The 72,089-nt window shown below is 36.4% G+C and overlaps 3 protein-coding genes and 1 pseudogene across 3 annotated transcripts; all 4 read left to right on the forward strand.

Annotated features, from left to right (window-relative positions):
• The first annotated feature begins 16,395 nt into the window (after positions 1-16,395).
• LOC123242135 (olfactory receptor 149-like) lies at positions 16,396-17,328 on the forward strand. The gene has a single exon (XM_044669663.1). It carries the CDS (start codon positions 16,396-16,398, stop codon positions 17,326-17,328), a length of 933 nt encoding a protein of 310 aa, XP_044525598.1.
• A 12,978-nt stretch (positions 17,329-30,306) lies between these two features.
• Positions 30,307-31,245, forward strand: LOC123242134 (olfactory receptor 149-like). The gene has a single exon (XM_044669662.1). It carries the CDS (start codon positions 30,307-30,309, stop codon positions 31,243-31,245), a length of 939 nt encoding a protein of 312 aa, XP_044525597.1.
• A 2,729-nt stretch (positions 31,246-33,974) lies between these two features.
• On the forward strand, positions 33,975-44,971 carry LOC123239105 (annotated as a pseudogene).
• A 16,692-nt stretch (positions 44,972-61,663) lies between these two features.
• Positions 61,664-62,605, forward strand: LOC123239111 (olfactory receptor 958-like). The gene has a single exon (XM_044666383.1). The coding sequence runs from the start codon at positions 61,664-61,666 to the stop codon at positions 62,603-62,605; it is 942 nt and encodes a 313-aa protein (XP_044522318.1).
• Positions 62,606-72,089: the final 9,484 nt, after the last annotated feature.

Consider the following 72,089-nt stretch of genomic DNA (forward strand, 5'->3'; position numbering starts at 1 on the left):
TCTCCCTAAAGAACATAGATGCAAAAATCTTAAATAGAATATTAGCAAAGAGACTCCAGCAAGTAATTAAGGAGATCATCCACCATGATCAGGTGGGATTTATACCAGGAATGCAAGGATGGTTCAACATTAGGAAAACCATCCACATAATTGACCATATCAACAGTCTAACAAACCAAAATCACATGCTTAGCTCAATAGATGCTGAAAAAGCCTTTGATAAAATACAGCATCCATTCTTATTGAAAACACTGAAAAGTATAGGAATAGAAGGACCTTTCCTAAAAATAATGCACAGTATATACCTAAAACCATCAACAAGCATTATATGCAATGGGGATAAATTAGAATCCTTCCCAATAAGATCAGGAGTGAAACAAGGATGCCCATTATCACCTCTATTATTCAACATAGTACCAGAAACACTAGCAATAGCAATTAGAGAAGAAAAAGAAATTGAAGGTATCAAAATAGGCAACAAGGAGACTAAGCTATCACTCTTTGCAGATGATATGATGGTCTACTTAAAAAATCCCAGAGAATCAACTAAGAAGCTTGTAGAAATAATCAACAACTTTAGCAAAGTTGCAGGATACAAAATAAATGCACATAAATCATCAGCATTTCTATACATATCCAACACATTAGAGCAGCAAGAGGTAGAAAGAGAAACATCATTTAAAATCACCCTAGATAATATAAAATACTTAGGAATATATCTACCAAAACAAACACAGCAATTATACGAAAATGACTACAAAACACTTTCCAAACAAATAAAACTGGATCTCAACAATTGGAAAGCCATTAATTGTTCATGGGTAGGACAAGCTAACATAATAAAAATGACCATCCTACCCAAATTAATATACCTATTTTGTGCCATACCTATCAAATTACCAAAAAACTTCTTTACTGAATTAGAAAAAAACTATAACAAATTTCATTTGGAATAACAAAAGATCAAGAATATCAAGGGAAATAATGAAAAAAAATGTGAAGGAAGGGGGCCTAGCAGTACCAGATATTAAATTATACTATAAAGCAGCAGTCATCAAAACAATATGGTATAGGCTAAGAGATAGAATGGAGGATCAGTGGAATAGACTTGGGGTCAATGACATCAGCAAGACAGTGTATGATAAACCCAAAGAGCCCAACTTTTGGGACATGAATCCACTATTAGACAAAAACTGCTGGGAAATTTGGAAAACAATATGGGAGAGATTAGGTTTAGGTCAACATCTCACACCCTACACCAAGATAAATTCACAATGGGTGAATGACTTGAATATAAAGAGGGCAACTATAAATAAGTTAAGTGAACACAAAATAGTATACCTGTCAGATCTCTGGGAAAGGAAAGATTTTAAAACCAAGCAAGAGTTAGAGAAAATTACAAAATGTAAATTAAATGGTTTTGATTATATCAAGCTAAAAAGCTTTTGTACAAACAAAAACAATGTAGTCAAAATCAGAAGGGAAACAACAAATTGGGAAGAAATCTTTTTAACAAAAAACTCTGACAGGGGTCTAATTACTCAAATATACAAAGAGTTAAAATGATTGTATAAAAAATCAAGCCATTCCCCAATTGAAAAATGGGCAAGAGACATGAATAGGCAATTCTCAGGTAAAGAAATCAAAAGTATCAATAAGCACATGAAAAAGTGTTCTAAATCTCTAATAATTAGAGAAATACAAATCAAAACAACTCTGAGGTATCACCTCACACCTATCAGATTTGCTATTATGACAGAAAATGAAAATGACAAAACCTGGAAGGGATATGGGAAAACTGGACTGAAAAATGCATGGTTGGGTGATTTGTGAATTGACTTAATCATTCAGGAAAGGAATTTGGAACTATGCCTAAAGGGTCATAAAGTAGTGCATACCATTACTAGGTTTGTATCCCAAAGAGTTAAAAAAAAGGAGAATGACCTATATGTACAAAAATATTTAAAGCATCTTTTTTTGGGGGGGGGACGAAGGTTTAGAAAGTGAGAGAAATCATCAATTGGGAAATGGATGAGTGAGTTATAATGTATGACTTAATGGAATAATATTATGCTGTAAGAAATGCTAAGTTGGAAGATATCAGAAAAACTTGGAAAGACTTACACAAAATGAAGCAAAAAAAAAATAAACAGAACCAGAACATTGCATAGTAACAGGAATACTTTACAATGAACAACTGTGAATAACAGGTATTTTCAGCAATAGAATATACCGACACTATTCCAAAGGACACATGATAAAAAAATGCCATTTATTTTCAGAGAAAAAGAACTGAGTCTGAATTCAGATCAAAGCAAACTTTTTTCATTCTTTAATTTTTTTTCTAGTTGAGTTTCCTTCCACAAAAAGATAAATATGGAACAATGTTTTACGTGATTGCACATAAAAAATCAATATGAAATTGCTAACCATTTCAAGGAGAGAGTGGGAGTTTTCAGGGGAGAGAGGGAAAGAATTAAAGATTCAATAGTTTGAAAATATTGGAAACTGTTTTTATATGTAATTGAGGAAAACATAAAATTAAAAATAATCACAAATGTAGAATAAGAAACTCCAGTAAGGATCATAAGACTGCTTTGAAAAGGTTCTCCTGTGGAGATCAGCTTCTCAAAGTTCAATGTTCCCAGAAAGGCTTAAAAACGTTCAAAACTATTAAATTAGAAGAACAAAATTTTAAAGACTTACAGATATTGAAGTTTTCTGTGTTACAAAGAGTAAGAAATGTGTTGGAATTTATGGTACCAAATTAAAGAAACCACATTGTAGGATTAATAGTATTATATAGATGCATGAGTTTAATTTACAAATTTACTTCTCTGACACTGGCAAGCTCATAATTGTCTTTTCAGGGGCAAAGGTAACATATTCTTTAATCATTATAACACTGGCATCAACAATGGAATGAATAAGTTTGACCTGAGAATTAAGATTTTTAGAAATCTCTTTAACTTTTTTTTAGACTATTAAAATTTTTTAGGGCAGTGCAGATTATGTTAAACCTTCTGTAAATGGGCAAGAGAAGATGTTGAAGGGTTGGAACTCTGGTCATCCTGATGTCAAGACATTTTGGAAAATGGTATGGGGGACATTCTCATCTTGTGGCATATGTAATTAGATAATTCTCACTTGAGGCACAATTGAGTGTCAGTTTTTTTGCACCAATTTTTCTCTTAAAAATTTCACAATAAGGGGCATAAGTTATCATTCTATAATTATGACTGCTTGTAATATCCCCCCTCACTTAATAGTGTAATAAATTCAATGATTATAGAGTCTTGAGGCTTGAAGAGATGAGATGATTGGATATGACAGGATAAGAATATCAGGAACTGTTGCTGAAGGCTGCTGTTGGGGCTGTCAGTTGTTAGTCTGAAAGAAGTTCATCTGGCAATGGGAGAAAGTTATCCCTTTGCAGGATAAGATAAGGAAGGAGAATAAGGAGGAGATAATGATTCCTGCTGGTCCTCAACAGAAACACAGACTGCTGATTGCTTGTAGTTTTGAGTTACAGGAATGGCCAGCAGAGGATACTTTCCAGTGATGCCTGTGAACTGGTAGAAGAAAGAGACCTCGGCAGGAGCAATGTCATGAGAAACAAAAAGCTGAGGCTATTTTTGGTCTGGAGTAAAAGAAATGACAAGGAAAGGAAAGTTATTTGCAAAGTTTCCAAGCACAGCATCTGATACTCAGAGTGTGACTCTTCATGAGAATCACTGCTCGGACAGTTGTTATGGTCAGTAGAATTACAATCAGAGTTCATGACTCCATTTTCCATTGTTCACTTTGAAGTAGTAGATGCTACTAGGACAGAGTCAGACTGAGAATACTAAGGTTTTTTTTTCTTAGCAGACAGAAGACTGTGAATCAGATGTGAGGTAATAATGAAGAAACCATTTCCCACATTTCAAGTGTGTTTAGATAACATTTTAAGTGAGAGAAGTGGTCTTTCAACAGTCTAAGGGTAGTAAAGAGAAAGCAGGGAAGGGAGTTTCTCTTCTAGTAGAAAACTTGCAGGCTGGTTTAAGTTTAAGTCATCAAAGTAAGGGGGAGAAATTTCAAATTTCAAAACTTCAAAGTCATTGAATTGAGATACTTAACAACTTTAAGATGAGAGGAAATATCAAGGGCAACCCATACCTGCTTGATTGTATCCATCATTGCCTGAGTACTAAATTGTCTTTGTGAACAGAGAGGTCTTGCCCTAATAATAAAAGCTTCTAGGATGGAGAGGTTTACCAATCTCTGGAATCCAAACACCATAACTATGCTTTGTATTCAACCTAGTTTTCCAAGTCTCCAACTGTAGCCTTATGCTAAAAGGACCTTAGGAGAGCTGGCAGGCTTAGTAGGTGATAAACTCAACTGCTTGGGTGCTGAGATGTGATAGAAGATACTGACTAGGAAAAATGAAGAGCAGAAATCAAAATATCATTAGAAGAGGTGTTCCAAACTGACTCGGGTATTATGGATGGAATTGGTCATGACCCAATAAGGGGAAATATAGTGGTAAAGTATGGGAAACATTGAAAGAGACTCTTCTGGTAGATACAGAAACAAGGAGTCATCAGAAGAGCAAGTAAAAGTGGCTCTTCATTTATATATAAAACTCTGCCCATATTATTAACTAGTTCATCAGTCATATATAAAAAGGAATGATTAACTGAGAGTGGATCAACAGACATACTTGGGGAACAGGACATCCACAAGTTGGGATTTCCCCATGACTTTAGTGATAGCCTGAGGGTTCAGGCAAGGTGGTTAAGTTAGACATGGAAGCACCACCGTCTGGCAGACGTGTCCCCAGTTTTAACAAAAGCATAAGGTTCATTGATGTTGGAGAAAGCAAAGACAGGTATTGTAGGTACTATCAGGATTAGGAAGGCAACATTATCTTTCTCCTGTTGAGATCTCCCTTCCTCTATGTACCTTCTTCATTCTAGGTCTATAAATAAATCTCAAGCTAAAGTCTAAAGAGTGAAAAGGAAAAATTTCAAAATTTTAAGTTTTTACCAAGGTCATCAAAAATTCCTTCCTTCTGAGGAGAAGAGACTATAGGATCTATAAGAGAACTATAAGATAGGCGACAAGAAAAAGGATAGAGACATAAGAAGAAACAAAGAAAGAAATGTATGAAGGAACTTATTTATAACTTCATATATGAACAATAGGAGATTACCTTGATTATGAGAAATGGAGAAAGAGACCATTATAAGAATGGTCAGGCAAAGGAAAGAATTAAGCCCCACTTTGAAAAGATTTGATAGATTTTTAGGAAAGAACAAATTTTTAAAAATGGTTTGTCAGATGAATGCTTCTGTATGTGTTATAGCAAGATGGGCCTTTATTTATAGTTATTAGCTTGTTATATGAGAAGAAAAGAGAGATATCAGTATTTTCTATTTAGTCTCAGGCAGAAGTTGGAGGAAGAAAATATGACAGAATATTTCTAGCTCAGATTTGATTCAGATAGTTGAAGAATCTTGTATGGGAATCTAAGTCAGGAGACTCTTCCTAAAATTACTCACTTAACTTTTACCTGGGGACAGACATCAGCTGATAGAAGACATATGTATTGAGGTCATTCATCTTGTTGGGTTGTTTGATAGCCTCATAAGAGATTAGGCATTCATGCCTGAAAAGAAAACTTTAGAAGTATTTTGAAAATTAAGTCTTCAATATTCTGCATGAAAGAGGTAATGTGTAAAATTTAGATAAGATGTTAACCTTTTAATGCAGTTAAAAATGAATAGATGTGTTATGTGTGCCCATATATTCTTAGTCAAACAAGTGTAAGAAAAGAGGAAATAGTGGTGAAATGACATGATAGAGAGGAAGTATAAGAACTTGTAGTATTCTGATTTTTGCCCAATAAAGGATATGAAGCCATTTTGCCAGGAATAATGTTGTTTATTAACACATATATGCTAAAGAAGAATGACTTTCTCACTTCTGCTGATTCAGCCTTCCTCAGGGCATGATGTTGATTTGCAAAGCCAGACACAGTATTGTGGCTCAGGGCCTTTTATAGGGCTTGCACTGGCCAGGTGCATTGTGGCTTGCCTTATGTTAGGGCTTGGGACCTCACTGTGGGCTTGTTCTGGGGCTCAGAGATTCACCAAGGGCCTCAACACAGTCTTGCACTGGCCAGGCACACTGAGTGATTAAGCTGGGGCTCAGAACTTTGAGGGGTGGACAGAGGGGTGCTTCGGCAGAGTCTGGGGTGTCACTTCTGGCCTGGGCGTGGGTTCTGTTAGGGGTGAAAGGAGGAAGGTAGGTGGATAGGATGGAATGGGAGAAAGGAGAAAGGAAGGTAGAGGAAGGGAAAGAGAGGCAGCAGCCCTCAGCCTTGGCAGGGGGAAATTGATCAGAGCCCCAAATAAATGATCAGAGAGCAACTTTAGGGTTTGAATAGCTAGGCTTTATTTAAATTAGGAAAGGGAAGGTCTAGGGAAAACTAGGAGGTAGGAGGAAAGGGAAAAAGGCGCCAAGAGAGAGTTCTGCAGGGCTCAGCCTCTGGCTTCTGAGAGTAGAGCATTCCAGCATAGAGAGAGCTAAGCTTCCAGGGTCAGGAGAGAAAAGGCGCCAAACTTTCCCTTTTATACTTTCCCTGACACCTCCCACAAAGGAAGTGGGAGTTGTCAGGGGAAGTTGTAGCAGAGAGCCCTGGGAGTTGTAGTCTTCCAGGGCTTACAACGATTTCAAATGACACAGTTCAGAGCCTCGAATATTGGGGAAGGGAGTTTTCTTGCTGTTGACCTGGGCTGTTGCTCCAGTCTTGGTACAGATTGTACTCCCCTCTCACCTCAGTGAAAAAGACCTTTTCTCTCTACCTTTCAAATTTTCTACTGCAGGAAAATTGCCTTCCACAATCATTTTCTTGCTTCTGTTACTCTCTTTGTTTTGATCTAAATTTCTGTACAGAATGGTGAAGTACTGGTAGAGAGTACTATGTGTGAGAACATCTTTACTTAATTATTTTTATTAATAAAACATAAATAACCATTGATAAACTATCTCTATAAGGTTCCTAAAAATACTGAGAGAAATTCACGGTGCTTAGGACCAAATCACAACATGGCTAAGACCAAACAAGTCATTTTTTCTCCTCTGTCAGATTATGTTAATCTTAGGTGCCTTAGTCAAATTTCCTGGTCAAGTGAATGGTAGGGAAGGTTGAGAACTAAGGGAAAATCATGTTCAGGATTACTCTGTGGGAAGAAAAAAAGCACGGGAAGACTCTGTATGTCTTCTTTTCTATTTGGAAAAGGGAATGAGAAATAATAATGTTTTTTTTTCTTACTTATGGTTTTACTTTTCACTCTAACCTCCCAAACATTGCTTCTCAAAGATATTTGTTGTTTATACCACTGTGCCAGCCCTTAGTTAAAGGCAAATGCTTTTTATTTTTAGTGTCCTATACTTCAGTTCAAGTCTCCATTTCCTTCAACTGGTCCTAATATGACATGAATTTCAGGGTTCTCCATAATTTTTTTTATCATACTCCCTGGAAGCACTCTAGTTTCTCTCAATCCCCTTAAAATGTAGCACCCAAATGCTATCTTGATTCTTAATTTTGTTGACTAATACCAACAATTATTTCCTTGAATTGAGACAAAGGTTAAATAAAACTGAAATAAATTATGGCAAAAATATAGCAAAAAATTTAGCAATTAATGGAAATGATACAAATTATATTACTTACAAAGATGGAGAAAGTAGAAGAAAAGCTGGCAGTGGGAATTGTGAAAATATTGGGATTAGCACTGAATATTATCACACAAGGCAACCAAAGCTGGGAGGTACACTAGGTATTACCCATTTCAGATTCTTTTTTTCCTATGATTTTCCCATTATTGTTGCTCAAGAGATGGAAGGCTGATAAGAACAAGGAAACTCTAAACTAATTGCTCCCTCAGAGGTTTCATTGAATGCATCATGTCCCAAGAGCTACATCAGGAGTTCCAAAGACCTCTCTGGCTTCTAGAGCCTCTGAGGAAATAGTTCAGGGGGCACAAACAGAAGTGAGTCTTGATTATATAATCCCTCAGAGACTCCTTCATTGATAAGTAATCATAGTATTGAGGCTCTCTGGTGGGAGCACAATCCTCCCTGCTTTCAGTAGCCAGGAGTCAATGGATGTTAGGGTACAGATGAAATTCTTACATCACTAGGCAGGGGAACAATTTTCTACTAAGATCTGCCAATTCATACATGAGCTGTGTAAGTATCTGGTGTAGTGGCCCATCTTTCTTCCTTGTTTTCAGACTGAAGAAAGGAAATGAACAGGTCTGTTAGATGATTCTTCAAAGGTACTGGGGGGTGGGGTGGGGAGGCGGTCTCCTTCCTACTGGGAAGTCCACAGTAATATAGCAAAGCTACAGATTAACTACCAAAGTGAGCAATAGGTTGGGTCCTCAGAATGGGGAGTAGTAGGTTGACTTCCTTGGATCTGAGTCTTTAATGGATATAAAGTCATGTAGTAAGGAGTGAAAAATAAACTCAGTCCTTCCCTCACCTACTTCCTATTAGAATTTTATGCTCATTTATAGAACCCCCTTTTGTCCTCTGCTCCCATTCCCTTGATTGAATATGGGAATGAATATACTTTGAAATAAATCTTGATTTAGAATCATAAAATTGTAGACCTTTAGTTTTGTCTAGTTCCAAAATTAATAATAACATCTTGCACTTATTCAGTATGGTGAAGTTTATAAAATACTCTCCTCATAACATAAATTAATCATTGTTTTTCTTGTGGTGCAGTCTTTTTAGTCATGTCTGACTGTGAACCCATTCGCGTTTTCTTGGCTAAGACATTGGAGTAGTTTGTCATTTCCTTCTCTCACTCATTTTACAGAAGATGAAACTGGGGAAACAAGGTTAAATTATTTAACTTATGTCCAGGGTCACATGGCTAATAAGTGTCTGGGGCCAGATTTGGACTCAGATTTTCCTGACTCACGGCACAGCATTCTATCCACTTTGCTGCCTACTGCCAAGTTAATAATACTAAGTAAATTATCCTCATTTTACAGACACTAAAACTGATTTCAGACAATGGAAGTAACTTGACACCTCATAAATTTCAGAGTTTAGAGTCAAATCAAAGTCATTCCAACTATAAAGAACTTTCCATTACTCCACACTTATTTTTTTCTCATGACTAATGGCACAAATATGATTTTCTCAAGGAGAATAAAAGGAGTTAACTCCCTCCAATCTAACTCACAGGCAGTTTATGACTTAGCAATAATAGAAGTTATAGCATTTATATAATACTTTAATGCTGAAGTCTTTTAATTAATTATCTCATTTGCTCATTTCTATCTTCATTTTATAACTAAGGAAACAGAAGTTCAGAAATATCCAATGATTGGACCAGGTTGACAGAGCCAGTAAGAGTCTGAGGCAAGATCAAAAACAAGTTTCCAAGACAGGCATTCAATTCAAAATACCATGCTGCCTCCAGAGCAGATGAAGGCTAGACTTGCTTGAGGTCTGTAGCATTAAATAACTCGCCGATGGTCCCATTCGTCAGATGCAGATTTGAAACCACATCTTCCTGATTCTAAGCTCAACATTCTACTTATTATATCATGCTGCCTCTATATGATAATGTTAACTGAAATTTCATACTTTCCATCTACTTGGAAGGGACATAGAGGTAGGAGAAAGTTGGGTTATATGCAGCAGGGAAAGTTGCCTGAAGAAGATAGCACTTGGATCACATTTTAGTGAATTTTTACTTTTGAGAGGCTGTAATATCCTGAGTCTTTGGGGAAATGGGGCTACAAATTGGGCACATGACAAAGCAAACTGCCCTGTATCTCTACTCACCATGGCTTAGAATAATGAGGCTAAAAACAGCAGAAACATACACACATATTAAACTTTAAGGTTTTTGGTGTTTTTATAGCATGTAGATAGATAATTTGGGCCTTCTCATATGTAGCTACATTAGAGATGCTTTGAGTTATAGTTTAAGTTTGTTGTTCCAGGGATGATCTGGAGTTGAATCCAGATTTGACCTGAGATGAATATGAAAATAATCCTGACAAATGTCTGAATGGGCATAAGATCTGAAAGGAATTAGGAGGTATTTCTGGTAAGAAGTGAAATATCTTAATCTTTTTTTTGAGACACTCTGGGGTTGAAAATCCCAGATTTGCAATCAATGAAAGGATGTTGGCTTTAGATCCAAGGATTATCCATTTGAAGCCTTTGATCCACCTTTGCCAAACATGGAGTACCCCTTTTGACTATCATGAGCAATTCAGAGAAAGTTTTGATTAGATGCTTTGATAGGAGGAGGGTGGATTCAACTTCATTGCCCATACAGCTAGGAATCAATGATTTGGCATAATGAACCTCAATTCCAATCTCTGCTCTTATACTTGCCATTTGGAAAACCCTTAACAAGACTCCTTACTTCCCTTAGCCTCAGTTTCTTCATCTATAAAATGTGAATGCTTATATTACTTACCTGCCTCATGGAATTATTGAAAGCCTTGAGAAATCTTAGAAAATGTGCTCTTAGTAGGACTTTTCAATCATTTGACTATGTACTCAACAGAAATGTCAGCCTTAGTGCATAGTCAGACAAGACCAAAGAAAAAAGCCTCCATTATAGGCATTCACATATTATTCAGGTAATTAGTTACTATGAAATATTTCACATCCGTTTGGTTTTTAGTACTTTCTGGAAAATTAGTCAGGTTGACAAGAAGATGAATATGGCAGAATGCTAAGGATCAGATGGTCCCTAAAGGTGATGGCCAGGAATGAGAGTGACCATCAACTTGAGTCCCAGCAGAGCACTTGAGGCTATTACTACACTTCCAGCATCTGGTCCCCACACTTGCATGGTCAGGAACTTTATTTGTTCAATTCACTTATCAGGCTGAAGGAAATTGGCATTCACTAAACCAGGTTAAAACAAATCAATTTATAAGTGAGAATGACAGTATTATTTTATTAGCAAACATAATAATGATCTTATTTTCTTGTGCCCAATTGTATTGTGGCATTTATGCAAGTGTTAGCAGAGGGTAAAATCTGGCAGTTCTCTTCAAAGTGAAAAGCTTCAAATGCTAAAATATCATACTTAAAATTAGTCTTGTTAATTTTGCAGAGATTTTTTTCTCTAGTTGACTTTTTAGATTCTAGATTTTTTAGATTCTAGAAAAATCTAGAGATTTTTCAGGATGTTGAAATCTTTGGCCCCAGCAAACTCAGAACTGTGTGCTCTGGAATGTGGTCATCTCCATCAGCAGATAGAGAACATATTTGATGAACTCATGGGTCCTCCTATGTATTTGGAGTCTATTCACATTGTCACAATCAGATTCTAATCATTTTTTGATAATAGGTTTTAAGTATTTGACCAAACCTTGATGAGTACTATTAGCAATGAAAAAGTTATAGGGAAACTTCTTTCCCTGGTTCTGTCTCTCCCCATACAATATGGGTCCTGTATTTACCCAGTGTTGCTCTGCAGAACAGGGCTGCTAGCCAGTCAACATTCTTACTACCCACTATATTTGAATGCTAATCCTTAGTTTGATTGCATCTGTCAGAGCAGGTCAGCTGTATGTGACACACTTCCACTGCCTTTAACTATTAGATCATCAGTTAAGGATGGAAGAGGGAAGGGACAGGCCTGTGGCCAGAACTATAAATAATGAAGGGTAGCTTAGATTTTAGTCCATGGTGCTGATGGAGGGGAGGCATTTCCAGGATGTGATGGGAGGTGCTTATTTTCTGTGTGTGATGTCCAGACTGCTTAAGGTCCATCTCTAGTTTGTACTATTCAAACAACATTCCTGGGACCCCTTTTCCATAGAGCTTCTCTTCTACTATTCTACCAACACCCACTGGGGCACATGCCCTGCTCACTGATAGACAGTTTCTTGATGCTCTCACATTCATGATTCAGATGTTCTTAGGACTAGTGATATTGTGCTTCTCTTGTCCATGCATTTACCTCAGGCACCTGGATTGTTATAGTACTAGATCTAATTGTACTAAACAGTCCCTGTCAGATTTCTAACAAAATATTACACCTAGTGGCAAATGTTCTCCTCATTGAAAGATATGTGAGAAATGATGGTAGAGTCTTCAAGAATTGAACTTGAGAAGAAAATAACAATAACAATAACTAACATTTATATAGTGCCCACTATGTGTCAGTCACTTTGCTAAGTGATTTCATAGTTAATAATAATATTTAATATTTACATAGTGCTTACTAGGTGCCAAGCACTATGCTAAGTGCTTTACAATTATTATTTCATTTGATACGCACAAAAACCCTGTGAGATAAGTTTGATTATTATCCCCATTTTTATAGGTGAGGAAACTAAGGCAAAGAGAAGTTAGGTGATTTTCCCAAGGTCATGCAGCTAGTAAGTATCTAAGGCCAGATTTGAACTCAGGTTTTCCTTATTCCAAGACCCATGCTCTCTCCACTATACCAATATAATTTACAAACTTCTCTGGGAGTCCTACCATGGGAAGGTTAGGAAGAATTTAGTGTATCTCAGGTAATTTTACATTTATAATTCATTTTCAGTAATGCTTATGTTTGAAGTCACACTTAATCCAGCCTATTAGCAGTAAATATCATACCTTCCAATTTGAATTTTATATAGTTATAATCAAGGGAAATTTCCAGTTCTCATCTGGATATGGCTCTCCATATAACTCAAAACTGTCATGATAATAATAGCTTATTAGTCTTCCAAAGGGAGACTATTTTAGGTTATAATACAAAACTAAGAATCCCTTTTGTAGTAAATGAGCTCTGAGGCAATTGTCTAGTCTCTGATGTTCTGAAAGAATAAAAGTTGAAGATAATTCTTCCTGGAGGCCCCCCTTGTCATTCTAAGGTGACCTTGAGTTCTCAAAGGTGATAAAAGCATAGTACAAATTCAATCAAGTCCTCTTAACCCCCAAAAGCTTCAATAAAGGTCAAGGTGACAAACTAATTCAAGAAGCAGTTAACAGACAAGCAGGGATGCTATCCAACAAAGGGTTGATGCGTTTATGAAACCATCTACAAAAGGTTAGAGTGGTTGAGATCTGTATTAGTGAATGGAGCAAACACATTGAGAAATCTTTGGAAACTAATAAAATGTAAGAAATTTTACCTTTTATTTCATTTAGTCATTGCATTTTGGGAAATACATGTGACCCATAGTGAAAATGGTCATTGAAAATTATGTAATGTGAAAAGGTACAAATTCAAAATATCTTTAAGCTTGTCTTATCTTAATAACTCACGCCTTTACCGAAGAAGGCTGTCTTTATGTCCACTTTTACATAAGGGCCTGCTCTGGCCTTTGTTTGCTCTCTGAGGAATACTTTCACATTCAAGGTATCTTCAACTTTCTCTGAGTTGATTATTTTAATCTTATTCTACTCTTTAGTTGATGCTGCTCTTTTCATGCTATTTGATCAAGCATTGTGTCATGAGAATTTGGAAAGAAGCAAGTTTCAAGGAAAAGAGGATGATCAACAATGTCACAGACTGCAGAGAGGTCAAGAAGGATGAGGATTTGTAAAAACATTAAATCTATTCATTAGAATCTCATTCAGGGGGCAGCTGGGTAGCTCAGTGGATTGAGAGTCAGGCCTAGAGACAGGAGGTCCTAGGTTCAAATCCAGCCTCAGACACTTCCCAGCTGTGTGACCCTGGGCAAGTCTCTAGACCCCCATTGCCCACCCTTACCACTTTTTCACCTAGGAGCCAATATACAGAAGTTAAGGGTTTAAAAAAAATTAAAAAAAAGAATCTCATTCATTGGTAAATTGGGAGGATAATTTGAATGATGATGTTAGAAGCCAGATTGCAGAAAGTTCAGAAAAGGATGAAAGAAAATGAAGTGGAGGCATCCATCTAAAGAAGTATAATCACAAAAGAAAGGACAGATATAGGATGATAGTAAATTTGGACAGAATAATTGAGAGTTTTTTGAGGACAGGGGAAACACAGCCATGTTTATAGACAACAAGTAAGCAACCAGTAGATAGGCAGAAATGGAAGGAAAAAAAAAAGAGTAAGGATGATATAGGGAGCAACTTGCTGAAGAAAAGAATGAAATGGCATCACTTGTACATATAGGTGGGTTTGCCTAGGCAAGGAAAATAGTGACTTGGGTTTAATCCTGCTTCAGACAGTAACTGCCTATGAGAGCCCTAGATGAGTCAATTAATCTCGCTCAGGCTCAGTTTCCTCATGTGGCCAACCTCACAGGGTTGTTATGAGGATTAAATGAGATTATATATGTAAAGTACTTTGCATACCTTAAGGTCCCATATAAGTGATGATGATAATTATTATTGTTGTTGAAATCATCATACACTGGAAATGACATTTACATAGCCCATTCGAGTTTGTCAAGCTCTCTACTTTTGATCCTGATAAAAACTCTGAGGAAGAAATGCTAAAGAATTATCCATATTTTATAAATAGGAAACAAAAACTGAGAAAGGTTGGTTACCTGGTGTTTAGTGGAAAAGGGGTTAGATTTGGGGTCAGGAAGACACAAGAATGAAACCTGTTTTAAACCCTTACTAGTGACCTCATCCTGGGCAAGTCACTTAATCTCTATCTGTCTCAGGTTCATCGTGTCTAATAAATATAGGGATAATAATAGAATCTTCTTTATAAGATTATTGTATCAAATGACTTTAACATATGCAAATCAGACAAATATTAAAACTCAATATAAACAGTAATCACTAAGTCAAAAAGCATTCATTAAGCTCTTACTATCTACTCTCAGTGCTATAAATGCAAAGAAAGACAATCTGCTCTCAAACAGTACATATTCTAATATAGGAGACAACATGTAAATAAATAACGAGGTAGTTACAAGTTATATACAGGGAACTTAATCTGGAGAAGCTGCAAAAGGCAATGAAAATCCCAAACAAGGTCATAAAGAGTCAGATATTACTGAAACCATTGAACAACAACAGCACTCAGTCTGAAAGACCAAAGTATTAGCACCTGGGGAAACAAAAAACAAGTCCTCTACAGGAAGTAGAATTTTAGTTAAGCTTTGAAGGAAATCAGAGAGGCAAAGGTGAGAGGAACAAATCATTCTAGGCATGCAGGGATAGTCAGTGCAAAGGCTAGATTGGAGTTTGAGTGTTGGGTTAGAGCAGCTACATCAGTAGTTTATCAGTACTAATAGAGAAAATAAGTTTAGAAGGTGTAAGATGGATGGAAAGGGCCATTACATCCAAGATGTAAGCAAGGGCCAGTTTATGAAGAGCTTCAAATGCCAAACATAACTTAAGATTTGATCTTGGAGAATAATAAGGAGCCATGGCAATTCACTGGAAAGGGGGATAACAACTAGACCTTCACTTTTGAAGGAATATTTTTACAGCTAAATGAAGGTTGGATTAAAGTAGCGAGATATAAGCAAAGGAAACCATATATACAAAACTATTTTAGGTAGTTTTGGTGAGAGGTGACGAGCTCCTGGTCTAGTTTCATGGCTATGTGAGTGTAGAGCAGGGAAATAAGAAAATCAACGAGGTAGAAAGGATTAAGATTTAACAAATGGATCAGATGTATGAGGTAACAGAGAGGTCAAGGTTGTAAGTCTAGTCACTAGGAAGATGATGATATCCTTAATAATACTACGGTAAATTGGAAAGGGGAGGCTTTGGAGAAAAAGTAATGAACTATATTTGAACACATTCAGTTTGATTTGCTTATGTGACATTTATTTTGAGAGTCCCAAGAGGTATTTGGAGAAACATAACTAGATAGTGAAAATGATGGTGATGATGAGGAAGATGATGGTTTTTTTTTTATTTTAAACCCTTAACTTCTGTGTATTGACTTATAGGTGGAAGAGTGGTAAGGGTAGGCAATGGGGGTCAAATGACTTGCCCAGGGTCACACAGCTGGGAAGTGTCTGAGGCCGGATTTGAACCTAGGGCCTCCCGTCTCTAGGCCTGGCTCTCAATCCACTGAGCTACCCAGCTGCCCCCGGAAGATGATGGTTTTGGTGATGAGTATAATTTGCCTGGGATCAGTCAACTTGTAAATATCTGAGGCAGTTTTCAAGCACACTTCTTTCTTACTCCAAGTCCAGGACTCTCTTAATTATGTTATGATGGCTCTCAAATGAAGTAACAAATGAGAGAGTTTGTAAATATAAGACATTATATAAATATCAGCTATCTGTCAAAAACCAGCCCAAATGCTTCCATTCTAAAGCCATTAGATTTTTTTTTCTTTTACAGGTATATTTGCATCATGTCCATTGAACCTTGCCTTGGATCTCTGACACTAGCACCCACTTGGCATCCTGTGCACTCTCTACCAGGGAACGGTCAATTATTTTCACCCAGATGAAGAATTATACTGTGGTGACTGAGTTTATTCTCCTAGGAATCCCCCACACTGAGGGATTAGAGATTCAACTTTTTATTGTGTTTTTATCTTTCTATTTCTCTACCCTGCTTGGGAACTTGACTATTTTATTAGCTATTATCTCTTCATCTCGTCTCCATACTCCGATGTACTTTTTTCTTGGTAAGCTATCTATTTTGGACATATTTTTCCCTTCAGTGAGCTCACCCAAAATGTTGTCCTACCTCTCTGGGAAGAGCCACGGCATCTCCTATGGAGGCTGTGTGTGCCAACTCTTTTTCTATCATTTCCTCGGCTGCACTGAGTGTTTGCTGTGCACTGTGATGGCCTATGACCGTTTTATTGCCATTTGTTTTCCTCTGCGGTACACAGTCATCATGAGCCATAAGGTATGTGCCATATTGGCCATGGGAAGCTCATTTTTTGGCTGTATTCAGGCCACTTTCCTAACAGCCCTCACCTTCCAGTTACCCTACTGTGGACCCAATCAGGTGGAATATTATTTTTGCGACATCCCGGTGATGCTGAAATTAGCCTGTGCTGATACCTCAGCCTTGGAGATGGTGGGTTTCATCAGTGTGGGCCTCATGCCGCTCAGCTGCTTCCTTCTCATCCTTACTTCTTACAGCCGCATTGTTTGCTCCATCTTGAAGATCCGCACGGCAGAAGGCCGGTATAGAGCCTTTTCCACTTGCAGTGCTCACCTCACAGCTATCCTTTTGCTATATATACCTGTAGTCCTCATTTACTTACAACCTACCCCCAATCCTTGGCTGAATGCCACTGTTCAGATCCTGAATAATTTGGTCACTCCCATGCTGAATCCTCTGATTTTCAGTCTGAGGAATAAGGAAGTGAAATCATCCTTAAAGAAGGTACTACAGCAGGTTGGGTTCCTTCCCAACAAGTGAGAGACAGAGAAACATAGAGATGGAATGTTTGCATTTTCTTTTCAGCAAAGTCTTGATTCTTCTCTCTCTCCCCCTGAATGTCTTTAATCCTTTTGATCCTCTTTCTTTACAAGATTGGCATTACTACTTAGATTATTCTCCTATTTTTGCTCACTTTACTTAGCATCAGTTTATATATGTTATCCCAGATTTTTAAACAATCATTCCCTTTATCATTTCTTTTTTTTTTTTTTTTTTAAGTCCTTACCTTCTGATTTAGGATCAGTGTTGATTCCAAGGCAGTAGAGGGATAATAGGCAATTGAGGTTAAATCATTTGCCCAGGTTTACACAGGTAAGAAGTGTCTGAGATCTAATTTGAACCCAGGACCTCCTGTCTTGCACCCAGGACCTTCTGTCTTACAGGCCTGGCTCTCTATCCACTGAGCCACCTAGCTGTCCTACCCTTTATCATTTCTTAAAGCACAATAATATTCCATCACATTCTTACATTGTAACTTGTTTAGTCATTCCCAAATTGATGGGTATCCCCTCAGATTCCAATTCTTTGCCACCACAAAAAGAGCTGCTCTAAATGTATTGAACATTGGATCCTTTTCCTTTTTCATTGATCTCTTTAGGCTCTAGAATTAGTAGTAGGATTACGGGGTCAAAAGGTATGCACAGTTTTATAACTCTTTTGGCATAGTTCCAAATTACTCTCCAGAATAGCTGGACTATCAATAATGCTCTAGTCAACCTATTTTTACCTCCCCCCTAGTATTTGTAATTTTTTTCTGTCATCTTAAGCAATCTGATAGGTGTAAGTTAATACCTCAAAGTTGTCTTAATGTTCATTTCTTTAATTTTTAGTGGCTTTGATCATTTAAAAATGACTTTGGGTAGCTTTGATTTCTTTTTCTGAAAATTGCCAAATTATATCTTTTGACCATTAATCAATTGGGGAATAGCTCTTAATGTTTATAAAATTGACTCAGTTCTCTACATACTTGAGAAATTAAACATATATCAGAGAAATTTGTAATAAAATTTTCTCTCAATTTCTTCTGTTTTTCTCCTAATTTTAGCTGCAATGGTTTGTGCAAAAGTTTTTAATTTTTTGTAATCAAAATTATACATTTGATCACCTATGAATTTTCCTCTCTCTTGTTAGATCATAAACTCCCCTATTCATAGAACTGACAGGTAATTTCTTCTTTGCTCTACTAACTGGTTTATGAAATCACTCTTTATGTCTAAGTCACATACCTATTTTGAACTTTTCCTAGACTGCTTTCAAGTTTTCCTAACAGTTTTTGTCAAATAGAGAATAGTTGTTCCAATAGCTGGTATCTTTGGGTTTATAAAACACTATATTATTGTGCTTATTCACTTCTGAATATGGCATAACTATTCTGTTCCATTGATCAATGATTATTTCTTTTCTAGTACTTAATTATTTTTGTTATTAGCACTTTGTAATATAGTTTGAGATCTGGTGCCACTAGGCCCCTTTCCTTCAAAAAAAATTTCACTAATTCTATTGATGGTCTTAACCTTTTGTCCCTCCAAATGAATTTTGTTATTATTTTTTTTATTTCTCTAAAATAACTCTTTCATGGTTTTATTGGTATGACACTGATAAGAAAACTAATTTAGGTAGTATAATTACTTTTATTTATTACCATGAGCAATTGATTTTCTCCAATTATTTAGATCTTTTTATTTTTGTTAAGATTGTAATTGTTTTCATGCATTCCTGGATGTATCTTGGCAGATAAACACTCAAGTATTATATATTGTCTTCAATCATTTAAATGCAATTCCTTTTTTCTATCTCTTTTTGCTGGGTTTTATTTTGGTTATATACAGAAATTTCAATGATTTGTGTGGGTTTATTTTAATCTTGAAACTTTGTTAAGGTTAATTTTTAAAGTAATTTTTTTAGTTGTCTCTAGGGTTCTCTAAATATGTTATCATATCAATTGTAAAAATGATCATTTTGATTCCTTGTTATGTACTTTTATTATTTCAATTTCCTTTCCATTTCTTATTGCTCTGGCTAGTGTTTCTAGCACATTATGGAGTAATTACAATGAAATACACATCCTTGCTTCATCTCTGATAATCTTAGAAAGGCTTCTACCTGATCTCCATTACAAATGATGTTTCCTCTTTGCTTTAGAAAGACACCATTTATCATTTTACGGAAAAGCTCTATTTATTCCTATGCTTTATAATGGTTTTTAATAAGAATGAGTGTTCTACTTAAAAAAAAAGCATCAAAAGCACTTTCTGCATTAATTTGATATAATCATGATTTTTATTTTTGTAATTGATAGGATAAATTTAACATTTACTTTTCTTTATGTCAAAATAGTCCTGCATTAATGATACAAATCCAGCCCAATATTAGTGTAGTAATCTTTGTAAAATTTTGCTAAAACCTCCTTGCTAGTATTTTATTTAAAAATTTTTACATCATTAGAACAATATTCCTTAGAGAAATTAGTTTTTAGTTTTCTTTCTCTGTCTTTTGCTCTCCAAGATTTAGATGTCAAAACAATATTTGTGTCATAGGAGGAATTTTTTTAGGACTCCTTTATTTTTTCAGTTTACATGCTATTGGTATTAATTTTTTTTAATATTTTGTAGAACAATGTTTATAAATTCATCTTGTCCTGGTTTTTTTTCTTAAGGATTTCACTTATGGATTATTCAGTTTATCTTTCTGAGATAAATTTATTTAAGTATGCTGTTCAGCTTTCTTAGTGTAGGCAGTTTATATTTCTGTAAATATTTATTAATTTCAATTATATTGTCAATTTTATTAGCATAGAGTTGTGTAAAATGGCTCTTAATTGTTTTAATTTCAGGTTCAGTGCTTGTAAGTTAATCCTTTTCATTTTTGTTATTGGTCATCTGTTTTCTTCTTTTAAAGAAGAAAATAATCCAGAGGTTCATATATTTTATTGTTTTTTAAATAACAAGCTTCCAGTTTTATTCAGTTTTTTAAATTTCTATTTTTATTACTATTGTTCATGGTTTTTAGGATTCCTATTTTGGTATTTAATTGAGAATTTTTAGTTTGTTGTTTTTCTAGGTTTTTTGTAGTAATATGTCAATTTGATTATCCATATTTTTCTCTTCTATTGATGTAATCATTTAGCAATATAAATTTTCCTCTAAATACTGCTTTTAATATATCCCCCAAATTTGGTATGTCATCTAATGCTTATCTTCATCTTTAGTGAATGCATTGATTTTTTTCTATGATTTGTTCTTCAAACAACTTATTTTTTAGGATTAGATTATTCAGTTCCAAATTAAACTTTGATTTATGCTTCTAAAAGCTCTTTACTGAACATAATTTTATTGTCTCATTGTCCAAGAAGCACACATTTAATAATTAAACTTTTTTGCATTTGTTACTTAGGTTTTTATGCCCTAATATATGATCAAGTTTTGTGAAAGTACCATGAACACAACTAAGAAAAAAGTTATATTCCTTTCTATTTTCATTCAGAACCCCAGAGTTTATTATAGCTAACTTTTCTAAAACTCTATTCATTTCCTTAATTTCTTGTTTATTTTATTAGATTTTTGGGGGTTTGAGTGGAGTAAAATGAGTTGCTCTCACTAGTATAATTATGTTATCTAGTTCTTCCTGCTACTTAGGTGAATTAAACTAAAAAAAAATTAGAATGCTAAGATATTTAGCTTATATATTCAGTATTAATATTAATTCACTGTTTAAGATACTTTTTAGCAAAATATAATTTACCTGATTCTCTCTTTTAATCAGGTCTCTTTTTGTTGTAGTTTTGACTGAGATCATGCTTGAAGCCCTTGCATTTTATGTAACAGCTGTGGCATAATAGACTCTATACCAGTTCTTGATTTTAACCCTCTGTGTATCTTTGTCTTTCAAATGTTTCTTTTGAACAACATAGTTAAATTCTGGTTTCGAATGAATTCTTCTATCTTCCACTTTATGAGTGACTTCAACCCATTCACATTCACATCTATGATTATTAACTATGTATTTCTCTCCATCCTATTAGCTTCTCTTTATCTTCTTTTTTTTTTTTTTTACCTTGTGTTCTCCTTAAAAGTTAGTTTGGGGGGCAGCTGGGTAGCTCAGTGGAGTGAGAGTCAGGCCTAGAGACAGGAGGTCCTAGGTTCAAACCCGGCCTCAGACACTTCCAGCTGTGTGACCCTGGGCAAGTCACTTGACCCCCATTGCCCACCCTTACCACTCTTCCACCTATGAGAAAATACACCGAAGTACAAGGGTTTAAAAAAAAAGTTAGTTTGGCTTCTTACCACTGTTCCTTTATCTGTCTTTCCTCTTGTTCTCTTCCCCTATCTCTTAATCCTTTTTCATTCCACTTACTCATTGGTTAAGAAGAATTTCCCTACCCAATTGGGTGTGCCTGCATATTTTCCTTCCTTGAACCAGTTTAAATGAGAGTGAAGTTTAAATGTTCCATTCTCATTTTAAAAGGCTATTTTCATGTTTATCCTTTGCCTTACAGTCTTGGCTAAATATCAATTTTTTCAACTGTTTCTAATAGTACATGATTTCCCTCATCATTTTTGCAAACCTTCCTCTGGAATCACTCCAATTTGTCAAGGATCCCTTAAATGTAGTACCCAATTTAATACATGGATGCTAAATGATATTGATTGAATTTCTTCCTTGAATGAAGCAATCACTAAAATAAATATAAATTTAATCTATCATAACTGACACATAGGAATGTACCTTGAAGTGGAATTGGGATAAACTGCATTAATTCTAAAGATCAAGAGAATAGGAGTCAGAGAACAATGCAGGAGGACATTATGGTTGAAGTAGAAGACAGTTCTACCAGGCAACTATGCCTAGAAAGTATTCCTGGAATTTCCCATTTCAGAGGCTTTGTTTCCTCTGATCTCACCATTGCTGTTATCCAAGGGGTGTATTGGGAGGGGAAGTACATTCAGAACTAATTGATCCTTCAGAGTAGTTGCTGAATATAACACGTCCCAAGAGCTACACTAGGAAATCAGAGATAATTTTCTTTCCTGGAGTCTCTGAGGAAGCAATTCAGAGCATATATCCAGAGATAGATCTTGTCTGTGTAATCCCTTAGAGACTCCTTTGATGATAAATAAAGATAGCATTGTAGCTCCTTTGAGTGGCATAGCCTGCCCTACTTTCAGTTTCTGGGAGTCACTTAATATCAGGGCATAGATGATATCCTCACATCACTAGGTGGGGGAAATAACCCTCCACCAAGTCTAATACATTCACCCATGACCAGGGTAAGTACCTGAATTGTTTGTCCATCTATTTTTTCTACTCTTAAGTTTCCTCAAGAAGAGAGTACTATGAGGAAGAGGGCTGCTGGATGATCCTTTGTTCTAAGAATAGGGTGATCCTTTCCTACTGGAACATCCTTAAAATTCAGCAAGTTCATATTGCTATTGAAATGGGTGGTAGGATGGTTTCTAGGTAGAATTGAAATCCCCGGACTTTTTTTTTTAAACCCTTACCTTCCATTTTAGAATCAATGTTATATATTGGTTCTAAGGCAGAAGAGCAGGAAGGACTAAGCAAGGAGGTTAAGTGACTTGTCCAGAGTCACACAGCTAGGAAATATCTGAGGTTAGATTTGAACCTAGGACTTCCTATCTCTAGGCCTGGCTCTCAATCCATTGAGCCACCTAGAGACACCTCGACTTGGGTTTTGGACCCTCTTGCTATAATTTTATTTTAGATATGGTGGCCAATATAGTCCCATTCTCTCTATCTGCTTTATTCTCAATCTATTGAGGAACAAATTACTTTAAATACTAATTGACACAGAATGATTTAATTGTAGACTTCCAATTTTTAAAAAAAGGTGACTCTTTAGGACAAGTACCAGACTTTATTTTTATAGAGAACTTTAATGTGAGAAAATTATTTCTGTTAATGTAGGATAATGGCTTCTCTGCAATTTATAGTCTTACTAAGTTGCCCCCACTAAAGCATTGAGAGATTGAGAGATTAAGTCATTTGTTCAGGTCACACAGCTAGTATGTATCTTCAGCACAACTTGAACCCAGGTCTTCCTGACTTCAATGCTAACTCTCTGTAGCCTATGTACCCTACCTTTCCTGAAAATAGTAGCTCAAATTTGTATAGTGCTTTAAGGCTGAAAAAATGTTGTCCTCACAATAATGTGAAGCAGGTTAACATAACAAGAATTATCCCCTCTTCTAGATGAGGAAATAGATGCTTAGAAAGGTGAAATAACTTGTCCAGGTTCACAGAATTATTGTGCCACGTATGGGATTTGAACTATGGTCTCTCCCAACTCCAAAAATCTTTTCATTTCCCAATACTGATTTTATGCCATGAATAATAATTAAAAATGTGAAAGATCTATGATTTTGTCAATGTAAAGAACTTCTGGCATAGGAATTTTTCCTTCTAATATAGGTTACAACCATTTTGTGATTTAATATTAATAATAGCAACTTACATTTTCATAGCCCACAAAGATCCACAGTTGGGGCAGTTAGTTAGGTGGCCCAGTGAATGGGGTACTGAGCCTGGAATCAGGAAGATCTGAGTTCAAATCCATCCCCCAGCCACTCACCAGCTGTGGGATCCTGTGCAAGTCACTTAATCCTGTTTGCCCCAGTTTCTTCATCTGTGAAATAAGTTGGAGAAGGAAATGGAAAACTACTCTAGTGTCTTTCCCAGGAAAATTCCAAATGGGATCAAAAAGAGTTGCACATGACTGAAACAACTGAACGACAAAAAAAGTTTCACAAAGTCTTTCATTATAACATCTAATTTAAACCTATCCTCACAGTAATTCTATGTGGTAGGTGATATTATATCTATTTTATAAAAGGAAATTGAGACTCAAAAGTTAAGTGACTTATCCAGTGTTGCACAGTCAGTAAGTGAATTAGGAATTGGACCTACTTCCTCCTGATGCTAGCTCCAGAATCATATTTATTATGCCATTTCTGCTTTGCGAGGAGATAAGTTTTGGAAGTTGCTTGAGACTCTTAAAGGTCAAGGAACTTGCCTATGGCCATATAGCTACCAGGTGGTACAGGCATATTTTAACCCAGATCTTTCTAACATAAATTCTTATTCTCTATCTACGATTCCAGGCTATTCCCAAGCCTCGCTTCCCCTGCCAAAGTAATTACAGACAGCTGTAATTACAAGCATTATGACTTTTTTTTTATGGAGGGGATTTGGGAATAGTAAGGAATTAGAATACATATACCAGGTAGAAATCATGGAAGGTTCTTGGAGAAGGTAGCCATACCATCTTTTTTTTTTTTTTTTTTTTTTTTTTTAAACCTTTACCTTCCGTCTTGGAGTTAATACTGTGTATTGGTTCCAAGGAAGAAGAGTGGTAAGGGTAGGCAATGGGGGTCAAGTGACTTGCCCAGGGTCACACAGCTGGGAAGTGTCTGAGGCCAGATTTGAACCCAGGACCTCCCATTTCTAGGCCTGACTCTCAATCCACTGAGCTACCCAGCTACTCCCTAGCCATACCATCTTAAGAGAGTGGAGTTTGAAGCTTCTGCATTGCCAGAGAGTGAACCAAGATGCCCTGCATTATCTGGGTTGAAAATGGTTTAGGGTAATAATAACTTCCATGACAAAATAAATTCATGTAAATCACAAAATGTCATTTCATATAATATATCCACATGAAAGTTGAGTCAGGTATATTTGGAGTCACAATCAGAACTCATCCTACCAGGCGATCAGAACAGTGTGATATGTGAGAATGATCATGGACACATGGTTAAATGAGCATGAAGCCTGGGAGAAATCAGGAAGAGTAGAAATGATTAGTGCCATGCTATATATAAAATATCCTGGAAATGATTGAAGAGGTTAAACTCTAGGTTTGTGGAAGGGTGATTGATTTTTGGCCACAACAAAATCAAAGCCTTCATTTAAGTGTCAGATGAGCTTTGATCTATGTCAGGAGAGAATGGGGACATACAAAATAAAATCATGGGTCCCTTTAGCATGAAAATGTATATTTATGATGCTGAAGTCAATTTTAAAAACATCTTCAATTTTTATTGATTTTTATATCATCTTATATTTTTTAGATTGTGAGTTTCTTGAGGGAAGTGACTGTCATTTTCTTTTTTTAAATTTTATTTCTAGCACTTAACACCATGCCTGGCATGTAGAAAGCATTTAATAAATATTTGTTAATGACGATGATTATTTTAATTTCTGAATCCCTCTCCATCCTGATCCAGTAACTAAATCCTTGTAACAAAGATAAAAAGAAGAGGAGGGTGAAGATATTAGGAAAACAACCACTACATCAACTGGATCTGACCTTTTATATTATATTCTATACCCATTCTGCAATGCGGGTCACTACATCTTCTCATACTTTTTTAAAAAGACATCAAAGATATCCATTATACATAAAGTTCAGGGGTGGGGTTGTCTTTTTTTTTCATTTGTTGTTGTATTCATTGTAGGTATTAATTTTCTGGTTCTTTTTACTTTATTGTAATCAATTCTCATCAATCTTGCTATGCTTCCAAATTTTTTACATTCAGCATTTCTAGTGGAACACTGATATTCCAGCACATTTATGTATCATAATTTGTTGAACTATCTTCCAATCACTATATGCCTACTTTTTCTAGTTCTTTCAAAACATAAAATGTGCCATTATGAATATTTTGCTGCAGATGTAATCTTTTTGTTTATATTTTTGACCTCCTTGGGCTATATGACTAGTGATGGGATTTCTGGTCCACAAATTATAGACCTCATAGCCCCATTTTTTCCTTTTTTTTTTTTGCATAGTTTCAAAATGCTTTCTTGACTGATTGGACCAATTCATAGCTCCTTCAAGACCGTGTGTCTGTTTTTCTATAAAAATCCAATATTGACTGTTCCACTTTTAAATAAGTTTTGTCAATCTTATGGTTGTAAAGATAAACCAGGTTTGTGTGTGTGTGTGTGTGTGTGTGTGTGTGTGTGTGTGTGTGTGTACTCACATTTCTCTTATTCTTTGTAGTTAGGAGTAATCTTTTCTATCATTTTTAATAGTTTCTAATTTTTCTGAAAACTATCGGTTTATTTCCTATGATGGCATACATTTGGGAAGGTCTCTTGACCTTCAATATTTATGTTTTTTGTTTTTGTCCATTTTTTTGTACAAAGTTCTGCACATTCTCAGAGTTTCTGCTTGGGACAGGACTGATATAAATTCAAGCTTCATTGCATTTCTATTCCTGTTGGACTTAAATACTATCCCTAACTATGACTTACAAACAAAAGCAACTGAGAAATAATGTCATCAATCTTGAGAAGAAAGTATAATTTATAGACTTCCTTCCAGGTGAAGCCTGCTATTGGAAAGTGATAGCATATTTCTTAATCTGTTTGTTATGCACTGTTACATTTAGACTTTATTTTTAGAAGTACTAATAATAAAAGTCAAATGATCCAGACTGTTATCAGCAGTATATCATATCATAGTTTCTAATTTTATATAGTTATGATCAAAGGAACTTCTCATTTCTTATCTGGATTAGGCTTGCCATTTGTTACAATTAATCAAGATTTCAACGCCATGCTCATCTTACAAAGGGAGGCTACTGTAGGCTCTGATACAAAATAATGACTTCTTTCTGTACCAGATATATAGAGAAATGCATTAATATAAGTCTAGCGTTTCCTAATTTTCTAGTGTCCTGAAAAACACTAATAAAAAGTGGCCATGCTAATGCTACCATGATGCCCTTTTATAGTTTAAAGGTAACTCTAGGTTCACAAAGGTAATGACAGCATGGTGCAAAATCCTGCTAAGCTGGAAAGAATGTGTGTGATGACACTGTAATTCAAGAGTCAGCCTAATGTCATGCACTTTGGCTCATCCCTAAGGGGGTTTTGAATTTATAAAGATGTCTAAGCTTTAGAAGGTTTGAGATTTGTATTAAGGAGGAATCACCCACACTAAGAAATAATTTTAAGTATTGAAGCTATGCAATCAATTTTGTATCCAAATTCTTCCAATCATTTCAATTAACCCACAATGACAATCTCAGGGAAAAATAGTTAATGTAACTTTTTGGCAGTTGCCACAAAAATAGAAGCAATGGCCAATAAAATGGATCAAGCAAGGATATGGGGATAAATCTAACAAATGAAATTCAATAGGAATACATGTAAGCAAAGTCTTATGCCTGGGTACAAAAAATTAATTTTACAAGTATAAAATGGAAGAGGTATGGATATTTAGTAGTTGTTCCGAAAAGAGACCTAGAGGTTTTAGTGGACTTCAAGCTCAGTGGAAGTCTACAGTGTAATATAGCTGCCAAAAAAAGAGAAAGAAGAAAAGAAAATAAAATCTTGGACTGCTTTAAGAGGGACATTATTTCCAAGATTAAGAGAGCCCAATTCTACTCTGTCTCTGTCAGCTCTTACCTAGAATATCATGTTTAGTTTGGGGATCCATAATTAGAGAAGAACATTGATAAGCAGGAGTGTGTCCAGAGGATGGCAATGAGAATGGTAAGGGCTTTGAGTCAATGTCATATGAAGATTGGTTGAAAGAACTAGGGAGAAAATGACAGTTGTTTTCAAATATTTGAAAGCTTGCCAATATAGAGGAGGGACCAAGATTTGTCCCCTTTGATCCTGAAGAGCAGATCTAAGAACACTAGTTTGATTTTGCAAAGAGGGAAAGTTAGACACATTATTAGGAAAAATTTCTTTTGTATTCTTTTGAATACTTCTAATTATTAGGAAAAGATTTTCTAATAATTAGAAGTATTCAAAAGAATTATGGCCTACTTAGATTGTGGATTTTTCTTCTTGGAAGGTCTTAAAGTGTATTACCTCTCAAATCTGTTACAATGAGAATTCCTTTTAAGGTATAGTTTGGACTAGATGGCCCTGAGGTTCCTTTCAACATTTAAATTCTATGAATCTATGGATAAATAGTCAAGGGTTATGAACAAATAATCCTTCAAATAATAATCACAAACCATTTATAACCACAATGAAGACTGATCCAAATTACTAATTATAAGAGAAATGCACATCAACACAATGTTCAGGGTATTTTAAGAAATCTCACATAGCACTTGGGCAAAGATAGATGACTGAGAAATAGCAAATGTAGAGAAAACCTGAAAAGACAATAATAAACTTTTAGGAGAGATGGGAACTGGTCCAGTCATTCTGGGCAATTTGAATTTTTACCAGGTAAATGAGGGAGATGTCCATAATTGTTCTAGCAAGTTCATTGCTGGGAATACATTATAATGAGGTCAAAGATGGAAGGAAAGTTAGATATACTTCAAAATATTTATAGTATCACTTTTTGTCATGCAAAGAACTGGAAACAAAGTAGGTATCCATTGATTGAGGAAACACTGAACAAACTGTGGTACATGAATGCAATTATAATTTGCAGAATACAGATTAAAACAAACAAACAGACCCAGGAAAACAAAGCCACTACAATGCAATAGAAATACCAAAAAACAAAACCTTGAAACAGAAGAATGTGCAATTATAATGACCAAGATTGATCTTGTAGAAGAGATATGAGAATGAATCTTAGTCCTATTTTTGTAGAGGGGAGGAACAACGTATGTTGAACACTCCAGGTTCCATGAGATTCAGTTGACATACTGGTTAGTTTTGCTAAATTGCTTTTTGCTATTTTTATTCTTAATCATTATTAAGAATTATTCTCAAAGGAGATATATTAGGAAATTATGTTATGAAAAGATTCTTAAAATTAATTTAAAAAATAAAAATATTTAATATAAAATATAAAGTCAGCATGCTCTCAACTTCAGAAGAGTGAAGTGATGATATTTGACACGTTTACCTTGGAAGGCAATGCCATATTAGAGTATTATACTCTAGTCATGTGGCGAGCTATGTCTTGTCTTGATCTGGCTATTTAAATTATTCCTTCAGACTCAAGACATTGTCCGCTTCTTCTAAGTTCTAATTATGATCTCTTTCCACTTGTCACAGGTTTCGGATCTTTTCTGGTTGTTTGATTAAACACAGTTTTGAGTATTTGAGGCTGATGTCATATTATACACAGTCATGTTCTACCATAAACCATCTTTGATCTCACTGTCAAAAGCAGACTATTGAACTGAATGACTCATGGCTCTTACCCAATGAAATATATCTTGTTTTGTTACGTAATTAATAAGGGGAATGATGAAGAGATCTGGCTGCTAATAGTGCTCATCAAAAAATGAAACTAAAAGAATCCATCAGTGGGAAGGCTCATCCTGCAGAGATGACTGATTTCATTCTATTGTGAACCTACCCAAATGGTATTAGATAGAACCTTGAACTCAGAGTCAGAAAATATGGGTTCAATTTCCTGTTCCACCATTTACCAAGTAAGGAACCTTGGGCAAATCTTTGAGCTTCTTTGAGTCTCAGTTTCCTTCTATATCAACTGAGGATAATAATAATCATCCTACCTCCAACATAGGGCTATTGGGAGGAGAATTATAGAAACGATAATAGCAAAAACTAAATAGTACTCTAGAGTTTGCAAAGCACTTCAAATTTGATCCTAAAGATGACCTTATGAGGGAAATACTACAGGTATTATCTTGATTTCACAGAAAAAGAAACCGAAGCTAAGAAAGATTGTGTCTAGGGTTGTACAGCTGCTAAGTGTCTGCAACAGTTCTCAAACTTAGTTCCTTCTTAGTCAATCTCCAGCACAATATTCATCATCCCATGCTTCCTTTCAAATGAGATGCCATATAAAAGAGCAATTGGTCCCCTTAAAGCACTATCTACTGAAAACCTCTGTTTTAAGGTCGAAGGTGGTTTTATTTGTATATCTATGTGTATCTTTTGACAGGTATATTTTCTCATGCCTATTGAACTTCATCTTGTATCTCTGACGTCTGAACTGATCCTTTGGTGTCCTGTGCCCCAACATTAGGTATTAACTCTTTAATGGAGATGAAGAATCAGACAGTGGTAACTGAGTTCATCCTTCTAGGAATCCCCCATACAGAAGGGCTGGAGATTGAACTTTTCTTTGTATTCTTCTCCTTTTATTTCTTTACCTTGCTGGGAAATCTGACCATTCTGTTGGCCATTATTTCTTCTCCTCGTCTTCACACCCCCATGTATTTCTTCCTATGCAAGTTGTCTATTTTTGACATATTTTTCCCTTCAGTGAGTTCTCCCAAAATGCTATTCTTCCTTTCTGGGAATAGCCATGCCATCTCCTATGGAGGCTGTGTCTGCCAACTCTTTTTCTATCATTTCCTTGGCTGTACTGAATGTTTCCTATACACTGTGATGGCCTATGACCGCTTTGTGGCCATCTGCTACCCTCTGCGGTACACAGTCATCATGAGCCATAAGGTATGCGCCATCTTAGCTATGGGGACTTCATTTTTTGGTTGTATTCAGGCCACCTTCCTGACAGCCCTCACTTTCCAGTTGCCTTACTGTGGTCCCAACCAGGTGGAATATTTCTTCTGTGACATCCCAGTGATGCTGAAGCTAGCCTGTGCAGATACCTCAGCTCTGGAGATGGTGGGTTTCATCAGTGTGGGCCTCATGCCCTTCAGCTGTTTCCTCCTCATCCTTACTTCTTACAGTCGCATTGTTTGCTCCATCTTGAGGATACGCTCAGCCGAGGGCCGACGCAGAGCCTTCTCCACTTGCAGCGCTCACCTCACAGCTATCCTTCTATTTTATATGCCTGTGGTACTCATCTACCTACAGCCAACCCCCAATCCTTGGCTGAATGCCACTGTTCAGATCCTGAATAATTTGGTCACCCCAATGCTAAACCCTTTGATCTATAGTTTAAGGAATAAGGAGGTAAAATCATCACTAAGGAAGGTGCTACAGCAGATTGGCCTCCTTCCTGAGCAGTGAGAGATAGAATTAAAATGGAAATAGAGACAAGTTAACAGAGTAAAAATCAGAGATAGAATGACTGATTTTTTTCCTAGTTATCATTGTGTTCTGAATATTCTCTCTCTCCTATTTTCTGTAACCTCCTTTAAAAAAATATAACCCTCTTTCCTCTCATTGTGACCCTTTTTGCATATGTCTACAGGGACTATCTCCTTATAATAATTCCTATCATGAAATCTCAAAACTTACTAAGAGTTTTGCATACATTAGATCAGTGACAGGCAAAGTATGGCCAGCGGGCCAGATGTGGCCCCCTGAAATGTTCTATCTGGCAGCCTGTGACATTATCCTTAATCTGATGAATACAATGAGTAGGATACAATACAAAGAAACTTTGAAAGAGTTGCCTTAGAAACAGACTGACCGATGAGCATTTCCTTTCCTTTGGCCCCCTCTTTAAAAAGTTTGCCCATCACTGCATTAGATTTTTCAAAGGTCACAATGACCCTAAAGTACGTACTATTGGAATTATTACCCTCATTTCAAAGAGGAAGTTGGAGCTCAGAAAATTTAAGTGACTTGTCTACAGTCACACACCTAACAAGTATTCAAGGAAGTTTTAGAACCATAATCAGCTTGACTTTTAAATCCAAACTGCTTTCAAATGTGGTACACTAGTTCTCTTTGGTTCTTGGAGGGATGTTTATTGACTCACTTTCTTAATTAAACCAATTTAATCTCCCAGGCTAGTGGTGGAAATCTAATTTTAGTTCAACAAACAAATTTGGATGGAACCAGGAAAAAAGATCTGTGACCTGAGGCATACAGAGAAGAGTCCCATTTTTTTTAGCCCTCAACTTATATTCAAGGGCTTTCCCATAGAATCATACTCACAGCCATGTAGCAAATATGAGGTGAACAACAGAGATGGTTAGTAGGATGAGATGATGATTCACTAATGAAGATTTCTGAGATAAGATGTGGGAGTATCTGACCCCCAGCCTGTCCTATCTGGAAAAGTCAATGCAGAGTTCTTAACTCTGACTGTTCTTGGAATTAAGACCGTGAGCCATTTCTTTTTCAAATGACGTGACATTGTACTTCTCCTTCCACCAAAGACTATCCTAATATCCTCACAAGTGACAGTCTAGCACAGGAGGACATTATTTTCTTGGCCCAATTCATCAAAGATCAGGAAGTTCCTTATATCACTGTGTTCTCACAAAGAACTCAGGATGCCTCAAGAGGGAGGAAGGAAACTTGGAAGAGGGTATGAGGAAGGCCTGAATCAGTTCCTAATGCTCCTTTCTGTCTGTTCAGTTTCAGGAAGATGCAAAACCTCTAGATTGAGGGAATGATGGGGACACATTCTATGGGCCTGTGGGTGTGCAAAAAGCTTGAGGACCTGGCTCAGCTCTCCAGCTCTGTCATCCAATTCCTCTCTTGGTCCTACCTAAGTGCTAGGGGTTGTAGGGAGGGTGGGTATGGAAGAGCAGAGAGCAGGAGAAAGATATGGACAAGAATGTACAATGATACATTTTGTCTTATTTTTCAGTACCAGACCATCCCAGACTCTGATGACCTCTTTCTGTTCTTTGGCTGCTTCTGCTATTTTTGAGTTATTCATGACACTCAACCCTTAACTTCACAAATTGTAATCAAAGATTAGATTCCTTTTATTTTGTCTTTCCTTTTCTTTTCCCTTCCTTTCCCTTTTTTTCTTCTTTCTAGAGGTAGCTGGTGATACAGGGCATAGAGCACTGGGTCTGAAGTCAGGAAGGATAGAGTTCAGATCCAGGCTCAGTCACTAGCTGTGTGACTTTTGGCAAGTCACTTAACTTGTTTGCCTCAGTTTCTTCAACTACAAAATGGGGATAATAACGGCAGCTAACTCACAGAGTTTTTGTAAGGATCAAACAAGATAATATTTGTAAAAAGAGCTTAGCACAGTGCCTGACACATAGTAGTTGCTATATCAATAATCATTTTCTTCCTTTACTTTTCTTTTAGAAACCTAAACTGTCTTGCTCAGATAGTCTGAAAACACAGAAGTCACTCATAGACCCTGTCTCATTACTGATACAGCACAGAAACTTTGACCTGTTCTATTTCTGAGCTGGGCTCAATCATATTAGGCAACCTGCCCCCTTCCTGAACCCCCCACCAGAAACTCATCATATTAGCGCCAGACTTAATAAGGACATTCAATAGGGTTTGGCTTTACTGAAATTCAGAATTCCCAAGTTCAAATGATCCATCAGCATTAGCCTACCCAATAGTAGAATTTCCAGGAATGTGTCCTAACACCTTGCTATTCACCTTTCTTTTCACTGAAGCTCTTTTGCTCTTTCCTAGTAAGAGACTACAATGATTATAAAAAATAGCCACTAATTCAGGGGTCTATCTAGCAGATAAAATAAAGTTACTTCTCTAGGAATAGGGAAACAAAACTCTAAAGAATTCAATGTTCTCTCTCCAGCTGATAACTTTATTTCTGGGTCAGAAGTAGAAACAACTTTTTGCATTCTCACTCCCATCTCTTCAATACTATCTTCTTACTGTAGGAATCTAGAGACTATTGAGATTAGACCTTTGGAGACTTCATGTTAAGAAGATGCTGTGAAAGCACATAAAGCTCTACCATTGAAATCTCAGAAAGCACTTCAAAAGGACACCAGAAAACAAATGTAAAAATAAAACAAAAATGACAGAAGTCCCTCTATCCAGTTCAGAAATATACAAAGAGAATGGTGAAGATTGGTAAGTGTTACCCTAGGGAAGCCTGGCCATGTTCAGATAAACATAGAACATAGAGGAAATGGGAAAAGAAGCTCCACGATGGAAGCCAGCATGAGCTCTCACTAAAAGGTTTGAAGCCACCCAGTCCTCTCAATGGGGTGCTTGCCAGGGCAAGCTTCAGTAGTCTGTTAGAACAGAATCAAGGGCAAGAACCAGCCATTATAGATTATTGCCCATGGAGTTGGGACCCTGCCCTTAAATCCTTGAAACACTGAAATCTGGAATAGAGAGGATCTAAATTTAAATCTGGCCTCAGATACTTCTTAGCTGTGTGACCCTGTCAAGTCACTTAATTCCATTTGCCTAGCCCTCGCCCTTCTGTCTCAGAGTTGTAACTAAAGCAGAAAGTAATGGTTTAAGAAAAAAAAGAAAGAAACACTGGGAGCCACAGTGAGACACAGGGTCTCAGCATCAACAAGGAGGCTGAGTAGGAGGTCTGAGACTGGTTTAATCTCTAATAGCCTAGTGAAATCTTTCTGTAGTACCTCACGGGTGGAGACTAACACCAAACAGGGGATGGTACAATGATAAGGAGAGAGACATCAGTGAGACCAGAATCCATAGTAGACCATGAAGAAACTAAAAGAAAAGTTGTGGTTTGGGGCAGAAAGTTGAACCTAATACTATTCACCTCATCTGGATCAGTAGCAGCAGTGGCACAGATTATAAAAGGAAAAGAACCTTACAGAGCCTCCTTTGGACAGGTCCTAACACAAAATCCGACCACAAGACCTACATTTGCTTGGCATCCTGATTTTACTTTCTATTCAGGTACCAAATAGATTTCCAAATAAAAAGAAAAATCAGCTATTCTCTCTTACTGTTTGAATTCCAAAAATTTAGCAGTAAATACTATTTTAAGTAAGTGATTTTTGTCTGTATATGTGAACTAAATCAGTGACAAAAAAAAAAACAATTCACATACAAAACAAACAAAAATATCCTAAGACTTATTGAAGGATATTCTTTGCAGTTAGTCAATACCCCCAAGAGGACCATACATGCTGGGCACTGAAATTGTGAGTCAACAGAAAAGAAAATCAAATCCAACAAAGAAATGCTGTGGGTAAGTGGAGCTAAAAGAAGAAAATAAGAGTAACTCCACAACTACATAATGATTTGGAAAAAGGGAAAACTTTTTTTTTCTTCAAGGACACTGTATTGCTGAGTACATAGAAGAAATGAAGCAAGAGATCTGACCCATGGAACTTTGAATTCTATACAGAAGTGACTGTAAATGAGGACATTTTCCATTTTCCAGACCATAATGCATAACAAGTGCCTTTCCTCTTGCAAGGAGGAGCAAAAAACATCTTGAGGGTGGGTTTGGAGAATCAGTATTATTGCTCCTAAGCAAAAAAATGATAAAAACCCTAACTAACTCAAAATTTATGTATTTCAAATGTGCTAATCCAAACCAGTATATATTTTTACTTAGTAAAAAGTTCAAGATTGCTTCCTATGATTTTTCAGAATCTTATAACAATAGAAAATATAACTTAGGTATGTGGTAGCCTTTCCCCCTCAAAAACTTCCTGATTTTTTGCAACAAGTATTTTTTGTGAAAGATGGTTTCCCTTCTAAGAATAATTAAGACAATAATAGTACGTATTTATATAGCATTATAAGGCTTGTTAAGTACTTTATATACTTTAATTCATTTAATGTAGAGACCAGAGCTACATTTTTGCTTGGCATCCTGATTTTATTTTCTATTCAGGTACCAATAGATTTCCAAATAAAAAGAAAAATCAGCTATTCTCTCCTACTATTTGAATTCCAAAAATTTAGCAGTAAATACTATTTTAAGTGAGTGATTTTTGTTTATATATGTGAGCTAAATCAGTGACAAAAAAGGAAAAAAACAATTCACATACAAAACACACAAAAATATCTTAAGACTTATTGAAGTATATTCTTTGCAGTTAGTCAGTACCCCAAGAGGACCACACATGCTGGACACTTAAATCTTTGATTATACTCCTTGAATTTTATATCCATCTGCTACCTGGAAGCAAGCTGCCTGTGATGTCAGATCAGCTTGTAGAAGTCTCAACATTGCCCCTCCTTTCTTATACAGATGCTCGTGAATATAATAGGATTGTAGATGGCCCTCAAATTTTCTCTATATTTATATATGTGTGTTTATATTATATGTATATAAATGGAAAGTCTCATTTCTGACATGTTTTAGTAATGTTCCACTAATTTTATTTATTTCTCATAATTTCCAAAGCAGATATTGTTAAAGAAGCAAGTATTATCCATTATCTCTGCTCCCAGATCTATTCTTTAGGATCTTTGAGCACTGTAATTGATTGTGAGGTTGAAGAAGGGAGAAAAGAAGAGGAAAGTCTTACTCATACTCTGATAATTTTTGTAAATGTATGGGGCCTACTCTCATAGAGATAAGAACTTGATATCACAATCTTGGCTGGACTCAGAAACTTTCCCCAACTTGTGATCTCACCCCTTCCAGCAGACATCTATAATTATATAAATGAGGAGTTCATGGTTCACTGATTCAATGTGAGCAAAAAAAAAAGAGTGTCACTAAGTTTGTTCATGGTCTCAATTTCTAATAAATCAGCACTCCCAAGCTAGTGTGTATATCATCTATGGCAGTTGTTGCGAGGAAGATTTATTTAGCAATTTATGTAGCAATAGTTTATATGGACCTAGCAGGAAGGACTGGAGGATTCCAAGATGAAATGAAGGAGCAGGAAGTTGCTTGTGCTCTGAGAGAGACTCCATTAGTGGTTGGCAAAAACTGTTGCTAGCCCTGGGAGATCTCAGAGTTAAGGACACCCTGCATCCTGATTCCCTGGGATCCTGAGTGGTGGTGGCTTCTAGCAAGTGGACAAGACCTGCAGAGCTGCACCAAGTGGAGGAGGAGTTTGGGAATTGGTGGACAGCCTCTCAAGCACACTCTCTCTACTTGGATACCTTGGCTCTTGGCATCCTGTGATCATCTGTGGATTACCCTGAGAACCCTCAAAGCCACCCTCAGGCCTTTAGTTGTGCTGGTCAAACCTGGCTGGAACCAGGTTTGAAGCAGACTTTCCAGTGACTCCTGCACTGCTCCTTTGGGCCCTGCCTGCTTAGGACACTAAGATTAGAGAAGTCAAGTTCTCCCCTTGCCCTGTGGTTTTGCCCTTTAGGTTTTACTGTAGAATCCCCTATCCCACCTTTACTTAGTTGAACATAATTAAAACTGTTAAAACCTTTTACCTTGCCTGCTGGTTTCAAAGACTCTGGCCTAGTGGTGAGCTGGGTGATAGTTGACCAACAGCCATTCTTGACAGTTAGCAGCAGCTTAGCTGTGTACTCTGGTCTCCCTATCCTGGTCCTGTCTCTCCTTCAACCCAGTGTGTGTACCCACAAATTATATAGATTATATTTTAACATCCCTGGTGCCATCTTTTTTACACAGTGAGGGGCAAACTAAGACCTGGGGGCCAGATGCAGCCCCCTGAAATGCTTTATCTGGCAGCCTGTGACATTATTCCTAATCTGACAAATACAATGAGTAGGATACAATACAATGAAACTTCGAAAGAGTTGCCTTACAAAAAGACTGACAGATGAGCATTTCCTTTCCTTTGACCTCCTCTTTAAAAAGTTTGCCCATCACTGATCTATGGTATTCAGATATAGTAAACATATTTATAAATTAACATTTACTCCAGAATTTTGTTCAGTGCTTTTTGTTCTTGGATACTTCACATCTATGAGATGCACCAGCAGGCAAGGAACTAGGGTAGGTTTAAAAATATTTCCCATATATGAAATTTTCCTTCTGAAAACTTGTTGGCTACTGGTCTGTGACATCAGGAGTAGAAAACCTGGTGGGACCCTACATGGACCAAAAAACTCCTAATTCTCATCTTCATCATCAAGTGAGTATGCTGTAGGAGAATGACCCAAGTGTTATGTATTTATCCTTCTGAACTTGGGAGCCCTGACTAAAGTCTGGTATAACCTAAACTTTACAAGGATTCTGAGTGTGTCCCTTTAGCATTATCATCAGTCTCTCTCTTCCCTTATGGTTTCAAGGTTATCACAGCTACAATCTGAACTATTCCCATAAATGTTTCTTGCCACAGAAATCATGCTAATTTCTTATCTTTTGGACACCAACGATTAGGATGTCTTACCTCTTCTTATTTCCCCCCACCTCCCCACTTCTGAAGAATTTTCAGGTGTTTAGAATTAAGGACTTTTCCTTGTGTGACATAAAATAAGCTCACAATAAAGATGAATTGATTTTTAGAATTATTGTTTCTTTCTTCTTTTACAAAAAAATTTAATTCACCCTCCCCTACAAAAGTATATGCTACACACACAAAAAAAAACTGTACTAAGTTCTTGGGTAGATAAAAGATTTTGACTTTGTGGACATTATAGTCTATAAGGTGATTTGAAATAGGCACAATGACTTATAATAAATGGTGAGTTCATAAAAGAAGTATCAGCAAAATGCTAACTACAGGACACCTGATCTTTAAAGATCATTACCAAATGGGAAGGCTATCTTGAAGAAGGTAATTTGAGTTGGGCCGTAACAATTGAGTGAAAATTCAAGGAGGTAGGGAAAAAGTGGGATTCCAGGCATAGGGAACAATAGAAGCAAAGCAACAGAGGCAGGAGAACATGCAGCCTATGTTCAGGACTGTGCTGGTACTTTCTCCACCATCTCATGGACTGCTAAATTTTGAGCATGAGCACTTACATCTGGGAAACTGACAAATAATATATAATGTGACTTGATTTATTGCTTTGTTGATCATCTTGACTTAGGAAAGTAATAGAAAAATATTGATTATGTAGATTAAAATAAAAAAGTATTTTGTGCCCACTTTTGGGTAGGGCAGAGGAAGCTGGTTCTTAAACATTTATTAGAACACTCATAGCATATGTGTAGGTTATTAGGTCAGTATAAGGTTTCTTAACTTAGGGTCCATGAACTTAGGTAGGGGAAAAGAAATCTCTGTTTTCACTAATTTACAATTGAAAATTTAGCATTTCCTTTAATTATTTTAAAGCACTATTTTGAAATGCTCCTAGATTTTGCAAGAATTCCAAAGGAGTCCATAATACACAGAACAAATTGAGAAACCCAGACCTAGATTAAAAGAGTGCATGGAAAGAGATTGTATGAATAAGAGGAATTGTTTTATTTTAGCATCTTTTCAAGATAAAAGCTCTAAAGAATTAGACCAGATTCAAAAATTACATTTTAATTTATTAAATAAATTTTCTGTTCTAACACATTCTATGTAGAACTATTTGTTGACTTTTTAAACCTTTTTATACATACTAATGCCTAGTTGCATTTTAGTTTATAATAAAGACTCAAGGAGGAATTTAGTAAGATAGTGCTCTCTCTACATGGGGAACAGAGCCCACCTTAAATACAGAAATAAAAGTTGAGGAAAAGGCTATGGAAATGAGAAAACATAAAAAAAAATCTAACCTAATCGTAGAAAATTATGGAGGTAAAGAAAAGAAAGGCATAAACTCTGAAGGGGACAATGAGATGAAACTGCTACATGAAAAAACTCAAAGAAAAATGGGGATTGGTCTCAGGCCCTAAGCTCAAAATAACTCAGAAAAGATTTCAAAAATCAAATTAGAGAGACAACAAAAAAAATCAGGAAAAGGAATGAAATCTATGCAGGAAAGAGTCAACAGTTTGGAGAAGATGCACAAAAATTACTGAAGAAAATACCTTTAAAAGCAGAATTGGTCAAATGGTAAAAATATATGCCCACCACTTCCTGAAAGAGATCCTAAATTAAATTAAAACTCCCAGGAATATTATACTCAAATTATAGAGCTCCCAGGTAAAGGAGGAAATGCTTCAAGCAGCCAGAAAGAAATATTTCAAATATTGTGAAGCCACAGTCAGGGTTATAAAGGATTTAGCAGCTTCTTCATTAAATAATTTGATATGCCAGAAGGCAGAGGAACTAGATTTACAAGGAACTAGAATTACAACCAAGAATCATCTATCCAGCAAAACTAGAGTTTTAATTTAGGATCTCTTTCAGGAAGTGATGAGTGGACTTCAAGAATTCCCAATGAAAAAAAACAGAGTTGAACAGAAAATTTGATGTGCAAGTACAGGATTTAAGAGAAGCATAAAGAGCTAAACAAAAAAAGAGAAAATTAAGGGGACTCAATAAGGTCAAACTATTTATATTCCTATATGAGAAGATGGTACTTGTAATTCTTTCTTTTTTAAACCTTAACCTTCCATCTTAAAATTTATACTAAATATCAGTTCCAAAACAGAAGAGTGGTAAGGTTTAGGCAATTGGGGTCAAGTGACTTGCCCAGGTTCACACAGCTGAGAAGAGTCTGATACAACATTTGATCCCAGAATATCCTATCTTTAGATACTTCCTAGCTATGTGATCCTGATCAAGGCACTTAAAACCCACTGCCTAGCCTTTAGATTCTTCTGCCTTGGAACCAATACACATCATTGATTCTAAGATGGAGATAAGGGTTATAAAACAAGAACAACTAACTATAATAGTAGAAACCTCAATTTTCTGCTCTCAGAATTAGATAAATACAAGTAAAAAATAAATATTAAAGAAGTTATAGAGGTGAATGGAATTTGAGAAAAGTTAGATTTAAAAGCTCTCTGGAGAAAATTGAATGACAATAGAAAGAAATACATTTTTCTCAGGGTTACATGACTCCTACACTTTTCCAGAATATAATGCAATAAAAATTACAATTAATAAGAGATCCTGGAATGACAAATTAAAAATTAATTGAAAACTAAATAATCTAATTCTAAAAAATGAGTGGCTAAAAGAACAAATTAGATAAACAAAAAACTTTATTAAAGAGAATCATAGCAATGAGACAACATATCAAAAATGTATGCTAAAGCATTACTTAGTGAAAAATTTATAACTTTAAACACATACATCAATAAAATGAAGAAAGAGTAGATAAATCTATTTGACTGTGCAGGGGGAAATTAATAAATTTGAAAGTAAGAAAACCACTGAACTGAGATATAAGACTAGGAGTTGGTTTTATGAAAAAAGATGAATAGATCATAAAATAAATTAGTTGATTGGATTAAAAAAAGGAAAGAAGAGAATAAAATTACCAGTATCAAAAATAAAAAGTATGAATTCACCACCAATGAAGATGTTGTGGGTAATATTGATCTTGTTTAGGGTTTGGCTATTGATAGCTGATTGACACTAATCATGTGGTAGACATAGGCTAAAGCTGTTAGGTTAACCTAGTTGAAGGCAGTGGATAAACCGGCTGGACACAGCTTAATCCAGCACTTATGTATTTGTAAGTATAAGGAGAGGCAGGGACAGAATAAAACAGGTAGGAATAAAGCAGGAAATAATCTTACCCTAATACTAAAATTTCTAACTAAAATCCAGAATTCAAACTACCCTTCATAGGATGTCTTCTTTGTCTACCAGATAGACACTACACTTTCATATTCTAACTGACTATGTATTAAATCTATTTTATTAGCCTATTCTAAAATTATGAACTTTAATTTATATTAACTCTTTAGCTGCCTTAGCTAACTGTCCGATGTGATTGTTAGAGATTGCTAGCCTCTCTGACTCTCCCAGCTGGGAGCCAGACACTGACACTGTTCCAGTGAAAGGAAACAGAGCCCCCTCATGGCAGCTTTTCTCTCTCTGGGAAAAAAGCTCTCAATCCCAAACAACTTTCTTCAACTTCACAGATGTTCAACCAACTTCTCAAAGTTAACTCTCACAGAAATCATTCACAGATAGTCCCAGAGAAAAATCTCTAGCAACCTGTTCAAGAAAAAGAGTTCAAGAGACAGGTCAAGAGTTCTGTAACTGCCTTCCCAATATGCAAATCTTTTTTCTTCTGGCTTCTTAAAGAGTCCTCAATCCTATTTCCAAGGCTTCTCCTTAAAGAGCTTGCAGCAAACATTCTGTGGCTGTTCTCTCTCTTATAGAAAACAGTATTCAAATTACAGCTCTATCTCTGATCTACATTTCTGCTTCTAATTAGGCTGGATAGCTAATTAATAACTAATTAAAATTAATAAAGATAAGTTAAGGCAATGACTAGGAGTTAATTCACCCAATTATATGTCAATAAATCTGACAATTTAAGCAAAATGGATTAATATTTACAAAAAAATAAATTGCCCACATGAACGAATAAAAAATAGAAAAATAACCCATTTTATTTATTTTTATTTATGTTGTATTTTTATTTATTTTGTTAAATATCTCCCAATTACCTTTTTTTTTAAACCCTTATACTTCGGTGTATTGTCTCATAGGTGGAAGAGTGGTAAGGGTGGGCAATGGGGGTCAAGTGACTTGCCCAGGGTCACACAGCTGGGAAGTGGCTGAGGCCGGGTTTGAACCTAGGACCTCCTGTCTCTAGGCCTGACTCTCACTCCACTGAGCTACCCAGCTGCCCCCTCCCAATTACATTTTTAAAAATTTTATAAAGAAAATTTATTTTACCAATTAGATGTAATAGCAATTTCCCATATAAATTTTCTGGAGTTATATGATACAAATTATCTCCCTCCCTTCATTCTCTCCCTCTTCCTGAAAATGGTAACCAATTTGATCTGGATTATAGATTTTTATCATGCAAAGCATATTTCCATATTCATTTTTAAAAGAAAATACTCATTGAAAATCAAAACCCCCAAATAGAAACCCAAATTAACTAAAGTGAAAAACCATATCCTTTGATCCATATCCCAAATCCAACAGTTCTTTCTCTGGAGAAGGATAGAATTCTTTGCCATAAGCCCCTTAGAACTGTCCTGGATCATTTGGCTTATTTCACTCTCCATTGTTCATGTAGGTCTTTCTAGCTCTTTCTGAAATCATCCTGTTCATTTTTTTACAGCACAATAGTATTACATAACCATCATATAGCACAATTTGTTTAGCCATTCCCCAACTGATGGACAGCTTCTCAATTTCAATTCTTTGCCACCACAAAAATGGCTACTATAAATATTTTTGTACAAGTAGGTCCTTTCCTCACTTTTTGGGGACTTCCTACAATTTTCCTTTGTTTATTCTATTACCTTATGTCTCACTGAAATTCTGATCATATGGTTATTGGGAAGGAAAGTTATCATCAGAATCATAATATATTAGAAATAGCAGGGAAAGTTGTTTTAGATATTAATTTCATTTATTAACTTAATTCATTCATTAACTTAAACTCATGCAAGATTTTAATTTTAAAAATTATTCTCTCATGATGCAGGAAACTTCTAAAAAGTTAATACTAAATGAATAGCATAAGAATACTCTCTCCCACCATTCTAAGTTCTCTAAACTTACTCCAATTTATTACTCTCCCACTACCTTTTTTGGGAAGAATTGGGAGGTTGTATCCTGCTTAGTTTTGAAGCCACCACTACAAGTCCTTGTTTGAATAAACAAGTGTTATTTTCTGACTAATAAGGCATAGTGATATATTTGTAGAGATAGGTGTCAGAGACAAAAGTTGGGCAGACTGTTTTTCTAATGTAGGGCAGATTGTTGTTTTTTTTTTTATCTGTCCAAATATGACAATATTTCCCAAACATCCCATGAAGTAGTCACAAAATATGAGAACTGGAAGTTATTGGTCCATATCATATTTGAACAAAATATTCTTCATATTCAACACATCAAGTGGTTTATTATTGGCTATGCATGTATTACAAAATCAATGCTATTGATCCTTCTTTTTGTTTTTTCCAGAATAGATAACGCTTTCATACATTTAGTTCCCATTTATTGGATGAATAAAAAAAAAATCACCATATGGAATAATTTCTCCAGGTATTTGGTAAGGATCTCATGTTCAGACTATCATCTGTTAAAGTAATGTTTATAGATGGTCTAAAAACTAAAGGAATATTTTCCTCCTGTGTTTCTTTTTTTCTGTCTTCATCACTGTAGGAACACAGAACTAAGGGTAACTTTTAATGATAAGTCATGAGGCGAATATTTGCTGGAATGGGAATGGTTATCTTTTCTTCTTATACATACATACAAGGAAGTCCCTATCTTGTCATATAAAATGAGCTCAATATTGAATTTTTCTGTAGCTAACTTCAAATAAATAAAGCATTAATTATTCAAAGCTTTGCATTCCTTCTAGATTATAGAACTTCTGTATCAGAAAAAAATAGGGGAAAATAATGTTAAAAAAAAAAAGCCAATGACTCTACAGATTAGCTCAGCATAGTAGCATGGGGCTGTGCTATCCTTTTTGATGTCCTTTGAGGTCGGAGTGGCTCTTCTGGTTTAGCATGCAGCTGGGGTCCAGTGGGGGTCCAGAGGCACCCCGTGAAGAAGAGGGTCCCTGTGGCAGAGCCTAGCTTGGCTGATCCCCACAAGCTCTTTCATGACAATGGCTTGGTCCAGGGCCCTGGGAACAATTCTACCTCCCCACCCCCACACCCTATCCTGCTCCCCAACCCCAGGTTACCCTTTCCCCTCACAGCTGATTTTCTTCACTCTTCCTGTGTCTAACATGACTGAAGCTTATGGGAGCAGCCTGACTGCCCGTGGCAAGGAGGTAATAGATAAGAACATTGACCACTTCATTCCTGTCACCAAGCTGAAGTATTATTCTGCTGTGGACACTGTGTATGTGAGGGAAAAACTGGGGCTCTTGGCGTTTTCCCATCCTCACCAGGATTGGGAGGTATAGTATCAGCAGAACATGCCAGTAGCCTCTAGGTTCTATATCAATGGCCCAGATCTCTACATTTCAGCCATGGCTTCCATCACATACATCCTAGTTGCTGGCTAGCACTGGGAACACAGGACAAGTTCTTTCCCGGAACCTCCTGCATGTGCAAGCTAGCTCAGCATTGGTCTCATTCACAATGGAGGTGCTGGCCATCTTGTAGAGCCTTTCCCTGTCGCTGTCAACGTAGATCTTACTTCGATATTTTCCCCCCTCAGTAGCACTCCCAGGGGGGTTATTTCTCCCCGTAACAGATGTCTGAGGGCAGTCTCAGCTTGGAGCATGCTATGCAATTACAGATGTCTAAGTACCTCTAGAGAGGATGGGGACTGGAGGAGGAGATAGGAAGGACTGAGGAAGAGGGTAGTAGTAGTCAAGGTCTCATCCTGAAGCACCACAAGCAAGGAGCTGAATCTTTGTGCGGAAGGAAGGAGGCGGTACCTCTCCAAGAGCCAGGGCTTTGTGAGGAGAGGGATAGTAGAGACCCGACAGCTCAGTCCAGAGGGATGGATCCCTCCTCTGCATCCGGCTCCATTTTCTGCTTTTTCCGTTTCCAAAGGTCAGTGGCCTGGTCCTTTTCAATTCCCACTCTGGGCTCTGAGCAGAGGGCAGTGAAGAGAGCAGAGGAGCCTCACAGCCCTTGGGGGAGAGCGGTTGGGCAGCCACAATGGTCATGATGAGGTACATATGCAGCTGCTTCCGCGTCCAACCCCGTCTCTGGACACCTTTGGCAGCCACTTCTGATAGGATTTTCAGTGGAAAGGTCCAGATCGTGAAGACTAAGATGGTCACCCAACACCAGCTGAGCACCATGTGGCAGCCAATCCTCCCCCAAAGCAGGTCTGTCACCTGCCCCCTTCCCTCCATCTCCCCTATTGTTCCTATGTGCTTAGACTCTAAGAAGACCAGCAGGTCAGTGGTGGTGAGAGGACAACAGAGAGTAATAGTATCTTATATTGAACTAGAAATAACCAGTGAAGGCGTAAAGTCCAACTCCCTCATTTTATGGATGAGCACACTGCAACTGAAAGAGGTAAAATAACTTCTTCAGTGTTGCACAAATTGTAAGGGTCTTAAGGCAGCTAGGTGACACAATGGATAGAGCACTGGGCTTATAAGGCCCGAGTTCAAATCCAAATTTAGATACTTATTAGCTGCATGATATAGGGCACCTCACTAATGTTTGCTTCAGTTTTCTCAGTGGCAAAATGAGGATAATAGAAGTGCCTACTTCCCAGGGTTGTGTTGATCAAATGAAATATTTGTAAAGCACTAAGCATGGTATCTAATACATGGAAGGAGCTATATAGAGGGCAGTTGGGTGGCTCAGTGGATTGAGAGCCAAGCCTAGAGATGGGAGCTCCTCGGTTCAAATCTGACCTCAGACACTTCCTAGCTGTGTGACCCTGGGCAAGTCACTTAACCCTCATTGCCTAACCCTTACCACTCTTCTGCCTTGGAACCAATACACAGTATTGATTCTAAGACTACTGGGATCCTTGACTTAGCTCAGTGTTTGATCCTCCATCTAGCTAGACCAGATATTTTACTGGTATGCCCAAAGTATTAAAACCTACAGAGAAAGGCTTTAGGCTATTTAATAAATACTCTAAGAAGGATTTTTGTAAGGATGTGGACAAGAATCACACAAGATATTATCCTGCAAATGAAATGTATTTTATTTTTATTGGAGAAATACCTGTACCAATGAAATCATGAATCCATTAAAGTGAAAGTCCTCCAGATTTTTGTATAACTTGTCCATTTTCATTTTTCATACAATGATAACTACTAACAAGTAATTATAACTACTACTAAGAATAAGCTGGCTGATGCTGTTAGTAGTCATAATTCTGATTTTAGCAAATATTGAACAAATTTGTTGAACCTTGGCAAGATCTTTTGACAAAACATTAGTCAGTGGGGTACTAGAAAAGGTGCTAAATTTGGAATTAGATAAACTAGGCTTAAATCTCCTACTTAATCCTTGTGTGATCTTGAGGAATTCACATTATTTTTCTTAGGTTTACCTTCCTGATATGTAAATGAAAGGCCTTGGAATAAATGGCCTGCAAGTCCCATATCTAAAACTATGATCCTATAGTCCTGAGAAAGCAATCAAAAAGGATTAAAAGATGTGTGGAGACATGGTTCTCATCTTTACATAATGAGATTGAACAATTTGCCCTTATATGGACTAGACAAAGTATTAATAATTAAGGTAGTTTTAATTCATAAATAAGATGATTTCTTTGGATCAACACATTACAAAAAAAATAGAAATAAAGTTTGGTTAGATTAAGCAGATGTAGAGTATATGTAGTAAGATCTGAAATTTGTTTCAATAATATCTATAACTCAGCATAAATAAAATTAGTCAGTTACAGGAAACATCAACCATGTTGAAATAATTAAGGATAATTTGCTTTCTCTATGTTAAGAAACATTCTCAAAAGACTTTCAGTTTCATTAACCAAATGAGTAATGGCCAAAGGATTAATATGGTTTAAATGAGTCCGGATATGTATTTTTTAATGTTTTAGCTTTAATTTATTTTAATAACAAATTTCCACATGTTTTCCAAAGTTATATGATTCATGTTGACTCCCCTCTCTTCTTCCCTCCCCGCTCCCAGAGTTGACAAGCAATTCAATCTGGGTTATACATGTATTACCACGCAACACATATTTCTGTATTATTAATTTTTGTAAGTAAATAATCTTATAAAACCAAAACCCTAAACCATAAAGCCAAATAAACAACTGACAAGTCATGTTTTCATCTGCATTTCTATTCTAACAGTTCTTTCTCTGGAGGGGAATAGCATTCTTTTTCATAAGTCCCAGAAATTTTTTTTTTTTAATGACCATGTGGACTTTACATGGATTAACAGGAATGAAATTCAATCAGGAAAAACTTTTCTTCACTCTTACATCATCTTGGTAAATATTCTCTAAGGCACTCACTTAAAAGACAACTTTTCAGTTAATGAATCTCTAAGGTCCTTGTTCATCAGTACATGAACAAGACCTTCTGAGACTCATTATAACTTCTCCTTACATCTTTATTTTGGGTCTTTAATTGTGAGCTATGGGCCAAGTAACTTGTCCAACAAGGGAATTATATCAGACATTGCAGTGGGCCTTGTTAAAATGCTTTTGGAGGGGTATTGCACATGTAGTGTTGCTCCCTCTCATTGCTAAGCACCAAATAGAACATAGACAAGAGCACATGTGTGTTTGCACCATTAACACTGAGTTCACATTGATTTCTCTAGTGACTCTTAAGACTTAGCTGATTAGCCTTAAAGTGTTTCTACCTCTAAAAAGGAAACATTTAATAGGCCCTGTTTACTAAGAGCAAATTCACATGGAGAGTCTGGTAATTGCCCATTTTTACTGTTACCATTGGAAATAAATAATAAAAACTCATTTCACACACCTCAAGATTGTTTGAAGAGTTTACCATGAAGTAGAAAATTACCAAGAAGGAATGTATAAATCAGCGTCTCCAACTAGTGCATGACAATGGATCTCTGTACTCAGGGGTTAGAATATTTTGACATCCCAAAAGCTATCAATTAATTTTACCATTGGTGACTGTGTCCTTAGTGGCAAGAGCTGTTGGATCTCCCCACATACAGTAAAAACTGGCAACCTTCCTCAAAATTTTAAAGGGGATTTCAGATACAGAGACTAGGGTTTGAATGATCTACTATGACAATTCACATAGACTAAATTAACCAGAAAAATACCTATTTTCATTTTACCGTATGCTGGGAAGATACAAGTTCTACCTTCCCCTTTTCATCATTTCATGACACAGGCCAAAGCACAAATTCTTATAGTCTGATTCCTTATATTTTAAAAACAAGGCACCGATGTTAAGTAACCTTTCCACCTCTGTGTCTAATGAACCTATGATATTGGATTTTTAAAATGGAAAGCCTAATTTAGATGAGATATCAGTGGTGGTCAAATTTTATTGAATATTATTTGTTATCCAGACCAGAAACAAAAGTTCAGTTATTCTATGTTATACATATAGATTTTCCTAGAAATTATTCCACAGTATACCTGAACTAAACTTGGGAACCATACTCTTTGAACCATTATTTTCAAGCCCCAGGGATGGCTAGTATATGGAGATATTGTATTGTGTAGTATTTAGAGAGTATGATTATATCTCCCTAAGCATCTAATCTCCCACTGTACCTGATTGGCCAATGGCTTTATCTAATGATTCTCAACAATATTTAGAGGATATACTTGAGTAACTCTAAACATATGAAAAGGCTATTCTCAAATTCTTGAGAAGATTCTCTAATACTCTTATGTATTTGTCATTGTTATACTCCAGTATTTACAAGCAGATCAAAATCTATTCACACCTTCTTTCCCACTGAATGATGTCCAGATTTTCCCATAAATTTATCACAAAGGACTTACTTGTTTTGGAATTTTTCTTATGTTCTTTGAACTTCACAAAGGATTCCAGGGGACTATAGGAGCTTTTCCATGGATTATCCCTTGCTTTCCTTACATAATCAGTCCATCTTCTTTTTGGAAGAAAGGAAACCACTATTTTTTAAGCACATATATGTGTGAGCCATTGTGCTAACCACTTTACAAATATTACATCATTTGATTCTTATAACAACACTCTAAGGTAGGTGCTATTTTTATGCTCATTTTGCAATTGAGAAAACTGAGGTAGATAGAAGGTAAGTTAGTGACTTATCCAGGGTCACATAGCTAACAAATATCTGAGGCTAGATTTGAACTAGAAATTTCCTCATTCTAGACACAGTGCACTATTCACTACACCACCTAGTTTCTTAATTTTGGGTTATACATCTCTTTGATAGTGTCTTTTACATTTATTGTCCTGCTTGATTCCTTATTTGTAATGTGCTACATCCTGTTTATGCCCATTTTGTTCTTCTCTGGATGGTACCAAAATAAAACAAATTTTAATTTCCTACCTGCTTAAAAAAGAAAGTTCTTTAGAATAGAGGAAGTGGTATTGATTCAAGGCCAACCTTTCTCATAGACAGAAAAGACACCTACCTCTAGGACATGATTTCAGGAAGGCTGCCTTTTCCCCAAATATCTTCTCTTGTTGAATCTTGAAGTTCTCTTACTAGGGGGTATAATTTGTCACTTCACAATGAAAGAATAGATTTATGATTAAAATTCTCTTGGAAAGGGAACATAGTGACTAAAACTCACTACTCTAAATTAGGAGTAAATAACAGTTAACTGACTTTTTCCCAAGAAAAGGTTTTCATAGCAAGGAGAGGCACTGAGATGCTATGAAGTCATAGGGAACCAGAAATGATAGATAACTTTTAGAGGGAAAAGATTATAAAACAGGAAAGCTAGCAGCAATAACCTACAAATAATGGGATGCCTCAGTTTCCTCAACTGTAACATAGGGTTAATAATAGCATTAACTTTCCATGCTTGTAAGGATCAAGTGAAATAATGATTGTAAAGCATTTACCACAGTGCCTGGTACATAGTAAGTGCTATATAAATATTAGATATTATTATTCTTATTATTATGCAAAATTGCTGTTTAATGTTAAAAGCCCTTCATAATATGCCTTTATCAGGTGTCCCGTCTTATTTCTAACTTGTCACCCACCCCTCCACTTCAACTTCACCTTTACCACATACTCTGCAACGCAGTGACATTGGCCCTCCTTCTCCCTCAAATAAGAAACTCTATTATATAACTCTGGAGATGTTCACTGACTGTTTCCCATGCCTTGAATGCTCTCACTTCCCATCCACACTGGATTTCCTGGCTTCCTTTAAGCCCCAGCTACAATCTCTCCTTCTATAGGTGAGATTCTTCTAACCCTCCTTTAACTGTAGTGCTTTCCTTCTGTTGGCCCCATGTATATTTTATTTGTACTTCATTGTTTGCATTTATGCATGCAAACATGAGTCTTCTTCATTAGACTGAACTCCTTGATAATAGGGGCTATCTTTTGCCTTTCTTTGTATTCGCAGGACTTAGTATAATGTAGTAGTAGGTGCTTAATAAATGTTCGTTGATTAACCAACAGACAGTCTATGGTATATTCTGGGATCTAGGGCTATGGAAAAATCATTACACTACTGGGTGACTCCTCCAGAATGCCATAAAACTTAACAAGAGGCAAACTAACAAGAGGAAATTAAGAAGCTGGAGTCTCTCCTATACATAACAGTATAACTTCCTCTACTCTTGTTTTAGTTTTGTCCTCTTGAAACTCAAAAACATGGTCTGTTGGAGAGAACACTGGCGTTAGTGACAAATAACATCACTTTGAATTCTGGCTTCTGATTTTTATTTGTTTCTTTAAGCCGTGCTATTTTGGGCAAATTCCTTCATTTTCCAGGCCTTAAATTTCTTATCTGTAAAACAGAGGTTTATGATAAAGGTACTACTTAAATGTGCTATGTAAATGTGATCTCAGTATAGACGTCAAGATCAAATAAAATTATATAACCATAAAGTGTAAACTTATTACTACCACTATGGTTTTTAATGATATCATGAGCTTTTTGTCCAATCATGCAAATAAACACTGATCATATGCTAATTAACTAAAAGAAAACAGAATAGATATAATAAAAATCCAGAAAGTGGACAGAAGGCATAGTTTATTTATTTTTAATTCTCTGCTTCTTCTTTCTAGATTTTGAGTTGAACTCCTATTTGATTTTGTCTCTAGAGACCACTTAGTGTGCTGACTATTGATTTTATGATATTAAAAGAATCGTTGCTCCACTAAATACTACTTAAATTCATGCTTAATACATGTGTATTTTGTGTGAATTACAATCACTGATATTTATTTAGTATTTTAAAATTCCAATGTATTTTACAACTATTTTATCATTTGTACTGTCTAGCAATGCTCTGTGGTAACATGAAAACTGATTTTATTGCCAGTGAGTTGAAGCATGTGAATAATTCCCCCAGCAGAACAGGCAGATGAAAACGGTTTGTTCCAGTGGCCATAAAGGTGATGGGAGCAAGTGCTAAGGAACACTCAATACTTGATCAGACATTGAGAAGCCACAGTAATACATATGCTCTATATCCTGAGCCATTGCTAGTCATGTCGACTTTTGATTTGCTTTTGGACTTCAATGACTGGAAGAATTAGTGAGGTTGATGACTTGTGCAACTCTGTTTCACTTAAATTGGATTCACCAACTAAGTCAAGACATTACCCATACTCTACTATCTTATCCCAATATCATGATGTCATTGGTCCTCTTTGAAAATGAAGGACAAACAATAGTTGAAGAAATTGAGGCTCAAAGAACTTAGCATATTTAATTCACACATGGGAACAAAAGTAAATAAGGTGATATTCCAACAGAAATCTTTTGAACTCCAAATTTAGCTCTGGAACTCTGAAGTTGGGGTTATCCTTAATAATCTCCAAAAGTTTTTGCTAAGTAAGAAACTTTACTTTTTTGTTTATAAGGTCCTACTCTGGGGCCATACTGCCTACAGAATTTAAAATTCCTTCTCCTCTATGCAGAATATTGGAATTTAGGAAGAGTATTTTGAACTATTCAGTACATGTGCAAACATATGTGTATCAGTGCCTTGAACTTCTAAATCACCCATCTGTTCCTGGGATAAAGAAAGAGAAAACTTCTCCATCCTACTCTCATTTCTGCATTAAATAAGAAGATGTAAGCAAAAATCTAGATAAGAAACCTGAAGAATGAAAAAGCATGCACCCATGTACCCTCATGTTTTTATAGATCATAGACAAGTCTAGCCCTTGAGATAATAATCTCCTTGAATCTTAGTCACCACGAATCAATTAAAATGTTTTCTATGTCCTCACAGTAAAGAGTCAATATACATGTGTATATCCATGGAAGGTGACCTCCAGATGGCTCTAGATCAGTGATTGGCAAACTACGGCCTGTGGGCCAGATGCGGCCCCTTGAAATGTTCTATCTGGCTGCGTGACATTATTCCTCATCTGACAAATACAAAGAGCAGGATACAATACAATGAAACTTAGAAAGAGTTGCCTTAAAAACAGACTGACAGATAAGCATTTCCTTTCCTTTGGCCCCCTCTTTAAAAAATTTGCCCATCACTGCTCTAGATAATGGCATTATAAGACTGATAGAAGTAAATAAATTGATATCCTCTTTATATTTATGTGTATATTCCCACCAAGATTTTAAACTTCCTAAGCCAAGGGCAAAGTTTAAATCATCTTTGTAATATCCACAGTTCTTAGTAACAATTTTTTTGCATACAGTAGATAGTCAATAAATTTCATATAATTTGAACTGAAGCCTGAAAATTCAATAACAACAATCAGTCATAAACATTTATTAAGCACTTATTGTATGTAGAGTGGCAGTGGTAGAAGAAAAAGGTTTTGGTTTCCTAACTCTGTGATTTGGAAAAAAAAGAGAAAATCATGGAAATTTAGACAACTTGTACATGTCAAATTATAGATCAACCTAAAAGAAATATGAAATGAGATTTGCCCATTAAGTATAAGTATATAGTGAAATATAAAATATATTTATCCAAAGACATAGGGACATAATGTCTTGGGCTTTACAGAGGGTTAAGGATAAAATTATAGGTGACATACACATCAAAATCTGGTCAAAGAACAGGAGAAAATCAGTTATTTACATTCATTATTTTTCTCTTAAATAATATCATAACTTTTTCTTTCTTTCAACAAATTCTATTGTAATAAATTATCCAACTCTCTTCAGGTGGTAGTTGAGAACCAATTGTTTCACTTATTTGGAGAAATTGATTTAGAGGAAGGATTAGATTTTTTTCAAAGTCAGGGTTATTTTTCATATTGTATTTGTATGTCTGGTGACCAGCATGTCTGGTGACCACATTTAATAAATGCATGTGTAAGACTGCACATGTACAATCTATATAAAATTTATTGCCCTCTCAAGGAGGGGGGATAGGAGGAAGACAGGGAGAAAATATGGAATTCAAAACCTAAAAAAATTGAAAACTTTCATTTATGTGTAATTGAGAAAAAATAAAATGAAAAGTAAATAAAAGTAAATACATGTTGGACTGGGTGGGATGCTTCAATCAACTGTTTCACAAATCACAGTTCATCATTCTTTAACAAAGCACTGTCCTTTTTGTACTGGATAAGAAGTGAGCCTTTTAATGATTTTAGGTGACCCATAATGAAGTAGCATTTTTTTTCCCACTAGAATGTAAACTTCTAATAAAAAAGGATCTATTTCTTTTTCTTTTTTTAGCTTTACATACTCTGCCTTGAATAGCGCTTTGCAGAGAATAGGAATTTAATATGTTTGTTGAATGAAATTGCTAGATTAACAACAAGGGCACCATTCAAGAGTAATGAAATCTGGGGCATCTGGGTAGCTCAGTGGATTGAGAGTCAGGCCTAGAGACGGGAGGTCCTAGTTTGAAATCCGGCCTCAGACACTTCCCAGCTGTGTGACCCTGGGCAAGTCACTCGGCCCCCATTGCCTACCCTTGCCACTCTTCCACCTAAAAGTCAATGCACAGAAGTTAAGGGTTTAAAATAAAAAAAAAAAGAGTAATGAAATCAGCATGCATTCTATGCTTTTTGATAGCCAAAATGATTCAGACCATTTCAGATGGAGGCAGCATGATTCAGTGGAAAGAGAACTGAATCTAGAGTCAAAAGCTCAATGTAATTCATACCTCTGATGTTTACTGTCTGTTTAACCTTTGATGAGATTTATAACTTCACTACACCGTGGTTTCTTCATCTATAAAAATGAAAGAATTGTACTAAATGGCCTCTAAGGCTCTTTCCAGCTCCAGTCCTATGAGCCTATGACCCTTTCACCTGTTAGTATACCTAACCCCCGAGCATTATTCTACAAAATGATGCCGAGAAAGAGTTTCATCATTTTTGTCAGTTTAATTCCTGGCGGAGGTGCTTTATAAACTTCTCCAAAGCAGGTGTTTGATTCACATTTGAGCATTAGTTTTACCTAACTGATGAGGCCAAGCATGATGCAAGCGCTGGGACCATGGATATGCTTCAGGGGACCTACTCCCTCAGTGCCAAGTATACTATTTAGGCTTCTGATTGAAACTCTTGGAAGGCTTTAGAGCCTCTAGGACAGATCTGAGGTTCCATGGGGCCCAGGGAAGGTGTGGGTATTAGTTATTCACTTCCTGATGGTCTGGATGAAGTGTGGAAACAGAAATATTTTCAATTTGAAGAGATCAGACACACCTTAAGATCTCTTTCAATGAAGTGACTCAGAAGAACCCTTAAGTTACATCTAAGAAAAAGAAATTATTTACTGGACTGAGACTTAGTGGACTTATACAAATGAAAAGTGTAAGCATCTAATTTTTCTTGGTTTTTGTCTGTGTTTCTTTCTCCTCTCTTTCCCTCTTTGTCAGTTTTCTTTCTTGGTTTCCTTAGTCAAAGTTCCTATGATATATTAATGATTTTTAGTCCCTGGAAAGAAGAAATTCATATCAACAAGGTAATGTATTTACTTGGTTCCCTTTTCAATATTTCCTTTTTCCTGTCAAAGGGAGCAAGTTAACTTTTCCTTCTATTTAACATTCAATACCCTGTCTCTGTGCCAATGAAGAGTGGCCTCCTGTGTTGAGGATATAATCCCTTTGCTCCATTTCACAGAATTTTGAGCTTCCTTCAAATCATATCACTTTCAACATGAGGACTTTCCTATCTTCTTCCTAAGCACTTTCTCCCTTTGGGAATTATTCCATACACATTTTGTTTCAATATTTTTGTTTACATGTCGGTAGTATCCTTGTCTCTCCTCTTGCTAGAATGTAAGCTCCTTGAAGTCAGGAGCAATTTTGTTTCTATGTCACATTTCTCTCTGACCTCCCACCTAGCAAAATGCCTTACATATGGTAGGCAATTAATGTGTTTGTTGATTTGGGTAGGGCTTTCTTTTCAGAATTATGCAAGATGGCTCTTTTTTTTTTGTGAGTAGCATTACAACGGAAGGAAAGAAAAAGAGACAATTCACAGTATCATTGAATAATAAATCTGAAGAACTTCAGTTAGAAGAGATATAGAAGTTTATATCTAGGCTTACCTAAGGTAGCTTGTAATTCTCCAATGGCATTTTATCCTAGTGATGAAGAGAGGGGACTTGTGAGTTCCCCAGAAGGAGAAACGGATTGGAGAGACAATAGGGAAGTGATGGGACCTGGGTCTGGGCATGCAAATTCTTGGACTAGCAGAGAACTTGGAGATCACATATAATGCAACCCTGGTTTTTACTAATGGGCAGTCTAGGAGCTAGAGATGTAAGGTGGCAAATTAATGGAAGATTTTGAACTTGAATTTACATTTACTTCTGACTCCTAATCCAGCAATTGTTTTCATTATGATTTACTGGTTCCAACCTCCAATGCCCTATGTTGTGATTGTTCAGTTGTTTTTGACTCTTCACAACTTCATGAACCATACTGTCCATGGGGATGGCAAAGATACTGGTGTAGTTTGCCATTTTGTCCTCTATTGGATTAAAGCAAACAGATTAAATGACTTGCCTAAGGTTGGTAAGTGTCTGAATCTGGGATTTGAACTCAGGTCTTCTTGACTTCACTTCTAGGACTCTATTTACTAAGCTATCCAGTTACCTCTGCATTGCGATTACCATAATATTTACTTAAAAGAAATTTCATGTAATAATTTAGTGCCCTTTCTCAAGGCATATTTTTTCACAGTAACTAGTATGTAGTAAGCACTTAATGCTTTTTCATGCATTCCTTCATTCATATTTTAACAGTACTGTTAATTATTCAAGTTCAGTGACTATACAAAGTATACATGTTCTACCCTAGGTAGGAGACTATGTACTATGTTAGTTCGCAGGAGCAGGAGCAGGGGTTGTAAGGACACAGAGGAAGGTTCTAGAAAGGCTTATAATTTATCCAGCCTTGTTTTGTGACTAGTGGGTGATAAATAAACATTGATTGTCACTGAGTGATACATATATACATGTAAATACATTAATATATTAACATATATTAATACATATGCATACCTATCTATGCATATGTATTAATTTTTAGGAGAGTAATGCCTTTTTCTAATGATTTTAGAAATAAGATGGTCTTAATCTTTCCCAGATTGCTTTTGCTCTTAAAATCAACATATATTACAAAAAAAATGATCTTGGTTCACTACTCCTACTTCCAATCCACTGTAACCATTGTCTTCTTGCCACTAATCTTTATGTCATTCCTTTCCTAATATTACTTAAAATGCCAACCTTTTCTCTTCACTAATACTTCATTTTTCCTCCTTAAATGTAAAAATGATTTTTAGCATTTGTTTTTTAACATTCTGAGTTCTCTCTCCCTCCCTCCCTTACTTACTTCTCTACCTCCCAGAGATATTAAATAATTTGCTATTGCTTATACATGTGTTAAAAATGACTACCTTTCATTATATCTGTACTATACATGAGACTTAACATGTAGAACTACATGGAAAGAACCATGTCATTATTTTTACTTTCTTGAAATAATGAGATTTCTCTAGTCCCCTTGTTCATATACTTTCCAACTAGAAAATATTTCTTTAAGCAAAACTGAATTGTTTCCATTATCATCTTAGGAAAGACTCATATGTTCAGTCAATTACTTTTATTCTTACTATCTGATATATCCTTTCCTCTGTAGTTGAAGTTTGTCTTTTTTTCTTCTTCTCAGAAGTATGTGGAGTGAAGGAGATAGGGAAAAACTTGTATGTTTTGAATTTTTAGTACATAGAGATGGAACAGTAGTGATCTATTCCCCTATATACTATATTATGACGATGCACTTGTCATACCTATTTTGGCAAGTTTTGATAACTTAAAGATGCTTCATCTCTTCCTAACTCTCACAAAAGAACATTCATATAACTTATATTATAAAGAAAAGATTTCTTAATCTCCTGTTCCTATAAATTTATAGCTCAGTGATTGCTGTTAATCCCAGAATTATGCAGAATTATGGAGCCCAAACCTCTGTGATCATTAACAGTACAGCTTCCCTATGGCCAAAGTAAATCAAGTAAAATACGTCTACCAGGAGCCTGGGAGTATAATGTGTACCAGGAAGTGGTTAAAGAATCACAGAAGTCAATCTTGGGAGTAGAATTAGAGGAGTTTGGGATGGGATCATCTGATCCCTCTAATGTTTAAGACAATTGGCATCCCTAGAAGCCCCTACTCTTCCTAGCTCTGAACATCTTCCTACTAGGAAGTGTATTGGGGATTGGAATGGATTGAGACTTTGAGGCATATGCTTTACCTTTACAGTGCATACTTGAGTTGGGGCTCACAATCTCTAGGTTCAAATTCAAATGGTTGATGAGAACACTACTCTGTCTTTGTTGTCTTTCTGTCTGTTTCTTTATTTCCTCTCCCCCACACTTTCTGTCCTTTTCTTTCTGCTCTTCATGAATTATAATTACTAGAAAAAAATATCTTATGGTTAACTGCCATGGATGGATCTCAAATGGCAGACATAGAGTCTGTTGGATGAACTGGTATGAAAGACTTTCTGACTCAGTAGAACCAGGCAGATCTGGTCCAACTACAGCCAGTATTCAATTAAAAAAAACTCTGGTAGAAATGTGGTAAGTAATTGTGTTTGGCAGATGTAAACCATTATTGATTTGAGAATTTTGTAAATCAGTACTAACTGTATTTTGCTTAGCAGTGAGGTAGTCTAGACTATAAAATAGGATAAATTAGAAGACTGTCTCAACAAGTTTTCATGGCTCCAGAGATATCACTGGGAAGAGGGTTTATTTAACAACAAATTATTCCATTTATTTAGTAGGCAGGGGATCATTGAGCTTTCGCCAGATGATTGTGGTAGAGGCTAATATGCCATTGTCAGGGATCACAGAAATATAGCATTTAGAGCTATAAAGGAACTGGAAGTTAATTAAGTCCCAAACCCCTAATTTACAGATGATGAAACTAATATCCATTGTAAGAAATGAATGAATGAATAGCAGTCAAGATTCAAATACAGGTACTACATATCCTCATTCAGTCATTTTTCTACTAATGCCATATTGTTACTGAGTCAAAGGGAGTTTGTGGGTTGGAGGAAGAGGAGCTTCAGTACTACTGCAAATAGGTATGAAGGAATTCAGAAGAAATTACTGGGGGGACTTAGGTGGCTTAGTGGATAGAGAGCCAGGCCTGGAAATGGGGGGCCCTGGATTCAAGTCTAGCCTTAGACACTTTCTAGCTGTGTGACCCTAGGCAGATGCCTTAAACCCAATTATCTAGCCCTTACCACTCTTCTACCTTGGAACTAGTACTCAGTATTGATTCTAAGACAAAAGTTAAGGGTTTAAAAAAAGAAGCTACTGTGCAAGTAGATTTAACTGGTTGTTTAATCTTTGTACCTTGAGCTGGTTTGGTTTGTTTACAATGAAAGACTAACATCTACTTGAAACTTGAGGTCCTCCTACTGAAAGGTTATCTGTGCTTTCCAAGGAGACACTTAATGCAGGTGTGTCTTTATGCTTCTTTTCAGTGTTCTAAGGAGCTGGGGAAAAGCTAGAGAAACATTTATGCATGTCTGTGTGTACTTAACACTGATATCTTGTGACAGCACATAATCCCATCTTTGTGTGAGGGGCAAGATGTTGTCATGGAAAGAGACATGGACTTGGAGTAAGGGCAGAACAGTGGGTATTTCCTGCTTTTGATTCTTACTTGTCATGTGATTATGAGCTAGGCTCTTTACTTTTCTGAAGCCATTTCCTAATCTCTAAAATAGGGATAATAATAGATGTATTACTTAGCTCCAGAGATGTTCTGGTAAAAGTTTAATAATTAACTTTCCATTGCATTATAAATATTTTCTTTCTCATTTCTTAAGTCAAGACAATTAACAAAGAAAAAAACACAAGCCCTAATTTGGGTTTTCCAAGTTGGCAAACATTGTGAGAGTTTCATTTCTCAGATATTCCCTGTTTTGAAAACCTGCCTCTTCAATGTATGGACTTATTTGAAGGACTGAGACATTTTGCAGGGATAAGTCAGCAGCTCACCTGAAATAAATATCAAAGTTCAGAGTCTCTGTTTTACAAGGTTTAAGAAAAGAACCTATGAGGTGAAATTTGAATTTCAACCTTGTACATAGTTTGGAAAAGCCAGAAGAGGAGAAAAATAAAACAAGGCATTGATCGTTTATCTCCAATGGCAAATTCTTAAAAGAATAAGATGGACTAATTGGCATGGCTAGTTTATTATATGGTAATGAACAATGGGATAATTCCTTACCTTTACTGTTATGAAGTAATACCTTTCAGATACATGTAGGGAAGTCAAATCACATTCCTCTCTGAAGCTGGGAAAGATAGGAGAAGGAGTCATCTTAGAAAGGAGGATACCCTTAGTCCTTTAACTAGAAAAGCCATTTCTTTGGAAGCATAAGAATTATTCATAGAAGTAGGTGGAAATGAGGATAGCCTTTAATGAGAAGGGCAGTGACTATTGCCCAAGGATAAATAGGCTGGCCTCAAACTTAGTACATTTAGGTAGATTTTGTTCAGAAAGGGTAATTACACATTACTAATTTCCTTTAATTTTTTCTAGTGTGACCATCTCTCTATGCCTTCTTTTATGGACTAGTTCACATTAAGAGAAGCTATTTGTTTTGTTTTTTATATTGCAAATGTGTATTCAATCCTGGATGTAGTGTTGAGGGATGGCGTTGGCTTACCTTTAGTATTGTCTATAATTTGAAGGCCATTCAGATATTTTCAAGGGTACACATGTGAATTACTCTGAGACTTCTTTACTGAAAGTTGGACTTGACATTCTCAGACAAAACAAATGTTTTCACAGAATCTTAGAGGTAGAAGAATCATATAGTCCAAATCCATTGATTTAGAGGTGGAAAAAGTGAGGACCAGAGTTAATAAATGGAAAAGCAGGTACTCAAATTCAGGACCTATGTCTTCAAGCTCTGTGGTTTTTCCATTGTAATATATATTGTACATATTTTTGTATATGTAATGTAAACTATATATTATATGCATATAATATAAACATATACACACATATATTACATGGAAATACTTAGTTTTTAAATTTCTTAAATTAACTACAGCTGTTGTCTTTTAAAAGGGGCAACAGGAAGCTAAAACAATGGATTACCTTGAATTAAAAATTCAAGAATTCTAATAATTTCCAAAAAACAACTACTTCTTGTCTAATTTTGTACATTCTGGTTGGTAGGGAGAGGAGGTTTCCATCACTGGCAATGCATTCCTTGAGTATGGTTTAGTGCTATACAGGCAGAGAGTGGAAGAATATTTCCCTGGCTTTTACTCCCATTTTATTAGGAAATAGAGAAACCAAAAGGAGAGTGAGAGCAAAGGTTGTGACAGGGACTACTCTCTTGCTAGTCGCTCAATCAAGACTGAATTCTTTTGGTTGGGATCTTTTGAACTAGCAGAATCTCCTGTCAAATGGCTCTAGTGCCTGCAAATCAGATTGGGCAAACTCCATAGTATTAGGTCAATGGCTAATTTCCTGTTGTTCTCTCATTCTCACCCATAATCTTCTCAAGTATCAATACCAATGATCAACCCATCCAGAAGCAGATCTCTCCTTTATATCTTTCTGGGGTTATTTGCAGAGGTTAGGTTCAGAGTTTCCTTACGTCTGCCTGGGGTTAGTGCTCCCTCCTTTACGTGTATACTTTCTCTGGTCATCTACTAAACTCTCCCATATCAGATGGAAGGAAAATTCAGAAAGAATCAGAGAATTGAGAATCTTGATTCATTTGTTCACTGTTATTTTTTTATGTCCCTTGTATAGGAACAAATCTGATGTCTATGGAGATAAAGAACCACACTGTAGTGACTGAGTTCATCCTCCTTGGCATTCCACACACAGAAGGGCAGGAACAAGTGCTCTTCATTGTCTTCTTGATCTTCTACCTTTGTACCCTGCTGGGGAACCTTCTCATCCTTGTGGCAGTGATGTCTGATTCCCGCCTCCACACCCCTATGTATTTCTTCCTGTGTAATTTATCTGTTCTAGATATTGGCTTCTCCTCAGTCAGTACTCCCAAGATGTTGGTAAACCTTCTTGTGAGGAATCAAGTCATTTCTTTGGGTGGTTGTATGTCCCAAGTCTTCTTCTATCACTTCTTGGGCAGTACTGAGTGTCTGCTGTATACTGTGATGGCCTATGACAGATTTGCTGCCATCTGCCACCCATTACGTTACACCATCATCATGAACCGCCGGGTATGTGCTGTTCTGGCTGCTGGGACTTGGTTCACCAGCTCCTTCCATGCCACTATCCTTACCACACTAACTTTCCAGCTGCCCTATTGTGGTTCCAATGTAGTGGATTACTTCTTCTGTGACATCTTCCCCGTGGTCAAGTTAGCCTGTGGCAACACCCTTATCATTGAGACAGTGAGCTTTACCAATATTGGGCTTGTCCCCATGACCTGCTTCCTCCTTATTTTGGCTTCCTACATCCGCATTGTGATTGCTATCCTGAAGATGCATTCAGCTGAGGGCAGGCGCAAGGCGGCATCCACTTGTGTATCCCACCTCTCTGTTGTCACGCTGTTTTTTGGACCCTGTGCCCTCATCTACACCCAGCCATCTCTGAGTGAAGTGCTAGTCACTCCTGTTCAAATCTTTGGCAACGTTGTCACCCCCATGCTTAATCCCACAATCTATACTCTTAGGAACAAGGATGTCAAGGGAGCATTGAAGAAGTTGGCTGGGGCACAGGTCACTTCAGATGGAGGTCACTAGATGATGTACAAGCTGATTTGTCTTTTTCCTTTAGTGGTTTAAAATCAACTGTATCTGTATTAAAAATTGGAGATGCTTTTATATCAAAGACATTGGAGGCATTCCTCATGATGTTAAGCTTAAATATCCACATTCTAATTAGAGGTCATAGTGGGTCTGGAAATCTCCTTTCCAGGGTTAACAATTGCTAATAATAATTATTAATAATTTTATCAATAGTAAAAGTGCTAATAATTACAGAGATTATTACCAACAAAATTGCTAATAATTATTATTAGTAACAATATTAATAAAACAACTGTCTTTTAAAGTTTGAAAAGCATTTTATTTAAAAAAATTTCATTTGAGCCTCACAGGTCTTAGGTTAGGTAGAATGGGGGAGCTGTTATAGGATTAAATAGTGTCTGGGTTTGGATTGCATGGCACTGCTAAGAAATAGTACGTTGCATCAGGTAATCAAATATAAGTAGGACAGCTTTTGTAACAGTGAAGTCATTGAAACCTAGAATTGGACAGCAACAAGAATCTTTTACCTTGTTCTCAAATCTCGAATTCAACCACAAACTCAGAAGTCTCCTCTCTCAGAGCTTGTCCATCAGCCAATGAGTCAAGAAACAACCATTACTATGTTCCAGGTGTTATGCTGAGTTCTGAAACAATTAAAGGGGCCCATGCCATTGAGAAGGTCATTCTAATGTGGGAAACAAAAAGCAAATAGCTATGTACATACTGATATATTGTTGTTCATTGTTTGCCCTTTGTTTCAAAGAAGGACAATGGCTACAATGTCTTGACTTCTGAGTAAATTGAGTCTAACTGAGGCAGAGTTGCAAAAAATTGTTAGCCTCATCAAAGTCCAGTGGCAGGACAAAAGTAATGATGACCAGTGTTAGCCTGCGATGCAGTGTATGACCTTGGCATTTTCAATATCTGACCAACCTCTAAACTCTTCAGAGCATCTGTTTCAACCACTTTTATGGCCATTGGAACAAATTGTTCTCATCTGCCCATTCTGCCAAGGGATATCGTCACATGCTTAGAGTACGTATCCCTCTAAACCTGACAATTTTGAGACCTGTTGACTCAATCTGGTTTAGCCTACCTGAGGAAATGGTTTTACTGGGTTTGGGTGTGGCTGCTGCATATGTTACAGCTTCTTGATGCTACATGTCAGAGTGGGGTGAAAGGTATACACCAAATATGGATTAACAGCCCTGACATGGGTTTTACAAGCCCTCAGACCTGAGCTGCTAATCCTCCCTCAACACACCATACACTCCATACAAGCTATACCATGTAAATAGAAGGGAATCTTAGAGGGAAGGTAACAGCAGTGGAGAGGACTAGAATACTCTAAATATATACGAGAATAGGCCTTTTGCAACCAGTTGGTTTTGGGGTGAGTTTTGAAGCAAATGAGGATGACTGAAAAGCAGAATTGGGGAGGAAGAGCAATCCAGGAATAGGGGAGAACTGGTGAGAAGAATTGGAATTGGTAGATGGTGAGAACTGTGCCAGGATCAGTAAGGAGGCAGGTATTGCTGGATTATAGAGTATTTAGAGGGGAATAAAGTATAAGAATACTGAAAAGTTAGAAAAAAAGTTAAAGTTGCAAAGGGTTTTATGTTGGAACAAGACATTTTATATTTGATCCTGGAGGTAAGAGGGAGGCACTAGAGTTAAATGAGTAGGAGGATGACATGGTGAAACTTGCTCTTCAGTAATAATCACTTTGACAGCTGAGAAGAAAGATTTGAGGGAATTGAGGAGAAAATGGAGGCAGAAAAACCAACTAGAAAGCTCTTGAAGTATTCTTTATATGCAGTGATAAAAGCTTGAACCAGCATGGTGTTGCTGTGATGGGAGAGAAGAGAACAAATAGGAACCTTGATTTGAAAGTAGATATGATAAGACTTGAAAGATATTGAATATGTGAGGTGAGTGCAAGTGAGAAGTCAAAGATAGCTCTGAGATTGTGAGCCAGAGTGCCTGAGAAAATGGTTGTATATAGTAATAGGTAAATTTGAAAGAGGGATGGATTTACAAGGGAAAAAATGAGTATTGTTTTGATCAAGTTGGGGAATGTCTGTTGGACATTCAGTTTGAGATGTTCAAAAGTTAGTTGTTGATGTGAGACTGGAATTCAGGAAAGAGAATAGAGTTCTGGCCATCATTTGGCAAGAGGTAGTAGGAGATTAAATGTCAAGTTTAAGGAACAATAATAGTCCAGTGTGACAAGAATGTCAAATTGGTGAAGTGGAGTAACATGAAAAAAACCTAGGAAGACATACTGAAGTCAGATTTTATAGTATCTTAAATTATTGGTTGCCTGGCTAAATTCCTAAATCTGCTTTTGTAAGTTTTCTACAACAGTATCATATCACAGAAGTAATAAGAGACTATGGGTTGACATCATCAGACTCATGCCTTGGGAAGATTATTTAGATCATTTTATTGTGATTGTGTCACTACAAAGATATTTTAAGGGAAACTTATGTGGTGGATATAGGGCTGATTCTGGAGTCAGGAAGAACTGACTCAGATACAAGCTGTGTCACCTTGGGTAAGTCACTTACCATGCCACTTGCTTCAGTTTCCTCCATTTAAATGTGGTGGTGATAATTCCTTTTAATTCTCAAGATTGTCAGGATCAAATGAGATTATTTCCACAAAGTGTTTAGCACCTTTGGTTTGGCTCCTAGCAGATGCTTAATAGATTTTATGTTCACTCCCTCTCCTTCTTTTCCTCATTCCCTCTCTCCTTTCTTCCCTTCCTCTCTCCCTTCATTTCTTTGTTCCTTAGTTCATATGTTCCTTTATTTGTTGTGATCATTGATGAAGTATATCCACTCTCTAAGTCCCAGTTCCCTCATTTGAAAAATTAAAGGAGTTAGACTAAGTGATCACGAAGATCCCTTCCAATACTAAAACTCAGATTTTAGTATTGCCTAGGCTTGCCTGGGCATGCCTAGTTTTCTTAAAATGGAGGCATTCTTCATTTCTTATGATGACAGTGGGATATCATCCTTTAAATGGCTTTATCTTTTAAACTGGAAGATTGAATCAGTTGCTCTCTTTCTTTCTGGCACAAGGTCTTTTTCATAATTTTTTTCTGCTAATTCTTTCCTGCTTCATACAAAAGGTGAAGATGCTCTTTTACTCATAGCCCTAATGCCATGAATTGGACTTCCTTCCTGTGATCCTTCTTCCCGACTCCAAGAAATGAACCTGGGGGTCCTTGTTTCTCTTTTGTTTCATTTGTTCTTCTAACTTTCAGATGTCAGAAATGCCCATTGGACTTGTGAGTTTGAACCATGGCAATGACTTGGAGCCAATATTGTAGGTGTGATACTTCAGCAGCCAAGTGACTCAGAAGTCCTGAGAAGTCAGAGTGAATGGGACTTGAGCCTAAGTTCGTTTGGGACAGAGAACTGGGATTGTGTTCTATAGGAAACAAGATGAAGCATGAACTCAATCTCCTTCCTCTCCCCATAGAATGAAGTGATATAGGCAGGGTGGGAAGGGAGGATTAAATCTATCACATGATGGGGAGTAAGTTTATATCTTTGTGATTATACTTCTGAAGTAAATAATTCTGTGTAAAAGCTTATTTCACTGTTAGGAGCTAATGGATCTTGGGTAGAGGTGCTCTCCACCCCTGCCCAAACCTTCCATACACATGAGGAGAACAACACTGAGGGGGCTGAACTATTTTCAGAGAATCTAGACAGCTCTAATCTCCTTAGGATACCTGAGATCCTGGGGAAGGGTGCAATCTACATGGTCTTCCAGACAGTGAAGGCCATAGTAATCTGTGTTAAATTAGTATCCTCTCCCTTCCTTCTAAGATTCCTGAAATATCCTCCTGTTAGGTTCTCCCAGATACTATGGAGTATGGGCAAATTTGTATTGCTAGAGATGACCACAATAACTGCTATTTTCTGACATTTAAAAAAACACTTGTAAAAATAGCTACAGAAGAAATGCTTAGAGTATAACTTTAGGATGGAATCATTTACTTTGTATTCTCTAAATGTTTCCACACATAGTTAAGTTTACTTATACATTGAGGCCATACCACTGATGTCAGGGTGAAGGTGCTCTCATAGACTGTTAGGTTCCATAGTGAAGGTCATAGTGAACAGATGCTTCCCCAGGCACATACCCCAGGCTTCCGAAGACTTGAAAAGTTTGGCATAGAACTTAAGGACACAAGAAAATACCTGTCCTTGTATATAACACAATTATACCCAAATTTCTCCATGATAAACCTTGAAGTTAAGAGGTTCCTGAAAGTCCCCCTATAATTCCATAAGTAAATACACTGAGCAAAGTTGAGAACCTTAAGATAGGAAATGATCACTCAAGAAATTCTTCTTTTACTATATTTTATCGTGGCTCAGTAGGGACTTAGAAGACAGGTACAATCATGGGGATATAGAAGTTAGGTAGGGTATAGGTCTTTTTTCCCCTGAGGCTGTAACAATTAATGAGATTAAGGAGTCTGCTTCCATTATCAGAAAGAGAAAAATTTCTTGGGTTTTTCCATCAAAGGAAATGGTTAAGTCTCTCAATAGAGACACCCACTCAAGCATTTTCAAGAGATGCCACCAAGAGCCATGGATTCAACCTAAGCCTTAAATGTGAGACTTGAGTTTTTTTCCTTGTAAATATTCTGAATTTATATCTTGTTCTAAATACATGAGTGTTCCTATAGATCCATTTAGAGCTCCCTGTGTTACTCCATGTATGGACTGTTAGATGCTTTCATAGTTTCCCTCAATTTTGCTACACTCCTCTTCTAATCTTCCCAATCTGAGATCTTTGAGGACTGTTCCCCAAGATAAAATGTCCACCTTTGAAAAACATTCTGTTTTGCATCATAGACTTTCAGATGGAGATACACAGCACAAGGCAAAGAGTGTTGGATTTGCTGTCAGAGATCCTGGATTGAAATCCTTGCCCTGCTACTTACTACTTATAAAACTTTGATCATTTAATATCTCTAGAGCTCACTTTCCCTATCTATGAAATAAAAAGGTTAGGTTAGCTGACATCTGACTGTCTTCTCAGCTCTGAATCCATGACATTATGATTCTGTATTCCACATTAATAGCTTCTGTTATCCCTTCTACAATTTCCCCCCAAGGAATTTAACTAGTGTCGTAGCCATATAAGATAGAGAGGGAGAGAACAGAGATCAAAAGGGGATGACCTGAATACAGAAGTCATTTACCACAAAACTAAGTTGAGCAATTTAAGATTGCTTTCACAGACTGACCACCACGACCATAGTGAGTATTTCACACGCACTGAAGAAACCTGTTTGTCCTTTTGGGGTGGGAAGGAAGCAAATGTTTGTTGTTCTGTTCCCAATCTGGTTCCTAGTTTGTGAAATCTTTCCAGGACCTAGGAAGAGTTATTAGGTTTATATTTGAATATGCAGTTGTTTTCTGATTGGTCTCCCAGTCTCAGTCTCTCCCTATTTCAGTCCATCTTCCAATTGCTTTCAAATTGTTTTTCCTAAGGCACACTTTTAAGCACTTCAGATTCCTATTCAATCAACTCCATTGGCTATTGATTGCCTTTTAGATCAAATATAACATCCTCTGTTGAGTTTTTAAAGCCCTTCATTACCTACCCACTCACTGTCTTTCCTTACTCCTTACTCCCTTTTACTCCCTCCCCTTCCCATTCACAGCTTCTGAGATCTGATGATTCTGGCCAACTTGCTCCACCTTGTACTAAATGCTCCATCTTCCAACTCAGGCATTTGTTTTTACTTGTATTCCCCCATGACTGAAATATTTTCCTTCCTCCTCTTTACCTCCTAACTTCCTGTCTTCCTTCAACTCTCAGCTAAAATCTCCCCTTCTACAAGAATCCTTTTTCAATGCTCCTTAATGTTAGTGGTTTCCCTCTGAGACCATCTACAGCTTCTCTTGTCTATCTCGTTTTGTTCTTAGCTGTTTGCATTGTCTTCCCCCACTAGATGGTGACCTCCTTAGGAGCAAGAATTGTCTTTTAGTTTTCTTTGTGTCCCTAGCATTTAGGACAATACCTGGCATATGGTAGCCAGTTATCATATTCTTTTTTAAAATACCCTTACCTTCCATCTACCAATTCTAGGTATTGATTCTAAGACAGAATGGCAGTAAGAGCTAGGCAATGGAAGGTAAGTGATTTTCCCAGAGTCACACAGCTGGGACATGTCTGAGGCCAAATATGAACCCAGGATAGCCTATATCCAAGTCTGGCTCTTTATCCACTGAACCTCCTAGCTACATTCTTGCTGACTGACTGAATAACATATCCTCTTGTAGTGCCCCACCACATTGAGCAAATACATTCTACCTTCTTTGAACATACATCATTTAGCCATTTGAGTAAAAAACAAAAAGGAATTTAACATGAAAAATGAATCAGCCATAGTTTCAAATCAATAGATGTTGGAGAAAACATTAGAGGAGGGAATACTATTGTGCCGTAAGAAATGGCCTACGAGATTTTCACAAATCCCCTGGAATTCTTTGAAATGATGCAAAGTGAAGTGAATAGAAACAGGAGAATATTATACACAGTAACAGCTATAAAGTATGATAATCCTCTGGGAATAACTTAACTATCCTCAACCATGCAAGGATCCAGGAAAACTCCAAGGACTCATAATGAAAATGGCTGCCCACCACCATAGAAGGAAGTGATTGAGTATGAATACAGATGGAAGCATATTGAATTTGTCTCTGATATAAGCAATATGTATCTTCTTTCACCATATGATGAACATGGAATTATGTATTGCATGATAACACATATACAACCTATATCATATTACCTGTCTCCTTAAGGAAGAGGGAAAGATGTGGAGGAAGGAGGGATTATAGATCACAAAATATCAAAAAATTATTATTCCAATTCTATCTACATGCAATCTGGAAACAAAACACAAAAAAGAAACCATTCGTCTATAATGATTTGTCTAAATAGAAGAAAAGATAAGAAATGAGTTGAAGTCATGGAGAAACAAATAAAGACTTAATATAAGAAGAAAATTCCATCAATAAAGCTTCTGATTTCTGCAAGGGTAAAAGAATTAAAGGGTGCTATGGAGTCACAAGTGACCTTTTTCTCCCCCAAATTGTTTTTTTTTTATCCTTGTTTAGAACTGTTATTTCTTCAGTGTGGATAACAAATGGAGCAGCTAGGAGGCACACTGGATAAAGTGCCAGAACTGGAGTTCAAATTTGGCCTTAGGCAATTACTAGTTATGTGTCCCAGAGAAAGTTGTTTAAAACTGTTTGCATGAGTTTCCTCATCTGTAAAATGAGCTAGAGAAGAGAGCTCCAGTACCTTTGCCAAGAAAACGTAAAAGGGGTCAAAAAGAGTCAGACATGATTAGAATGACAATAACAATTGAAGGGAACAAATGTAAAAAACAAACATTTTTCTACCAAAGCAAATTGGCAACTGTTTTGAGACTTATAGCTTTAAACAATTGCTTTGGGGTGATTAGGAACTGAATCACTTGCTCAGGGTCTTACACTCAGTATGTCAGAGGCAGAGATGAAATTCAAACTTCCTGTATGTAAGGTTGTCTCTCTATCCACAATTCTTCACTATTTCCCTGCCTCTTCATTATTACCCTCAAAAATATCAATGGAAAGTTTAAAAATAATTACCTGAACCCCCAAATAAGAGTTTAAAGTTATTCTAAGAAAGATAAAAATGAAAGAGTCTCAATTAATATTGTATTAAAAGAAATAAGAACAAAACACCAGAGAGAAAAATGTTTTAAAAACAAATTAAGGCTTTTCTTTGTATCTTTTAAAAAATGATTTAAAAACTCTCATTCTGGGGGGTTTGGATATTTATTTGAAATTGAAGAGGCCTCTTAAGAGATCCATTTCTATTTGAATTTGATACCAGTTTTAAACATAATTGTGGGAATTGTTTTCATGTCTTTTTAAAAAATACTTTATTCGTTTTTAACAATAATTTAATAAATTTTAGTACCAGATTTTCTCCCTACTTCTAACACCTCCTCCAACCAATGAGAAGGCAAGCAATATGATATCAATTATCTATGTGAAGTCATGAAAAAAAACATTTCCATACTAATCATATTGCTAACAAAATAAAATGAGAAAAATAAAGATAGTGAAAAAAGTAGGTTTCAATCTGAGTTCAGACTTCATCAATTTTCTCTCTGGAGGTGGATAGCATTGTTCCCCATACATCCTTTGGGATTGTCTAGGATAATTGTATTGGTCTGAGTAGCTAACTACTTTACAGATGAACATTACAATATTGTTATATAATATTTTCCTGGTTCTCACTTTACTATGCAGTGGCTTATATCAGTCTTTCCAGGTTTTTCTCAAACAATCCTGCTTATTATTTCTTAGAGTGGAATAATGTTTCATCACAATCATATATAATAACTTATTCAACTATCCCCTACTTGATGGGCATTGCTTCCATTTCTAATCCTTTGCCACTCAGGAACAGCCTTAAATATTTTTGTACATAGAGAAACAGACTTAATAGTGTGTGTAGAGTTTTATAGTCCTCTGGGCATATCTAATTTATTCCAGTGATCCACTATTCTATTTCATAGTCAGCAGCAAATTTTTTTGACTTAACGAGATTTTTAAGAAAATAATGGATTTGATGAAACAAAGAATTTTCACTGGAAGACAGAATAGCAAAAGAAAATATGGAAATGCAAAAACAAATGCAGAGTACTCAATGATCCCCTATTTCTTTGGTATAATGGTAGAGGGAAACCTAAAATACTTGAAACAATAGCTGAATTAATCGAGGACAATGGTCAGTAAAATGTTAAATGGAACACAATCAAGTACTATAATTTATGTTATGTATTTAATGCGATGTTGGGCAATTGAGAGAGAAAAAGATGCTAGATAACTGGAATCTGAGAGAAGACTTCAAAGAAATCTGTGGTGTCAGGTGCTCCTCTTAGCTATGACCACAAGTAATAAGCTTAAATAGTGTTATGTCCTCTAATACATTCATTTTCTGAGAGATTTTCAATCCATCTCCCATTCAAGAAGTATTTAATGAGTCCTTACTGTTTGCCAGACTGTGCTAGCATCTAATCTCTAACATTCCTTCTAGTTCTGAGGAATTCCTAATTAGGATCAATGACCTGTTTAGAAAACTGCCTTGGGCTCCGAAAGCAGATGGAAGTTGCAGAAATGTGACTGCCTGAGAACAGTGAGCACTATAAACCGTCCAGGTGGAGATTTTCTTTCTGATTGTAATTTTTTATCAGTTTCCACCATCTTCCTTCCTCAGTTAGCTGGACTGTTTTTTAGGACTTAAACTTTTAAACTACATTTGACAGTTTGTGCATATAGCATTCTTAGATTGTGTCCAGCTGCCTTCTTCTATTTTAATCATCTGACATCAGGTAAAATCTGGACTATAGATTTTGACACTTTGTTATCTTTAGTTTAGTGCT

The sequence above is a fragment of the Gracilinanus agilis genome, chromosome 3 (assembly GCF_016433145.1).
Source record: "Gracilinanus agilis isolate LMUSP501 chromosome 3, AgileGrace, whole genome shotgun sequence".
NCBI lineage: Eukaryota > Metazoa > Chordata > Mammalia > Didelphimorphia > Didelphidae > Gracilinanus > Gracilinanus agilis.

Bases quoted from the DNA above. Each gene is read 5' to 3' on its own strand.
- LOC123242135 (XM_044669663.1), top strand. From the start codon at position 16,396: ATGAAGAATTATACTGTGGTGACTGAGTTTATTCTCCTAGGAATCCCC.
- LOC123242134 (XM_044669662.1), top strand. From the start codon at position 30,307: ATGGAGATGAAGAATCAGACAGTGGTAACTGAGTTCATCCTTCTAGGA.
- LOC123239111 (XM_044666383.1), top strand. From the start codon at position 61,664: ATGGAGATAAAGAACCACACTGTAGTGACTGAGTTCATCCTCCTTGGC.